The following is a 71,126-nucleotide window of genomic DNA, read 5'->3' on the forward strand; positions in this document are numbered from 1 at the left end:
AAAAAAAAAACGGAGGCCACCTTGAAATACATGACTCCACTGCTTTCCCTTCCTTTTTTGTTTTTGATTTGGCTGTCGATGGCCTGCTTATCACTTATCACGGTGCGCGCTTTCCATGTTCGCGAAGAAAGTGCTGGCGCACTTTGAAGCCAATGCTGAGAGCGACGTCGGCCGCTGACTTCGAGACGGTGAGCACCCATGCTTCGTTCACTCAGGACGCGCTTGGCAGCGCTACAATACGATAGCGCAAAAGCGCAATCACGCTGTTCTTTTTTTCATATTTCGCGGGATTTCTTTAAAGCTGTAAAAACGGACCACGTAAGAGATATGTTGGTACAAAAAATTGGATCGGTTGTTTCGTAACCCCCTCTAGAGCTTAATGAAACGCACGCGGCCCTAAAGCGAATATTAAAATTTTTGCCTACAGTATCTTAGCTAATTAACTAATTAAGCGGAATTTTAAAAATACTCTGAGGAGCACCCGATGACGGGAAACAATAAGCATATCGTTTAAACCAGCACTGGGGAGCCACTTTTTTTAAATCCTTGGTTCAAGTTACGTTAAACACCCTGTATATATCAGCGGCATTTTGTTACTTATAGTGTCCGGCCCTGCTTGAATCCCAGACAAAAGCTCACCGCTCGGAAGCCTTGTTAACAGAATCATTAAACGCCTCCATTTAAAATGTAATCTAACCCTAAGGATAATCTAGACTAGAGATGTAACTGCCCTAAAAAAACAAAAATTGAAGAAAAAACTTTCTTTCCGGATATTTTTCATGGCTAAGAAGGAAGAAAAAAACAGCAAAATTTCCAGAAGGTGTTCTAAATCAGCACCTTGGAAGTGTGCCAAGCACCTGTCCATATGGTGGTAGGGTCTTCGTAGCAACCAACCGCTGACGTCCGTCGCACGTCAGGAACTCCAAATTTCCCCTCTTTTGCTGTGTCGAGTGAAACTGGTCGCAGTTCGGTGTGCGGGAGAGCGCATACAAAAACTTGAGTACTACGTGCACTCGAACCTCAACGTGGGAACAGACGCACAAGCAAGCATTTACCTACCCCGCGGTTATGAGCCCAATACGTTTTGTCAATTGTATCCTATGCAATACGTCACCATACTTCTCTGAAAAGGCTTTGCAGCATCTTCGCTTTGGTTCTAAAATATAATTCATTACTTATTTCTGAGTTACAAAGTAAAGATGCTTAATTAAGTGCGTTTTCGTTTTTCCAAAATTTCGTATTTGTCTGAAAGAAAACAAAAAGGAACGTTTTTTTTTTCTAGCAATGAAAATTTTTTGAAATTTTACATGTCTAATCTAGATTGATGTTAAGCCTAGCCTAAGAGTTCCGCTCCTCCATACGGACTTCCCGAACAAGCATCGGGTTAGAGGTCGAAATTTATTTGTTCGCATCATCGTCCGAATCAACAAGTCCAATCCTTAATCTTACATCTTGCGTAGTTAAATACCATTCACACACTATGTCCACCAATAGGATCCGAGTTTCAGCACCGCGGGGCGGCACCGCCCCCCCCCCCCCCCCCCCCCCACGTTCTCCTGGCAATGTTCCTTGCCAACATGTTCCTTGCCATAGATCCACGTTGCTCTTCCCGAGCAACCTGTATCGACCAATGGTTAATTGAACTAGAGCACTGCACGGGCCTCAATCTGAGGCCCAAGCCCGGCCCGGGCCCGAGACCTGAAGCCCGAGCCCGGCCCAGGCCCGCGGCTTCAAGCCCGGGCCCGGCCCAGGCCCGCTAAATTATCGCTCTGGCGAGCCCGGCCCGGCCCGTGAATCCCGGAGTGAAGCCCAGCCCGGGACCGGCCCGGCCCGTTTCACAGTAACGCGTGAGGTATACTGCTCACTCTGAGCAAGCAGACTGCTGCTAGACCGATAAGAAACTGGCCGACAAAGGTTCTGAAACCACAGTTTGGCTTGCAGAAAGTTGGTTCTTTTTATCCCAGAAGGAAGTGATTAAGAGCAGTGCTCGCCAGGCCCTCTTTTGGACAGTGATCTCGTGTAGGTGCGCGAAGATAAACTCGGAAGTTCCGAGAGCCAAATAAAAAGGGCTGCACACGCGCGTAATAGACTACTTTGCATTCCCCCATGATTTTAATGAGTTATATTTTGCCGCCCGCCAAGTATAAACATTAAAGCTGCCTAGCAAGCAGTGGAATGACATTTTTTTTTAGTGAACGCGATCTCACAGGCTGAACTCATAGCCGAACTGGTCGCCTTTCAGCAGAAACGAAAAGCTAAAAGGCTTGAGCATTTCACGGTGTGCGTTTTGGAGACTATAAGCGTCCTAAATTAATATGTCCATCATGAATTCATTTCTGATAGTGTATAGGTATGCTTTGGGATGACGAACGATCAGTGGCTGATTAAGACCGGTTAAATTTTTCTCTTGCTGGTGGAGCAGAAGATAACGCGCGAATCACGTGATAACTTACAGGGCAAAATATTTGTCATGTCAACCAGGCTGAAGAAGCGAGGATGGATAGGTGTGGCTATGAGATGAGATTTACAAACTCTCATGAGCTTTTGTGGTTATTTCATTTATGAGACGTTCCGGTCAGATGATCAAAAAGTAAACCAAACGCGCTTTAGTTTTTCAATTTTTTCACATGAGAAAAATATAGCTATAAAATAAAAGCTATGTTTTTGGGTCTTAAGGGCCCAAGGGGAGTCAGGCTGTTAGAGACACCGCAGCAGAGGGCTCCGGATCATTTCGACCACCTGGGTTTCTTCAACGAGCAATGATACTACAAAGTACAGTCTTTGTCAAAAGTAACCACGCGGCATGGTTTGCTTCTAGCTCGTACAGTGGAGCCCTTACAGCTTCCTTGAAGCTGTTATGGTCGTTAAAGGTAAGGACGGGGGGTCTTCTTACCTTTCAAAAACATTTGGTCTTTAGGAAAGTCGCATGGGCTCCACTATACAAGCTAGAAGCAAACCACGCCGCCTGATTACTTTTGTCAAAGATGGCGCATGGCTGTCACGCTGATCGCCTGAATAGAAATGCGGCCGCCGAGGCTAGGAGCAAACCCTGGTTCCCTGGCTCAGTAATCAAGCGCCTTGACCGCTAAGCCACCACGGCGTGGAAATGAGGAAATAAATAAGTCAAAGAATAAAACAGTTTTTTTCTCAGCCCGTACTATAACCCATAGCTCATCCGTATCGCTGCTCCAATGCCACAGTTATGTACTTCACTCTGCAATAGTGAATGAATAGTCGGACACCAGCCGTTTCTATACAGACCCAAGCCCGGCTCGGGTCCGCAGCTTTAAGCCCGAGCCCGGCCCGGGCCCGCAACTTCAGGCCCGGGCCCGGCCCAGGCCCGGCTAAACTGATCACGCCCGGCCCGGCCCAGCCCGCGGGCCGGGCCGGGCCCGGGCTTTCGGGCCGGCCCGAGCCCGTGCAGTGCACTAAATTGAACTACCGCTTACCTGCCACGGTGGTCACAAGGTCATGTGATCTAGGTGGCCCACCTGCCACTTAGGTTGCGTCTCTGCGGATTTTTAGATGAGGCCGCCACCGACGACAACGACGGGTTTTTCGCTGAACGGGGTTAACTGAAACTGTCCGGCGGCGTCGGGTTCTGTGTGAAGCACCCACTTCCCAACCTTCCCTTCCTCCACTCCACTTGTTAGAGAGAGGAGGGAGTCGTCAGACGAAGCCTTGGCTTGGTAAAAATTAAAGGGAGTAATAAGAAAATGTCGCCGACAAGACCAGGCCTATACGTGCAATATATACAGCCTCCTCAAGATCCGCGAAAAAAATTCAGGGGGCACTTTGGCTCTCTAAGTGCTGCAAGGCAAAAACCTTTCCTGGCGCACTGTTTGGCAATGACTGCGAGACTGTTTGTGCTGTATTAGTGCTTTATTTGGGTACACATTGCAAGCACACACTTTGACTGTCGACTTTGACTGCTTCTTTAGCACGACTCTCTCTCTGCTTCGATGAGTTCGGTTGTATACATGGCTCTATTCGCAGTAATGAGGTATGTAACAAAATATAACCTCCTTGGTATGTAATGTGGTCACTCACTAGAGGAACTCTAGTCACTCACTCACTAAAGCCCTATGCTATAAAGCCCCTCACTCACTATCGAGGGGCTTTATCACTCACGGGCTCCTTACGCTACCTGTCAGAGCGGATGACAACTATTTTATCAGTTGTCAACTGCTCCAAAAGGGGGCGTCAGGCATCCGTGGATGACCTCATTACTTCGAATTCGCGCACTCTGACGTCAAAACCATTTCGACCAACCGAAAAGCGTGACACCTCTGCTGACAACCTTCTGTCGACAATTTAAAAGGCATTCGCCTTAAAAATAGATTCGTTCTCGCGTTGCACGGAAAGAAGAGCACCGTGGGTCTCACAGGTCCCATCGGGGTAGTACACTGTAATCGGGGGCATATGTGAGAACAGCCAACTGCAGGTGCAATGGCGCATAGTTTATAAATGTGATATAGTGTGCCGGTAGTTGTATGAGAGCTCGTCGCGATCTATAGCAGTGTGACACATTTTGCGTTGTCGGAATCGGAATAGGTTGGGGAGTGAAAGGCAATAAACTCAGAACTGAATGAATAGAATCATAAATGGAATGAAATCATAATTACATGGATCGGCGAGTGCAAGAATGCCATCGCAATTTTCTCTTTCTTTTTTTCCGATGAGCTTATGTTCGGTAAGCTTTTGTCCAGAGCGCGCTGCTCGCGTCTCTCCAGAGCTTTTTTCATGTCTTCTGCCAGCTATCAGCTATAGTTCTCATTCAGTTTTTTTTTCCTTTGCTACGTTCGAACTATACTAGAGAGAGGAAAGACAACTATAAAGCTTTGAAGCGGTATTCTCAGAAACGCCCACGAGAGAACAGTAAAGGCGGTATGGCACTCATATGGTATGTGGGGTTTAACGTCCTAAAGCAACAAAAGGCTCAAACCAGCGTCCTCGTGTTCAGCATTTAGCAGTCGAGCACCCTGACCACTGAGCTAACCGCAGCAGGCCATAACTGTAACGAAAATAAGAAAATATGAAAAGCAGGAACTGCGAAAGTCCTGCACACTGCCGGGTGGGCACGAAGAGCTATTTGTAGAGCACATTTTGACAGTGACAAGCTCTGTTTGGTGTGGTGTGGGCTGCAATCATACTCAAAGCATCGTGTTCACGCGCCAAGAATCCGACCCGGTCGCATGTTTATTCAACAAGGCGAGCGAGAGGGCAATAACTGTAGTGTTAAAAGCGAAAAAAGTTGCGGTGAAAGCAGGATATTAAAAAAAAAAAATACCGCGTAGCCAGGCTACACGCAGAGACCAGCTGATAAAGCCCCCTGACTGTGGTGGGCCTCGGAACAAAACAGTGCGGTGTTCGGTCTGTGCACAATATCTGTCATTCTAATAGGCTAGATATTGTCTAGACGTCCATGGAGCCAAATTCGTATGATTTCACTGCAAGGGTGGGTAAAATGCTGATTTTGGAAGAGAAAGAGAGATAGATTTTAACGAAAACAGAAGAGATGTGCTTGGTTATTAACCTGTCATGCTACTCCAGATGAAGGGGAAGGAAGAGGGTGAAAAAGAAAAAAAAGGAATAAAAGAAAATGTGAAAGTGGAAATCAATTGCATACACAAAACTCACACACTCACAAACACACAGGATCATCAAAGGGTGCTTATCAAACCCGTGCACTTAAGATAAAATAGTAAGGCTTTTGTCCCACGCGCAGCCAAAGCCGGTCCAAGGACATGTTCCAGGCCCAGGGCTCACGGTCTTGGCTCCGTCCTTTTTTTATTTTATACGAAAATCAACTACTACCACCGCCAGCAAACACGCTTAGTTAACACTCAATAGCTGTATGGAGCAGTGGCAGTGCAGCTGAAAAAAAAGAAAAAAGAAGCACTTGGTTTTAAGGCTATTAGAGACGCCGTAGTGGAGGGCCCTGGAAATTTCGACCACCTGGGGTTCTTTAACGTGCACTGACATCGCACAGTACACGGGCCTCTAGAATTTCTCCTCCAAAGAAATTCAACCGCCGCGGCCGGGATCGAACCTGCGTCTTTCGGGTCAGCAGCCGAGCACCATAACCACTGAGCCACTGCGGCGGCTCTTCTGCCATGTAAAAGAACAATCACAGTAATTAATCGAGCAGATGGCGTCGGGGTAAGCTGTCTCAATCATAGAGTTAATATGGTCTCAATCGGCCGAGATACTCGGTGGAAAGCGCGGTTTCAGGTGAAGAAGCCGTTGTACGTTTCTTTCGATCAGTGCCCAAAGAGGTCGCACTGTCCTGGGTGCGATCTGAGCGTACAAGTATACGGTGTCTGCAAACAATCATCCGACTTCGCAAGCACATATCAGTACACGTGAATCCGACTTCCACTTGCACAAGTGTCCTCTGGAAGCACCTGAAGGATTCTGTGCTCGACAAGACAACGGTGTCTTTTCTTACTAATGCCAGACTCGATTAGACGGCACCTATCGTCGGACGGTAAGGCTGTTCCCAACAAACAACGTTTCTCCTCAGCAACGCCCTAAAAGGATGGAATGACTCAGGCCCCAGCAGAGCATTTATCAACCAATTTTAGGTTATAGAGGCAAGAGATATGAACACAAGCTTATCTTTTGATTCCAGAACTGAAAGTCAGAAATAGAAAATGAGTGCTGGCTTCAGAAGCCGTGAGGCGAGAAGGTTTCATTCTCGCGTGCGAGCTTTTGAAAGAATAAATGAGGAAGAAAAAGAAAGGAGCTGCTGCTGCTGTGGTAGCCAGCACATTTAACTTCCTTTTATTTGCAGATATGGTGTTATTAGTCTTATTACAGCTAAAGCAAAAAGGTGTTTCATGTGAACTGCTTTAAAGTTGCATAATGAGAGCAATGTTTCGTATTCTAAGAATTTTGCATTCATATTGCACCTTTTAGGCGTAATAAAGATGTTAAAATATTGTGCGTTATCTAGGATTCGGTTTATTACATTTGATCGTGCATTTGATCATTTGATAGCCCGTTCCAAAAAATAGCAAACAATATCATGACCGTTATCATCATCCTGACGCTTTTTCGAGTTGACGGTGGCAACATTGGGGCCACTGTTGTTTGTTTTTGCTCGCGTCTGCGCTTTGCTCCCCAGATGAATTGGTTCAAGCTCAGTATCCGTTTTTTTTTTTTTCCTGCCGTCCATTCGAAACTTTTCGCCGCTTCAAAACTACGTCTTGTAAGAGTCAACATTCCATCGCCGCTTCCTCGTTCAGCGTTTTATCAGGTACGTACGAATCAATTACAACCACGTGGACTGCTCGCGGAGTGATAATAGAGTTTCTATCGCCTGGTTTCTCCGCTCTACGTTGCCCTAACGAAATAAGTATAAGCGATGCAGATGATTCAGGATTCATGAATTACGCTAAAGCGTGGCATAAAATTTAAGAAACAGCTTGCGCGATTTCTGCAAAGCGTTGTTTCGCACTTTTAGCGATTTGTAGTGTAATGTTGCTTCCAACGAAAGTGGCAAGTCCGTATTCGCACGGATGGCTGTGAGGGCTCACGGTTGTTGCGTATTACGAAGTTTTTTCGCCGCCCGCGTCATCAAGGTACAAATTGTTCTCGTTTTTCGCACAGCGCATGTATTCGCCTTCTCTTTTAGTTTTGTAAACACGACGCTGAAGTGTAAGTGTGCACACGTACTCGCCGTGTGCAAGGCGACGGTTTGACCTCTGTGCGGCATGGTTCCCACTGTGAGTAAGGAGAGCGCGCTTGTAGAAACTACGCTTATACACGTAACTCTCCCATGCATCTCCATCGTATCTCTTTTGTACATCTCATACTTGTATACACAATATATAGAAACTGCATGCTGCTTTTCGCTCATAGCTACTTATGCGCTGGGCGCGGTGGGCGGCGACTGCCTTCGCTAAGTTAGCGCGCAGATCAGTAGGGCTGCGGCGGCGTCGCGGAGTCGGCTACATAGTGTCATGCACAGGTAGAATTGCTAGCTACTTGGCATCGGGTTACATCACGCCACTACCACCACCATGCACCTTGCTTCGTGAGATTCTGCAACTGTACGGCGATGTGCGATGTCAAACTTCTTTCATTTAAGCCGCTTATTTAAGAGGCGTCTGGCAATCCCCTCGTTTTTGCTTTTCCTTTGATGTGCGGTAAAATGGAAGGGTCCTTCTGTGCGCTGCCACGCTCCCTTCGCTTCCGAGTCCTCCCCGTTGAGGCTGTAAAAGAAAGCGGCCCGTCGCTCGGCGGCACCCGTGTGCACGTGGAAGCAATTTTCGGCTTCGATCGCCTCGGGCCGAAAACGCATAGCAGACAAGCGTGCGCACACTTTCCGGCTTCCCGCGAAGGTTGCAGCTAGGGAACGATCGAAGGGAGGAAATGACGCAAAGTTTTGCAAGAAGGCACTGCGTTGACAGGCATTTTACGCCCCTTGTTCGAACTCGCTCCGACGAAATGCTGTTCGTGGCTCGTGTACTCGTTCGTTCGTGTTCGCGCGTTCAACGTATAGAGCTGGCGGCGACGCTTCCCGAAGGTTGCGTAACTCTCACTGCATGTGAGCGTGCATGGGCTTATTATGCCGGCGGCGGAGCTGTGCCACATGCATCCGGCGGTTGTAGCACGGTGTCGGGAACGTTGAGGTTATCGACCTTTTTTTTTCAGTAACGGAGTCCTGCGCATGCGCCGATCCGCCGGCTGCAGCTCGGGTGCTTAAGATATTTAGATAGCAATTGTCGCGGCGGGCAACACTCTTTTGCTTCACTTTTTTATTTTTAAATAAACCACTACCACCACAACCTCCCCCCTCTCGGCGGTAACTACCGTGTCCGTCGCAAGTCTGGAGGGGTTAAGAATGGTGACAGCGGGTCGCGCGCTTCGTACGCTGTCCAAGGCCGCGGGGATTGGGGAGCAAGACTGCGAACAGCCTTGTCGGGGACGCAGGGGGCCGACGACCGTTTCCCATTGAAAAGAGATTAGCTCTCAAGTGGGTGGGGGTCAGTAAGATCGGCGACTTCTGAAACCCCCGACTGTACGGGCATACAGTCGGGCTCTGGCGAGCACTGGGCTCCGCCCACTTGTATGTACAGCCTTTGTCAAAAGTTTGGAGCCCAGGGGGTTTGCTTCTGAAGCACACTGTCTGGTTCGTAATGGATCTCCAGCGCTCCAAATTTGCTGAAGGTAAGGAGATTTGTGGTCCTGCCTCCTCCAATGGGTAGGACTACCACGAATGTTACAGGAGTCCCATTGCGAGGCTTATAAGCAAACCCCCTGGGCTCTAAACTTTTGACAAAGACTGTACAGTGCCATTGCAGCAGTATTGGTTGAAATTGGGCGAGAACAGATTTAATAAAATTCCGCGCAATTATCGAAGGTATTAAAACCCGCTGCAAACAAAGATCGAAGACGAAGCGCGTCGAGTCCCAGTCTCGGCCCCTTTTAGACAGCCTTTTTTTTTTAACCGCCTTTTTCTCCTGTTGCCTTTATTTTTGGTCTCGTCTTCAATAAACCAGTTTTGTTGTCAAGAGGTTGGAAGTGCTGCCCCAACCGGCAACGTGTCGACGGACGAGTGGACGGAGACGTGAAGTGCCCAGCAATACGATCAGACCAACCGGCCGTTCCGACATTTTTACGAAGGAAAAACTTGACTCTTGCCCTGCAAAATGTCGGACGAGGTCGCTGCGAACGTGTGCTTCCTAGCTATCGAGGCACTGTAGTTCTTCCACAAACGGCGTTTTGTCGACAAACGACTCGACGGACTACGCGTCAGTAGACACCTTTAGCATACCGTGTTAGCGTTACTGGTGTGCTATCGGAGTCCTAGGGGGCAGGAGTTGGTTGCAGTGCTGGAGACGGGAAGAGCTGCGTTTTACCCTTCCTATCACGATAGCAGTTAACGCCGGGAGGGGGAATTTCATATGCGAAGCAATGACTTGGCAAATCTGCACCTAATCCCCTTATCGCCGCAGCAACGCTAGGCAGAAGCATGCAGGAAAGGCGTGCTACATATTTCTGTAAACACATGTCTCCAGCGCTGCACACGATTTCTGCCCACCTAGCAGCCTTGGCTGCCACGATAAAGCGGTTTTCGCAGTACAGAGAAGAGTTCGAGAGTTTAATTGTGACCGACGTCACTCGTCAAGCATATCTGCGGTCGCTAGACGAAGCCAAAACTCGCTAAAGCAAGCCCAAGAAGCTGTTGTGAAGGGATTTATAATCACCTCTCCCTGTCGCATTTGTCTTGCCTAAGTGCGCCAGCGTCCTTTAGTCACGTTTCAGTTTCAAAAAAGAAACCAGGCCGAAGTGATCGTGAAGAAAGCAACTGAAGGGGGCGTTTCTCGACATTCTCTGCAACTTTCGCGCAGAAAAATTGGCGCGAATGTTAACAATAAAAGAAGTTCACTCAGTATCCTTTGTTAAACAAGAAGTAAAGTTGGGCGCATTAAACACATTACGCAGAAGACGACTGCCTACATCCCTGCACCGTTCAAGCCTTCGTGCTGCTCGTAGTAATTTTTAGGCTGCGGCACAAGTTAGTTGGAACAACCGCTATATTCCCATTTTTTATCTTATTATCTCAGTATCTGGCTCCTGCTAAAAACGCACACGCCCGCACATACACGCGCGCGCGAGAGAGAAAGAGAGAGAGGGGGAGGCATACAAGTACTCTGCTGGGTTCTTTTTTTTCGTAGGTGTGTTGGTGAATTTTAATGATCTTATCAAAATCAGGGGTCCTCATTCCATGGCTCCACCAGCTCGCACGTATTATATGTGAAAGAAGCCTAATCTCATTTCTATCATGACGTGCTGATCATTTTATTATTTTTTCTAACATTTCTGTGCACCTGAAGCATTTTTGAGCGTTTACGGCTGAATTATCTACTAACGCAGTATAGTGTTCATTTATTATTTTTTCGGTGACATTGTACTGCTCATCTTTTTTTTTTTTAGTCATCACGGCAGCGCAGTTCTACGTCCGAAATTGCACTCACGGGGGGAGGGGGGGAGCATTTTGTGATGTAATATTGTTATTTATTTATTTATATATTTTTTTTCCTGTGTCTTTGCGTGGGGAGGACACTCAATAGTAAGGGTTATAAAGTGTGTGAGATGACCAAGACAGAAGAGAGGGGCACGAGACGAGCGCCCTCCTTCTCACAAAGTCACTGATGAACACGGCCGAGTCACTGGCCGTTGCACTTCCGCTCCGTGAGGCTCCCGCTTGTCTCGCGCAGGGAGAAAGGGCGCGCGCAGCCCCTGACCGCCGCTCCTTCGACCTCCACCCTTGCACGTCGCTATAAGCGGATTAGGCATGCCCATGGTCATTCGCCGTGCTTCTTTACTTTCTTTGTTGGCCAGCAATGAACCAGACAGACCAGAAGAGACTCAGCGGAGCCATCGCTACTTGAAGGCCACTGTCGGTGCAGAGAGAGAGAGAGAAAAGAACTGCATAGTAGGGCGTCCAGTGAATGCGATAATAGATGTGGGACTTTGTTTTTTTGCGGGGAAATCATTTGATACTGTCACAACTATCGCCCGTCAACCGGCTGCCTGGTGCAAGCCGTCGAGGCACAGGGGCCGCTTTACGCTCCCCTGTGGCCTAAAAGCGAACGTTGTGCAACATTTATTTTTTTTTTTTGAGGTCGGTCAGCCCGTGCGTGGTGCACGTGTGTCGGTGCGTCAGTACTCCAAAGGAACTCAAGGGGTTGCGGGTTTAAAACAAATATTTAATCGCATGCAGGGAAACACAAAAACATGTAAAAACAAACAGAGGAGTAGCCGAAAAACTATACAAAACACGAAACGCGACAAGTAGGAGACAGACAATACAAAGAATACACAAATCCAACTACAGAGAACAAGAAGGCGTACAGGGCATGAAAAGAAGTAATATATACAAAAAGTTAAAGAAAGTCCGACGGACAATTCACATACGGGGGCTGCGGCGATGACTCTGGTTCGGGTGGTTGTGGATGCGACGATGGCTCGACGGCGGCGGGCCTTGTGCGATGGAACGCGTGCCTCGGCGCGGTAACTCGGCCCTCCACGCCCGCAAACACACCACCCAACCTCTTCAGCTGCCTATTTCCTCCCCACTGTCCCAACCGCTCTCTGCAACCTGGACGGGCCGGCAGATCGCATACTTCTTCCCTTTCCTTCATCATTGTGGCGCTTTTGTAAACGCGGTGACGACGTGGCAGAGGGGACGCATTAACCCGCTCAGCTCCCTCAGAGCGCCGCGCGGGAGAGCAGGAGGGAACGCAAAAGGTCAGTCTTCCGTGACAGGCGTCGTCGAGTCGGCTATGCCTGCATTCTCCACTTTAAAAAAAACAGCGCACCCGCACCACCGCTGTAGAACTTTCCACTCCTGGAATTCCAGTCGGCTTCGTTCGCCGATAGCCGAGCCCCGAGAGAATTCCTGACGAGACACATTCCACTGGTCTGTGACAGATACCCCATTTTTTGGACGCAGAAAGTCACTTCCCCCCCTCCCGCCGCCTCCAAAAGTGTCGGCCATAACGGGGCAATCGAACTCGAGGAGTGTGAAAATGAGGCAGACGCCGCGGGCAGTATGCATCGAAGAATTTGGCGCGGGACATGTGACACGGGGCTTCTGAAACCGCGTGTTTTTGTGCACTGCCCCATCCGGTGAAGAGCACGTTGTGGTCCAGGAGGCCAGCGTTTCGTCATCTCACTCGTAGCCACACGTTTGCTCTGGCTCTCCCAAATGTGACCACGCAGTTGTTGCTTGGAATGACCATAGAAAACCTTCAACGTAAATTTAATCGTAAAGCCGACGATGGTCGAGAGTTTCTTTTCAGACATGTCTACCGACATCCAGATTACACAGCTCTAGAAGAAACCAGCGGTGGAGGGAAGGGTAGGAGATACCTACGCTTAGTAAGCTGTCCTCTTTCGCATTCCTTTTATATGTATAAAAGGTAGTGCGCTAGAGGACAGATTACTCCCTTTTTAGTCCTTACTGTTTAGAGTGTATACCTCACCCCTTACCACCAAGAAAGGAAGTTTTTGCGGGAAAACCATGTAGAGGTGTTCATTTTCCGGCGGAACGTTAAAGAAACGCGTTGTGCAAACGGAACGCTCCGTCCTAGAGTTTCCCTAACATCCGCACCAGCCGAAAACTGAATGGACACGATAATAAAAGGCTACCGCACCTTCTCAGATGTGTGCCTCCATCCGACGTGAATGGGCCGCATGCAAATGACCGCCGTCGTCGTTTGGAGGGAGGAAAGAGCGGTGCATGGTGACGACAGAATTTTCATGGCTGATTATCTCAGGTGATCCGCAGTACGCGCATGGCGAATTTTACAAAACCGATTTATGTAACTTTCTGGGGTTTAACTGTTCAACGTCCCAAAACGACTACAGGCTATCAGGAATGCCGTATAGTGGAGGGTTTCTGATAACTTAGACCGCGTATACAGCACACGGGGCTCTACAATTTCGCCTCCATCGAAATTCGACCGCCGCGGCCGACATAAGTTGCATTGGTTGCTCAAACCCACCGCTATGCGAGCCACTGTCAACTGCGTATGGTATTCCCTTCACAGGTAAGAGCGAGAGTAACTTCGGGCTACCAAGAAGATTGAAAAAGAGAGATAGTGTCAAGGGCTGTGTACGGGAGGCCTAGGCATGGCCCAAAAGAACTCACTCCACCGACTAGCACCAGGGACACTGTGCCTGGCTTCAAAATTATTGCCCTGCCCCGTCTGCGAAGGCGGTTGTGTGGAATACGGCGGCCGCAACGGAAAGACGTGTAAAGTAGCCAGAGGGCTAAGGAGGAGGAGAGGTCGTGCGGGGAGCCCAGCGCAACCACAGACATCCCTGCGCCCCAACTCCCCCCCCCCCCCCCCCCCCCCCCTCCCTTTGACGCAGAGACAGGCACGTTTGTGCGTTTGTGTGTGCGCGCATGCGCGCCTGCAGACGGCCTTACTAGCAGCGGCTCCGACAGACCGCGTAACGGCTTGAGGTGGCGGGGGAGGCCGGCGCCTAGCACCAGGAGGGCTCCCAGTGGTGGAGGCGAGACGCTGCTTTAGGGGAACCGTTGCCCTCCGAGGGACACCTGATCCCCTTCGACACATCCCCAACGGGGCCGCCGGCCTTCGCGTCGTAACGGCCGCGGCTTCGTGGAAAAATCGGCGGGCGCCCTTGGTCGGCTGCATGAGCAGCGACGGCGAAAAACCGTTGGGCGAGGAGGACACCGAAGGAAAGAAAGAGAATCCTCAGAGAGACGCGTTGGATACAGAAGAGAGAAAGGACAGAACCAGCAGAGTCGGGCGAGGTGAATGGGAGCTAATCGCGCTGGTCTGTAGTCGGCGAGGCCGGACCTGAGGGGATCCGCAGCAAACTGACCGCCAGCCGAGACGCCCAAGAAGCCTGACGCCGCAACTCGTCATAGTACCGCTAGCCGAGACGACTGCGGAGATCAGACGTTTCCAAGATTGAAGCCCCCGTCAGCGGTCGCCGGGCCAGTTCGCCGAAACGTGGGACCGTCACCAGGCTGAGCGCCACCCCTCCAGAGCAGCCGAGAGCGAGGCACTTGTTGGCCGGACTGCACCGACGCCTAATACAAGACAGCGGTGAGCGGAACTCCCAGTTTCACCTTCAGGCAGAGAGTGAATAAATAAGGTTGACTCAGAGGCGTTGTGTGTTGGCTCAATTCTGCTCGCTTCAGCAGAACCCGTAGATAGCAACAAATATTGTGTTGCGTTGTGACTGACCCCCAAAAGGCGGGAACGTCACAATAGGAGCGACAGCTAGAAAGAATAAGGGAAGAGTATATGCACTATCTACATGCGCACACAAACAATCATACAACAGGAAAAACCAAAAGGGTAACGCCGCTCGCGCGCGTATGTCCAGCACTGTTCAGTACTGCGCGTGAGCGACCACTGCAAAATTTAAAAGCCACTCGCTGTGAATGAAGCACTGTCACTGTGAATGAAGCATCGTGCGCGTGGTATGCTCCATTTGGAAAGGTGAGAGCAGACACCCTCATTATAACTTTATTTAACGGGCGGCATTTCTCTGTTGTCCCATGCTTCCTGTCGCGCAGGCTTTGCAAGACCACTGCGGTACTCGCATGTGCGCAACACTGTGATCGGGAAATCAGTGTCGTACGCGATTATCTCCTTTGTGGCTCAGAATAGCTGACCGATTAACATGCATTCAGTTACGTCGATCGACTCCTTATATGTACTATCGTATTTAATTTCTCGGGTATTTAAGCTCTTTAGTACAAAAACCTAGGTGAGCTAAGTTCCTGGCCACGAACCTCGATCGAGCATGTTCCAGCGCGTGTCAGGTGCCCAGAATATGAGAAGCGTCCTCCAGACATCCGATTTAAAAAAAAAAAATGCATTTAGCTAACACGAATTAACTAAACGACGACCAAGAACTGCCGGTGGTTCCGTGCAACCACGAAAACATGAAAAACAAAACAAAAGAAATGCCGGCACCCCGAGGTGATAACGCCTGCAAAGGCATATCTGCAAAACCAAGTGGCATAAGTATTACGCAATATTACCAAGCACTCAGCGGTGGATAGTAGGCATCATTCAACAATTAAGGCTAAACAAAGAGACGTCCATCGGGGAGCGTACGTACAATTTGAATGCACTCAAAATTTTAACTTGGGTTACGGCCCCTTTTAGTCATCAAAACTGCGCTCCGCTCGCGCGCTCACCTTTGCCGTCATTCAGGCACGAGCGGATGCAGCGCAACTGCACATTACCGAACTGTTACTCGCGAACAGTGTGATCACATCGGCAACGATATACTAGATAACTCTTGCTCACGCTGTTATCTCATGACTTCGCTGCGTACAAAGACGATAAGAAATCATCCGCTGTTCGCATTTCTTTTAAGCACGCACTGTACCTGGATGACAACATAATCACGCTGCAAGTCGTCCATTTTTTTTTTTTTTTTGGGGGGGGGGGGGGGGTATCTTTTTATCGCTACAGTTCGCATACAAGCTCGTAGCGGTTTACGCGTTTCTCTTGGTTTAGTCTTATCGCTGCAGTCGTGCACAAAACCTAACATCAACTGGCGGCGAGGCAACTTCCGCTTCTTTTCGGCGCGAGCGCAGATTTGATTGATCAATTCCTTATTAAATAACGAAGCTTACACGGAGTGAGCGTGGAACAAGCGAATTTCGCCTGTTGCGCTTTCGTGCTCGCCGCTGCCCGCGACGGAAGAGAGGAGCGCGGGGAACTGCCGCATGGACTTTGGTACATGAAAAACTGTAGCGCTCGAGACGAGGACACAAGGAAGACGACAACACACCAACCAACTCGCACAAACCAACTCGCCCAAACATCCACCCTGATTTGGTACATGGTTCGCGTCGACGTCTTTTTTTTTTTTTTTCCTCCCGGCGCCTCGACCTTCGACAGTATCCTCCCAGATGTTCTCTTCCTCTTTTCTCTCTTCGAGGCTTTTCGTCGGCGTCAGTGCCCGCCTGAGGGCGTCAGTTGCTTCTCTCGCCGTTTCCAGGAAAGAGCAGGAGATCAGCGTGACCGGCATCCCCACACTGCAGGTGCTTGGGGGACGAAAAAAACGAGAATCGTCTCTGTCAGGTGGTGAATGCGTAAAGGCGGGAGTGCTTCCTCTCGTTCTCGTCGAGACGGGGCGACTGACGCGTGCGCGATTTTACTGCGCAAGCGCAGCTTGCTGGGTCAGTGCTAGATTCGCTTCGCTGTGGCGTGGGTGAACACCAGGCGTGGGGTTGAGCCCGTCTGCTTGACTCTGACGCGCACCATGCTGGTTCATTTTTTTGCCGCCTTCTCGATGTGATGTCATGTCGTGCCGAGTTTTCGACGCGTGTTCGACCAAAGCTGGTTCAACGCGCTAATCGACGAATGACCAGTAAGCTGTGCTGCTTGCTGCCAACGGGATGTGTTTGTGTGCAGTGGAATTCGTGCCGTTTGTGCGATGTTCGTCCTGGCGTCGCTGCTGGGCCTCGTTGAAGTCGGCGGGGCTCGAGTGCAAAGATGCATTACTGCATCCAGCGTGGTATTCTTCGGAGCTGTCAAGAGCCGCGCCGATTGTCAGGTAAGCGCGCTGCTGCTTGTTACGTACTCATTCGAGGTGAATTACTTCAGGTTAACCCTTTCAACTGTGCCGACTGTCGGTTAAGCACGCTGTTGCTTGTACTGCTAGCGCGATTCGAAGGTGACTACTCTAGGCTTAACCGTTTCAAATTGCATTGATGTAACACGGTTTATTTTGGCAAGAAGGCTGCTACAAATTCATGAGCTTAGCAAGCCGAATAATTCTTGTACTCTGCACTGTCAAATTTGTAGCGGACTAAGTGACCGTCAAGCCAGGAAAAATTTGTCAGTCTGTTTTAGCCGCAAAAAACATGATAACGTTCAAACCGCGCTAGACTGCCGCTTTGTCTCTCACGTCAAATCGGCGGTTGTAGAAGTAGCTAGCCGAGGTAGAATGGGCGCCGCTACCACTGGGTCAAAGGCGTGTCAGCATCGCCTTTGCGGCAGTTTAGCGAAATGTCATGCTTCACAACGCGCTTCATTTGACCGCATTAATAGCTGCGGCTGTGCGCTTTCGGGGAAGCCTGCGAATTGTCACGGCGCCATTCTTTGTAGTGGCGTAACGGGCGTAGTAACCGCGACATCCGCCCGCTCTCGTTTTACTCGCGCCCGCAGCCCTCGCAGACACAAGCGTTTGCGGGACGGCAGGCTGGAAACGCTGATTGGTCAAAAAAATATGACGTCATACGCGTGGCGTCATAGGTCACGTGATATTTAATGACGTCATGTCCGGTTGGGGACAGGCATGTTTTCCCTAGATTTTCCCCCGCCACCGCTCGTCAGCGGACGGGGCTGCTCGCGAGGAGCCGAGAGGCGAGGAGGCAGCGTGCACTGCAGCGTTGCCTCCTCGGCGTGTCCCCGTCATGTCTTTCGACCCGCCGCGGTGGCTCAGTGGCTATGGCGCTCGGCCGCTGATCCGAAAGACGCGGGTTCGATCCCGGTCGGGGTGGTCGAATTTCGATGGAGGCTAAATTCTAGAGGCCCGTGTACTGTGCGATGTCAGTGCACGTTAAAGAACCCCAGGTGGTCGAAATTTCCGAACCCCTTTCACTACGGCGTCCCTCATAGCCTGACTCGTTTTGCGACGTTAAAACCCCAATAAACCATAAACCCATGTTCTTCAGTGCGCGCGCGAGATTAAAAAGCGCACCTGTCGCGCTGCCCTGTCACACTGCATGCCTGCTTCCGTGCATTTCTTGCGGACTCCTTTCAGTCATACTTAGCTATACTTTGACCAAAAGGCTTCTTAAACAGTTATTTCAAGTTTTATTGCTATGTATAAAGAATATGTTTGTAGCAGGTGCGTGAGCCCGAACAAAAGAAAACTGTTTTTATTCCCCTTCAGTATTCCTGCTTATCGAGACTTGAGTATTTATATGTTGCAGTACATCTTTTTTCAGGCATCACAACTGATGTTTCGATGTGTTTGGTAATTGACTTCATTGTAGCTTCATACTTGCACCATTTAAACTCTGCACATAGCTCTTTTTTCACAAAAGGAAATGTGATTAGGTTTCTGAATAGAGCTGTGCACGGGCCGCAATTTCGAACCCGCGCCCGGCCCGGGACTTAACCTACCGACAGGAAGCCCGGCCCGACACTGAAGGACCCTGAGCACGCTCGTGCTCGGCCCGACCTGCAAAGCGGCGACGACACAAAAAGAGAATTTCAGGAAAATGAGTTTATTTCAATGACATTCAAATTTTGACCTCGCATTCCAGATCACAGTTTGGGATTATACACAAGACACAACGCATAAAGGTATAGATTTATCACTCTAAATATGCAAGTTGTTCATTGATGATGGCTTGATCGAAACAAGAGCGGCGCTCTTTCATTACGAATCCTGCGGCGCTGAAATTTTTCTCGCTGCTTGAATTGGTGGCCGCAACGGCTAATACTTCCATAGCAAGAGAAACGCTTGAAGTATGAAGGGGAATGACAGACGTGGTGTCGTAAGCCATGGATGTCGTGCCACAACAGGAAGACTTTTTGACTTGTTAGAGGATAAGCGAGCAAATAAGCGACAGGGCGGCGCTATACTGCGAATGCCGATGTGGCCGCGACGTCCCTGCTTGTACTATTCACGGGAAGGCACGGTGCTGTGTTCACTTTGCTGACAAGCGATTACGGCGAAACGCAGCACTGCGCCAGAATAGTACAAGCTGAGCCGTAGTGGAGGCGCCAGTGACATTCTTCTAATGCTTTTCATGTGGTGCCCCCCCCCCCCCTCCTTCGCTCTCGCCCGCGACTATTGTCCGTCTCCCCGGCCGGAACCTGCCGGGTAGGCGGACAAGAGAGAAGGCTGCCGGCTCTGCGGTGCGCTGCGAGTGGCGAGTGGAAGAATTTAACCTTTTCCCGATGTGCTGCTGCAGCGCTACTCCGTGACCCCGCGACCTCGCGTGCGCCGTACGCAGCCCTGCCTCCGCTTCCCAGAACCATCCTTTCTTCTTACAAGGCGCCCAAAACTGGTTGCTTTGCCCCAACGTTGGTACTTGCTAGAACGAAAAATGCGTTTCTAGCCCCAGCTAGCTTTTTTTTTTTTTTAGCGTTTGTACTATCTTCCCGTCCTTGTACATGCCCTCCTGGATGGTCTAGACACAAATCACTTCCTGCTGTGCATGCAAGACGCCCAGCGCACCACAGCCATATTCGCACTTCCACATATATGATACATGCTTTGCCCAACTTAGAGCCTTGGGCGTTTGGTTGTGAGTAACACCGTATGGCGCGTAATGCATTCCCATCAGGCAGAATTAAAATATGAGAAAATTCATCGCAAGATATATTTCCTTGTATTCTCCAAGTAAATTACTTCTATACTAACTCCTCCCTTCTGAAGTGACCAAAAGATAAAACAACTCAGCGTGTAAAAAAGGTGAATGCAAAAATACACTACTTTTGTGCAAAATTCACAGGAAGTGCACTTAAATTGCCACAAGTGCATAGCCAATTAAGGAAAAAAAAAACAAGGGCAAAGGACGGAGACGCACAACAGGAACACAGGACGACGCTGTGTTCTGTGTTCCTGTATTCTGTGTTCCGAGTTCTGTGTCCCCGTCTTTTGCGCTGGTTTTCTTTCTACAATCGTGAACCAATTAACTCGCCCAGCTCTCCACTCTACTGGACCAATAAGGCATCAAGCTTCACAGTGCATTAGTGTTATATCTTACGCTACATATTTTCGAATTGTTTTTGCTCGGCATACACGTCTTTCATTTGCTTAGGAAGAAAGCAGCGCAGTCAAGAAAGTTACTCCCTCCTGCCAGCGAAAATTAAAAAATGCGGTTTTTTCAGCGCCAGTATAAAATCTTTGCATGCTGACGGCATGTTGAAATTTTCGTTAATGCGCCGTAATAATTATCTCATGAAGCCCCAGCTCTTGTGGCCCAGGACGAAGAGTACGATGATTTATGGCAATATTTGAGGTGCATTTATGAGCCAAGTTCTTAATGCTCTAACGTTCTCCTAAGCAAATAAAACTGAAAATTGTGATAATTTTGATAATGCTTTATGGAGAACACTACCAGGACGTGGTAAATAAACAAAAAATAAATTCTTTGATAAAGGCCTGTACGCTGCACTTGTGCTGCTCATTTATTTCATGCTGTCCATTTTCTCAGTGCAGTGTCTTCTTTGATATGCATATTTCTGGCTCATTACATACTTTGCTTCGGTTCACAATTCTTCTTTTAGCTATATTTCATCCACTTTCCTGCCATAATCTCTATTCAAACGTAATTTGTGTAATTTTGCTTTGTCCGGGCTCCTGCAATGTTCTTTTTATTTTTATTTTATTTAGAACATACTGCAGGCCTACAGTAGGCCCAAGCAGGAGGGGCGAATACATAATATATGCAAAAAAGAACAGGTTTAGCAAAATTGAAAAATGTTAAATACAAGTTGTAACACAAAATACAGCAATAAATACAAGGCTCAGATGCAAAAGTATATATGAATGATGTGAAGACCTGTTCCAAGCTGTTGCACTATAATTCAGTCTAACCTCCTCGATCACGATCACCTAAGCATTTCCTTATCTGTTGCCATACTTTTTTATGGAAACACTTAAAAACAAAGCACCATGATCTATTTCAGTATTGTTTTATTTGCCGATCTAATTTTTTCGAAGATAACATGGGATACCAACTCCCCTTTAATGTCCCCGTTCTCGTCTCGAAATCGCGAATTTTTAGATGTGCGCTCAGTATTCTCGTTAGTGCATTTGTGCTCACAAGGGACTATAACAGCCAACGCGGCTAATACGCTAGATTTAATCCTGACAAATCGATCTGACATAGTCTCACCTATTACATACCTGCCAGGCATCAGCGACCACTTGCTAATGCACTATGACATTAATCTAGCCACTCCGAACACTAACAAAAAGAAAAAAAATAATAATACGAGACTACAATGGAGCAAATTTTCAGGCGATAAATAATGAACTATTTTTTTTTATCGATGCTTTCCCATAGCTTTGGTGTCCGCAGCATTCAAACCAACTGGAGCATGTTCACAGCTATAATCACCCAACTCACAGAACAATACACTCCTCAACGCACTGTTACCACCCACTCAATAGCTCCCTGGTGTAATAATCACATTAAACGTTTATCTAACAAAAAGAAAGCCTCTACCGCATCGCAAAGTTCTCGCCAACTAGTGAGCGATCGGACTTCGTATTCAGCGGCTTCCAACATGTATGTTCAGGCGCTCAAAAGCGCTAAAAGCACTTCCACTCACATGTAACCACCAATGTCAAAAATTCTGGCGGGTCATTAATCCTTCCACCGACGATAGTTTTGCGTTATCTGACCCGTTAGGCGACCTCATCCCTTCCGACGTTCGCGTCACGATTCTTAACCGCGTAATCACTGACAACTTTACACCCATATCTGATGTATACATATGCCTACAACTCACCACTTCAACTATGTTTTCATGCCACCTATAACTGTTGCTCCTACTGGTGTGAATAAGCTTATTGATGGACTCAGTGTTCATTCCGCTCCGGGTTATGACTGCGTTACTTAAAAAGCACTGCAGCTTATTCGCCCATTATACTAACCAAACTTTTCCAGCATTGACCAGTCAACGCTGCTACTGAGTGGAAGATCGGAAAGGTGGTTACAGTCTACAAATCCGGCAGCAAAGCATCCCCTATTAATTATCGTCCCATATCCCTTACCAATACTTGACCCAAAATGTTCAAACATATAATATTCACCAACCTTGTTAACTTCCTTTCATTGAACAACTTTTTATGTCAGCGCAACATTGTTTTCGAAAACTTTACTCTTGCGAAACACAGTTAATATAGTTTACACATGCATTGCACTGTATTCTAGACCTATCATCACTAACTGGCTGTATATTTCTGAATTTTTCAAAGGCTTTCGACGATGTATGTCACAACCTTTTGGCTCACAAACTAAAACATCTTAATATTGACTGTAACTTATTGAAATGGATTGAATGTCTACTTAATCGCTCACAATTAGTTATTGCTTACGGTTATAACACCTGTTTTACAGAGGTGTCTTCCGGAGTTCCACAAGGTTCAGTTCTTGGACCCTAGCTACTGTTCCTGATCTAACATTAATGATCCCCGCTCTCTTATGGATTCTCATATTCACCTATTCGCTGATGTTTGCGTCATTTTTAGAGAAATAACCAACACTAACAACCTTACATTACTTCAGTCAGTGGGGGTCACAGAGAGTGGTTTTAGGGGGAGCGGACAGACTGCTGTATATAAAAAAAGAAAAAATAGAAACAACGATTTTTCATTTTATTTGCACAAAAATTTTTTTGCGCTTTGTTATTGAAAAATAAATGGCGAAAGGTATAGACGTTATACCATTACTCAATCTTTGAATGTTAACGCTTACGCGAGCAATATTCATTTCGATACCAGGCGAAACGAGTCGACGTCTGAGATAATTGCCACGACATGTCCACTAAGGTCAAAGCACCTGCCCGGACATTTCACCAGTGGGGTTAGCGGCCTTCATTTATCAGTTCTGGGAAGTGGCTTAATTTGTTCTGCCCTCAGTCCCCAAGGCGGCTGGTCGGCGCTCCTTGTCAAGCCAGAAAGGGATGGTCCCCTCGCTTGCGTCGCTGTGTCCCTGGTGGGATAAAGACATGAATGGGTGGCTCCCCCCCCCCCCCCCCCTCCCGCCGACGAGGTTGTTGGCCACCACAACCGCAGGTAAATGGCACCGCCGTCGCCGCCGCGCCGGCGGCATGGCAAGACAACGGTGGCGGGAACTTGATTACTTTTGTATTTTGTAAATAGTGTACAAAGCTCTCCCCTGTCCTTTCTTGCTGTCGCTCCCCTCTATACTTCTCCTTACTATCCTCTCCCTTTCCCTGTCGTTTCCGCCGGCTGCAGCTCGGGTGCTTAAGATATTAGATAGCAATTGCCGCAGCCGGCAACACTCTTTTGCTTCCTTTTTTTTTAAAAATAAACCACTACCACCAAGGCAGGAACACGATACCTATCAACGTGTAGAACGTGGAATTGTGTGAAATAAGACAGCCGCTAACAAGGTGAACGTACAAAGCAGGGGACTACTTGACGAGACCGCCACTGACTTCAGTGCGAAGAATGGTGAATGCAGCTATATATGAACAAATGCAAAGTCATGCGTGTATCTAGAAAAACTTCCGTCCCACCTCACTACTACATCGATAACATTTCGTTGGAATCAGCCTCATCATATAAGTGCATCGGCGTCCACATTACTTATTATCTTAACTGGTCTCTTCATACCGAGAACATAATTGAAAATGCTAATCGCATGCTTTGCTACTTACGTCGCAACTTCTTTAACGTTCCTTCCAATTTGAAACTACTGCTTTATCAAACACTAATACGATAAAAACTCGAGCATGCAACACGTGTATGGCACCCTGCTCATGACTTCATTAATGATCTTGAGCTGGTGCAAAATAACTCTGTGCGTTTAATCCTTGTTAACTACAACCGCACAGCTATGAAGTCTAATATCTGCCTCCCATAACTGACATCGCGTAGAAAAGTGTTTCGTATCACCCTGTTCCACAAGCTGTACCATCATCCCGCTCTTCGTGATCACCTCATCCCCCGTACAATTTCTGTATCCCGCCGCATTGATCATGATCACAAAGTTGGAAGTATGTCATGCAACAGAAAATGCTGCTCGCAGTCATTCCTGCCGCGAACCTCATGCGACTGGAACCACCTTACCGCAGAAGTTGCCGGCACTGAAAATTACGAGCAGTTCCGCGTAGCACTAGCTAACATTGTATATTCAGGCGCTGTTTAATGTTCATGTAATCAACTGTATTTTTCTCTCAGTTTTAGTATTTACCATTCCCCCTGTGTAATGCCACTAGCCCGTTGTGCTCTAAGCGGTGCGGGCCGGGCTCTATTATTTTACTTTCCTTTTAGACAAGCCCACCCTAACATCTGTGTAATGCCACTGGCCTTGAGGGGTAAATAAATAAATAAACAGAGTAATATGCAAGCCTCTCACACAACATTCACTAATATTTCTTTCTTTCTGTAATAACAATTTGTAGACAGCCTAAAGGCTCATATTTCACTGACGTGAAGGTTCATTTTTCAGTCACAGTTCCATACTGTAGAGCGCAGGATAGCGCTTGTGCTGCATAGTTATTCTTCTGTGTGTGTCATTGTAGGCGCTATTGTTTGTTTTCTCAAGTACTATGCACCGTGTATCCCAAACTGAAGTTCTTCTAAATCTTCTTTGATATTAGCAGTTGCAAATTCAAGCCTTCTGCAGGATTTGAAGGAGGCCCAAGGAGACGAGGACTAATTTTATGCATATGCAAATGTAAACAGCTAATCTATCTGTACTATTGTAACTTGCATTCTTTTTTGCTTTATGTGCTGTTCTTATATTTCGTGCCATAATGCTGAATGTCGTGATTTTTGTATGTATTATAGTGTAAATTGATACTGTATGTCTGCTGTCAAAGTGTTTTCTTTTTCTTTACTGTAATGCGCGATTGTAATGTTTATCTCTTATATTGTTTGGTGTACTTTCCATGTTCTTTTAAAGTACCAACTTGTTTTTCCTACGTTCAAAACTGTCATCTAATGGTCCCCTGGGCCTTGTCAAGCTGTGTGCACAGCTTTTAGCCCAGGGTGACCAGCGAGATTTTTCTGGTAAATAAAGTGCATTGACTGATTTATTAATTCATTGATATGCAACTTACAAATGATTGGAAATGAGGGGAACATGTGCACAGGGCGGAAAGCGCGTGGTCTGCCAGGAAACACTGAGGTGGCCCCGAGAAGGGCCTTTAGTAAGGACGACATCCGTTTTGTGCCTCTTCACTAAGCAGCGACGACACGGCGTGCGCAGTCCTCGTTTTGCACGAGCTGTCGAAGCAATCCTTGGTAAAAAAAAACACGAGGGAACAAAGTCGTGCTGTGTATGCAGATGCGATCGCCTCGTGGTTCCATTCACGGCGAACAACCATCCGGCAAGCCTGGCTCTTTCGACGGATTCAGGAAACGACTGAAAAGAACAAAAGTAAGGAGCGAAGAAAGGTGCACTGCTTACAGGTTAGAACACAAAAACAAAGCTAGGCGCTGCACTCGGTTAACCCATTCAACGAGGCGTGGCGTGAGCTTTAAATCCGATTTCGACAAGGCGTGAGAAGTCGCTAAAGAAGCAAAGGCACACTGCACTGAATGAATGATATAGATAGACTAAGCGCAAGTCATAACTTCTCTAAAGCCACACTGCACTCGTTTAACCCTGCAACGAGGCCTAGCGCGGGTTCTGATGTCTGGCGCCGATTTCGACAAAGAGAGGGAACACGGCCGCGAGATTGGATGCCCGCAATCTTCCAGGAAGCAATGAAGCGGCCCTGAAAAGGGCCGTTTGGAGCAGCTCTTCAACGTCAACCTACAGCGGCGTGGCGGCGAGCAGTAGGCCCAGCGTCCGCGGCGAACAATGACATCGGCTTCCGAGAAGCATATCCAGGGAACGACGCTGCAAAAAAAAAAAAAAAGTTTCGTTACAAGCACCGCAATTTGGTGAGTCCTCAATGCACGAGAAAACTTGCGACAATGTAGTTCAGTCCTTACCTCAGGGTTGAGAATGCGCACCCCCGACAAGCGCGTCAGCGTAGCTGTCAAACGGCGGTCCTCAAAGCGCGCCTGATGCGGATCCTTGTAGTGCCGCGGCAAAAACTTTAAATACGAGCACGACACTAGCCACGTGCGCCTGGGGAAACGGCGAAAGCCGCAAGCAAAAACTGCACAGAAATTTCAGCTGGCTGTCGCCGCCGAGCGCACCACGCACGAACGCCATAGCTGCACACGCCTCGAAACGAGCGCGCCGAGGATCACGAAACGAATGCGGCTGCGGCATGCCCGCTCACCACGCACGCGCGGCGCGGCGGGTGCACCTAGCGATTCCCCAGGCGCTCTAGGGAGAGGTCGAGAAAGGCGCGCTGACGCCACGTCCGGTTGAGAACGAGGGCGAAGTCAAAAAACGTCACGGAGAAGCGCATCCCATCGACCAATCAGCGTTTCCAGCCTGCCGTCCCGCAAACGCTTCTCTCGCAGACTCCCAGTGAACACGTTTTGCAAGCTTAGTTGACGAGCTTTGAGCCAATAGTTGTTGGTTGCGCTTCAAGGCGTTTCACATTTCGCTCCCCTTTTTATTTGGACGTTTTTAATTTTCCTTGGGACAGAGCGCCTAGTGGTATTGTGGCGCCATCTTTGGATCGAGATGGGAACGGACATGTCAGCTGATGCGCTCTCATCTGGCGATTCGGCGTGATTCCTGAACTGCTTGTTCTCAGATCTTTGAATAATATTGTGCTGTAGTACGGCTGATCCGTTCAGGAATGCGACATCATTGAGCAGCATATACATGCTTTGGTACGCGCGGTTCATTCGCACGACGGGAGAGCTTGCATAACCTGTGCAGTCAGCTGTTTACATCGAGCGGCTGTGGTCAAGCCAGTGCTAATTGCATAGAGCTGTTCGCGCTGCCAGCAACAAGTACTGCACTCATAACAAATTCGTTTATTACAGTACAAATTTTAGAACGTGAAAGATGAATACATGAGCGCTACCCGAGCGAATGACATGGCTCCGTGCCAGTGCTCCGTGCTTACCGAGCGGGTCAGTTTTCATACTTGCGGCGAAAGATCGCTATGGCGCTTGAATTTTCTGACTTGATAGGTCGATGAACGACCAAAAGGCTTGTCGGCTTGTCGGAGAGCTAGAAAGTCGGCTTTCAGCGATTCAGTGTGCTCCGGTCACCGTACGCAGACGGACGAGGCAGGTACGCACGGGCGCTGCCATAGTGGATGCGGCTTCGCTAGTTGTTTTTGTTGTTGTTGCTGACATGCCTTTAATTAGATTTAAGTTTTACGCGTTCGTACATTTATTACAAGCTCAGATATTTGGTTAGAGGAAATAATATGCTGTTTTAGTATTTATTTGGCGGGGTTTTTCGAGACGACTTCGCGACACCGCCAGGGCGACCGCTGGAGAAGTCGTGTTTGCGTTGGGTTCTGAGGGATCGTAAGCGAATATTGAACATATTAGGCATTAATGAACTTATCTCAAGTAGTACCAACGTGTCTAAGCGGCCACAGTGAGCCGCCGGAGCGGTCGCCGCGGAGGATCGGCGGAATTCGCGGCGCTCGCCCGTTGGGGCTCACCTGTCCAGGGGGGCGCGGTCGGTGGTCGATTGCAAGGACTTCAAAGTGCGATTTGATTGCAGGTTATCGCTTCTCGGCCTTTTGGCTAAGATCAAAGTGTAGTATCTGTTCTTATCAGCTTAATATCTGATACGGGTCCTATTTGGACCCAAGATATTAAACTTATTTTTGGAATGCGGCGGAGTGCTTGAAGCTTGCTTCACCTCCGCCACGGGTTGGCCCGGTATTGCACTGCCTCCGGGATCGGCCCACTCACCCCCCACGGGGTGAGACCTTTATAAATCAAAAATCAGATTCATAACGCTGCGAGCGGCACTTCACAGATAAGATCTGAGGTGTCCGCCGGTGTGCTATCCTCGCTGACGCGCACAGGTGAACTAGCGCTGCTAGTTCCCACCGGCGGCTGCAGTCCGGTGTTATTTGTTCGTTTTGCTGAACGCAAGCGATAGTATGCCATGCTACAGCCTCAGCGTTTCGCGAGTGTGCTGATGAATGGGACCGAGGCATCATTTATCACGAGTTCCTGACCAATGCAAACTGACGAGCGAAGCTTATCTGGGAGCGTAGTACGAATGTGGCAGCCATGTTTAAGATCACTGACGAGTCCTTCCTGTTGCACTGCCCCCCCCCCCCCCCCCCCCCCCTTAAAGAAACAGCTGAGCTTGTATGTGACTGCCTTGGAGGGATATGTGCAATCATGCAGTCAGGTTCATTAGCTGAAGGGGATCGACTGATGCAAGAAATCCCTCAGAGCAAACAACTAGTTAATTTGACTTGAGGCTTGCTGCCAACACCTCTGTTGAAACTTTGAGAGTGGATCAAACATACATGAATGAAACTGAACATTTTGTGTACAATGAGTTCGAAGAAAACAGTTGCCTTGAGATGAGTCTCTTGCTGTAAAAGTAGGCACCCTGCCGCCCGCTCTAAAGTCGGCTCGCTGTATGCTTGCACTGAGTGGCCTCCCTCACTGCATGTAGACGGCGAATTTCATCGCGACTTCTTTATTTCTCCCCCTTTTTTACGCAGAATGGCGTCCCCCTCGACAAGCACCACATCGAGCCCAAGCCAACCCGGACCTCAACCGTGCCTTGAGGGAACTGCCTTAACGTGGACGTCCAGGCGGCAGTCCCTCAATCGGTACCTGGAATGCAACCATGGCTCTTGCTGTAAAAGTAGGATCACAGATATTGGAAGAGAAGCGCAGTGAAATACGTTCAGCAGTGTTCTCCAAGCAGGCGAACAAGTTTGCAACATTCGTAGAAGGGCTGCTGTGCGGTTATGAGCAATATGAAAGGGAGCGCTGATTTTGATTTCAAGGTTGTGTTAGGCACGAAAGAAATTGCAATGTAATTGCTGATATGCAGTGTGAATTCATCACAATACCTAAGTGTGACATATGGCTTCCATGTCACGAAAATCTTGGGACAAAAAAAGTTTTAGACAACACTTTTCGTATCTATATGGTGTTTATTAATTGTATCCCAAAAGATATCCCCCGGAAACAGCCCAGAGCTAACTTCAAAAAGCTTTTGTGGCCTCGGGAAATCTCCCTGAAAATGTCAGTTTTCTCAAGTGTTTTTTGACCGACTGCCCTGCTTTCAAAAAGCATAGCATGACAGTGCCGTCATGGATTTTTGTGTTATTTGTTACATTGTGTTCCTTGATAAATTCTTTATGCACTGACTTCCTGTATGAACTACATTCTCATTTTTGCACTCTGTCACCGATATGACATATTAATGAGTCCATTATGCACGTGTGCATATAACATTCTGTGTAGAAAAAATTGAGCTGCTAAAAATATTTGGAGATTGTTGCTGCATCAATCATTTCTTCTGGTACAACTTACGTGAATGCAGGTGCCTACCATGTTTTGTTCTCTAGGTAGGCTTTCTGCAAGTTTGGTAAGGAGGTATTCATGTGACATCACGGGCTCCATTTTGGCGCTTAACACCCAGCTTCAATGGTGCGTGTCGTATGGGACGACAAAACGGCGACCACTGTGGCTTGTGTGCATACCTCCTGTATCGCTGAAGCATATAAAAATGTGTGTCAGAACTGTTTAATGCATTTCAGTGAAAGTGTGCATTTAAGCATTCATTGGACTTCCCAATAAACTGGCCAAATTTCCATGCTGTACACCAAAAAATAAATTTCACCTCCAGTCGCCATGTCCTCCCATAAAATACCCATAAAAAGAGGTATTTGAATTTCTTCTCTCATGCTGTTTCGCTTCCATCGACCGAACAATGGCTGCGACGTATAGTGGGGTGGGTGCCTAGGTCATGTAAAGCGCTAAACAAAACAAATGCAGTTGCTGATACATAGTTTAATTCACTGCAACTCTTAAGATTTGTACTGACATAAAAAGACGTATATGCAATTACATAGCTGTTGTTTTTAGGGCTCAGACTTAAACACGAACTACACTACATCCATTGTTTGTCCAATAATACTGAAACCGAAACAGCATCAAGCAGAAACTCAATTATAAATTATTTAGCACTTGTAGGCGAATACCACGAGATAATTTGTGTATACTAATGGCTAACGCATCATTTGAAGAAAGAAAACATGCAAGCAAAAATTCTCTACTCCTTTAAGCCAGTCTGCTTCAAGAGCGGGAATGACAACAGATTACTTGACAGTGATTATGTTGCAGCTTTTTTTCATGCCTCCTGTGGCCTGAAGCCACCTTTGACACTACAGCCATCATTTGGTTGTTGAAATCGAAACAGCCTAAAGAAGTTTATGTATTAATGATTTAGTGGACGTGGGTGAATAGCACAGGGTGTTTCATGTCTAAAACACTGTTTCAAAGAAAAAAACAAGCTGGCACATGTTCCAACACAGTTCTCCAGGGCAGTGACTGGCCGGCCGGCATCCTTAAGGGGTGCGCGGCGAAAGCCAACTGAGGGGATAAAAAGGTGGGCGGTGTCCTGTACAGGCCAGTACGCTCTGGGAAGATCCAGTCTCCTGGATGTCACTCTCACGGCAGCACGCTCTGGGGAAGCCCAGCTTTTTGAGCATATCCCGTGATTAACTCTTTGCCATCCTCGTCACCTCATACACCTAGAGACTACAGACCGTCCTCGGAACTACAAAGCTGTGAGAGAACTTTTTCGCCCCTGATTGATACCTTGAAGAATATTTTAGCCCTTGTTTAAACATTGATTGTCCTTAGTATTTCGTCCATTGTAGTTTTAGTGTAACTTTCTGCTCGTACTTACTGTTCGGAAAACTTGTTTTGCGTTACGTATGTCCTTTGCTTGATCACTGTTGGCTAACAGTCGAGATCATTTATTTTTTTTTTTTGTCTTTTGTCACGAACTTGGTGTTATAGCTTTTAAGAGTTCTGGTTTCAGTCTTTTGTTGCAAACTTTTTGTTATAGCTTTTAAGAATTCTGGTTATTAGTGGCATTTGAACTGCTCGCTATAAGTATCCCGAGATCAAGGTCACCCTCCTCGGGCCCCCCCTTTGGATACGTGCCTTTTTTTAGGACATTTCATGCATGCCAAGGTGATGCTTCTTGAGCATAAAAACATCCAAGAAGTTCATGAAACCTGTAGTGCCTAAGAAATTCTCTATCCCAAGCACACGAGCTCGTGAGGCACTTAATTCCTTGGCATTCATTCAGCAAATATTTTCCTTGCATGCAGCATTCAGGCATCTAGACACCCAAATTTCAGCCAGATTTTGATGTCACAGGTAGTACTAAATGCCTTTTTCACAAATGACGCTCTCTCGGTAGCTCATGAAAGTTAATCGTCTACTCAGAAAACTCGTTGAAAACAAATGCACGGGACAAATGACACTGCAGGTGTGATCTGCTTCAACGAGGTGCCAAGTGTGCAGTCGAGGTGGCAGGTCTGTGTGCTCGGCGGCTGCCGTCATCTATCGCTTGCGCCTCCGACATGAACTGCAGCTACCTGGCCATGGCGAACGCTGCCGTGGCAGGTGCCGCGCCTGCCCCATTTTCGACGTGATCGTGCGCTCTTTGTAGGTCATCTTGATGGCAATGGTAACAAATAGCCAGGCTTATCCAAACCAGTCCATCCGCCGCAGTGGCTCAGTGGTTATGGTGCTCGGCTGCTGACCCGAAAGACGCGGGTTCGATGCCGGCCGCGGCGGTTGAATTTCTTTGGAGGAGAAATTCTAGAGGCCCGTGTACTGTGCGATGTCAGTGCACGTTGAAGAACCCCAGGTGGTCGAAATTTCCGGAGCCCTCCACTACGGCGTCTCTCATAGCCTCAGTCGCTTTGGGACATTAAACCCCATAAAACCAAACCAAACCAAATCAAACCAGTCCATTTGACTCCATTAAAATACAAGATGCCGCCATTCACGATAGCGAAGACCAGTCGTTTGATACAGCTATGCCTCGTGGCATCTATATTACGCAAAAAAAAAAAAACTTGACTAAGAGGTTGATGTGCGGGTGTGAGCAGTACAAAGAAGAACAAGACTGAAATTTCTTCTGCATGAAGTGAAGTGTGCTTTCAGAGGAATTGCTACCTAGAAAAATAGTGCGCATCTAGCTTATATGTTTGGACTATATACTGTGTAACTGCACGTTAATGCAATGATGCCTCATTGCTAGTGCCTGTTTTGTGAGATGTGCCTGGGCAAGGGTGGCTTGTGCTGTGTTGAACAAGCTTTTCTTTCTTTAGGTGGTGCAAATGTGCATAACATTGGGTAGCAGCTGCCGAAACTATTTGCTGCTGCAGTCTTCAGTTTCACCCAAAGGAATGGTTGGTGCAGTGACATTCTCCAAATATTTTAGCAGCCTTGGAAATTTAGAAAGTCACTGTATAAAGAATTTTTCAAGGTTATTTGATTCCCACATTCTTCTTTAATCGTTGGGCAGCAAGAAAATATGCCTTATTAGAGTTAGACCAAACGACACAGGCTAAAATATTCATAAAATAAGAACATAAAATATTCTCCTGGGACATTTTGTACATACCATGGTGATGCTGTTGTGAGGAATTGTTGCAACCTGAAATGTCAAAAAAAAAAAGTTGTTCTCCAGAGACATCTCCGTGAGGTTGCGTTACAATTTCTTGGCTTTCATTCAGGAAATTCTCAATTTGCATGGCCTTCAGGCACATCTGCCCATGATACACGGGACACCCCCTCATTGCTAGCATGGTGTACAATTGCACCGATTTTTCTCGCAGGTGCAACCAAGGACTTCTTCATCTCGGAGAGAAAATAAGTTTGACTTGACTTGACTTCTGCTGCCCCTGAGAGGTGGCATCTTTACCATCCTTCGTCGGTCCCTCATCCAATCGGAGCCGTTTCTGGGGCACTCAGTCATCCAGCCCGATCTAAGCCCTACAGCGCCCTAAGAGCCTGGATTGCAGTCCTGCGGTGATCGGAACCACCTTGCATTATTTCGTTGGCTGGGTGGCACGTCCCTATGTCCTGAGGAAGGATGTGCATCTGTGTATTACCCAGTCACGTGTACGTCCAGGTGGCAGTCACTGATCTGTCATCTCGAAGGTGAGCACTACGGGCTCGTAAGCCAGAACCGCTTACTTCTGCAACCTGTGGCAAAAGGAAACTGGACTTTGGTCATCTGCACGTGATGGACGCACCTGACTAGCACCGCCACAAGTGATTCAGGCTCGACAGTCATTCAGGAAATTTTCTCTTTGCATGTGTTGTTCAGGCATCTGAACACTCAAATTTAGGGGGTTTACATTATAGGCAGTGTAATGCACATATGTATTAATGGTAGATATGTGCTTTGCTTTCATGCACCATGGCTAATGTTACCCTTCAAGGAGAGGCTTTCACTCTTGCATAAACACAAACAGCTCTGCTTGCCTTGAGAGGTGTCGCTTTTGAAAGAGTACTAGTCTCTTTTCCTTCCAGGTTTTTGTGAATGAATCCCATCTCATTTGTGTAGTGTAGAGCTTCAGCTTAATCGCAGCATTTAATCACTGCAAAAGATCTGTTCAGTGTCATTTTTTTTCTGTTGTGGTATTGCTGTCTCTTTTTATCCTTTTAAATAGTTTATCCTCGGAGGTGAAATAAACTGAAAGTGGCCATGTTAACATATTTATTGAAAGTATACCTGGTTGAGTGGATGGGTGGAAAATTGGAGGTCACAGCCGAAGCAACCCAGCTTTGCAGGAATTTTGTTCCATCATAACATCTAATGAGGATGCGGGTCTTAAAATGTGAAAAAAGGAATCACAGAAAAGACTGTTTTCTAAAATTTCATTTTCTGCATGTTTATGCATTCACCTTTATCTGTTCAAAATATCTGTCCTACTTCATCTAGAAGAATCGAAAAATCACTTATGCACCTGCACAACTAAAAAATGATCAAGGATGGCAAGACGAAGCCAAACTTTGCGCCGCTCGCTCTGCTCCTGCTTGTCTAATTGTGGTCATTTTGGTGTTGGTCTAATGATAGCTTCCTTTGCTAGGTGCCGCTAGCTCTCGTGGAATAAAGGGGGGGGGGGGGGGGGGACGCGCTGAGAGTGCCAGTAATGCAACGCGAATAGACCATTTCCTGGGGCAACGGTGGTGGCAGACCAACAGCGGGAACACCAACCCGGCCAAGTTGCCCCACACTCCCGCACTCCCTCTTCCCACTCGTCGCAGCACAATAGCGAGTTACGCAGTACAGTGGTGAGCAGCCTTGTCTAGAGCGCTTGAGCAGTGCGCACTTGGTAACAAAAACCGAAATTAGAGAGCAGCCCCTCATTACAGGGCAAAGTTTTCGTGCCTGCTTTGTTTACGAGGCTATCTGGCGCTACTTCCGTGCAAGCGTTGCAGCTGGACCCTAGAGGCTGCCACAAAATCTGGATTTGTTTGCAAGGAAGTGCACCGCCCGAGTGCTCTAGACAAGGCTGCTCACCACTGTACGTAGAACGATCGTGAAACATTTTCTGCCCTTCTGGCACCTGTGTCTTCGTTGCAGCCAAGCACCATGTCCTGAGGCATTCATTCATTTCAAGACTCCGTGCCATAGCTGTAATGCGAATTTTACTGCCGTATCGGCCTCATTTGTACTGTGCCAGTATTTGCTTTTAACAGGCAGAACTGCATGGAGTTCGTGCGTTTGCACTTCGCCTTTTTTTTTCGGTTGTGAAATGTGATGATCCTGGCACTCCGCCTTTTGTTTAAAAAAAAAAAAGCACTATACATCGTGCAGGGTTAGTGCAGCCTTTGTGCGCACTGCAGGCAGAATTGTTGAAGATAGTGCTTCAGCCAGCACAGGGACCGATCAAGACTGGCCTGACTCACAAGGAAATGAAGTTGATTGAGCTTAAAGGTGCACTAAAGAGGATTCTGAGCCAGTCCTTTACTGTGCGAACTCGATCTGCACTCTCCGAGCATTCTTAGAAACTTCGAATTATTGTTCTGTGCGGCCGATTTCCCTATTAAATCGAATTAAATGTCCCGGCTCCCGCCTTTTTTTTTTTTTAAACTCTCCTCTGAAAAGAGGTGTCCGCCAATGTGCGGAGTGCCTTTCAACCCAGTCATGTGGCGGCTTGCCGCTCTGCAATTGGCTGAGTGATACGTAGCGACTGGCACAAGCGATGAGTCCACTCGTATTTTTATTTCTATGGACCTAATTTGCCGCTATGCAGTCTGCGGCTGAAACTGTTTATTTATGGAAACCTAAAAAACAAAATAAGAGCGAAAGCGAAGCTGCCTCGTGACTGGCTGAAAGGAACTACACTTGCTGGTTGACTCCTCGTCGTTTTGGAGATGTGTTAAAAAAAAAAAAAAAAGGCGGGAGCCGGGACGCTTTAGAGAATTCATGTAAAAGAGGTGTTGTGGCGATTGACTTTGATATAATGAGCTCACCACACCATCTGTTACCTAATGGTGAGTTACCTGAAATTTGGTTCAACCCTACCACAGTCTCAAGACTGTAAAACATGAACTGACATGAAAGGAGTGTCTACGATTGCAGCGAGCGGCCACAGGTTACACAGTGCACTGTGTTCTGGTGCCATCGGCGAGTTAGCAAGGCAAACGCAGCAGCCTCCGCGGCTTTCACTTTTGGTATGTGACACCGCGTGGCACTTCAACAGTCTATGCTCAAAATCAGTGAAAAATAATGACATTGCAAAAAAGACATGGTGTGAGCAGTGTGCACCAATCGCCATCGTCTGATTGCTCGGGTGATTCCGGTGCCAATAGCTCCTGCATGTTGGGAGTTGGGGTGGCAGTCAGCGCCGACGACTCAAGTCGAAGAGTACCTTTTCATGGGCAATGTGTGCTGGCAGATGAGAGCGAAACAGAGGAAGAAGCAGGTGCCTCCGCAGTATAGCGGCGGCAGTGTGATCGCCTGCATTGTCCTGAAGGCTTGCTATGACTCCCCTGCCTCCACCGCTCTCCTTACCCCACTCATAGCGGCGTTCCGCGAGCCGCAGCGGAATTAGTGGCGGCTGCTGCTGCAGGTGCGCTGTCAGCACAAATGCGAAACGTTTTTCGCATTTGACTTGGAGTAATGGGGTTTTACTGTAGCCATTTTCTAGGCGACTTCACCTACATTTATTTTTTACTTTGGTTTCTATTTTGCATTGGTCTTTCCAGGCTTTGCGAAAACTGCATGCAACGAAAACTAAAGGACTTTTTTTCAATTTCATGATATCCAGGTTCAACTATTCGAGGTTCAGGGCATGGCAGAAGCAGCTTCCATCTTGTGTGAATTTTTTTTTTCTAGTATCCTGTTAACAGGGTGATTAACAGGGTGACTAAATTTCACGTTTGCCTTAACTCTTTCGTTAACATGCTACCATGTATCGATCGACGGATTCGAAGCACGATTTCAGTGTTGCCGGCCTGCGGAGGATTTGTTGCGGTATCTAGTTTGTTATTCACTCTACTTAAGTTTCTTGCATAGTTTCTATTTTACCCACAAGGCTACAATTTTTGAAACGCCCTGGAAGTTGAGATTCTGGCATTATGCGCTCGCTAGACAGCGTCACCCACAAAGATGGCACGCGCTCGGCAAAATCCTTTTTCGCACAATTCTGCTGCATCTGGAACAGGTTTTTCAGGTGCTTGAGACAGCAGTGACTTTAAAGATGATATCGCATTATCAGAATTTGGTGCTGATGATGCAACCTATGCAACCTCAGCACGAAACATGGGCACCTGTCCGCCTGTAGGCTTTGTTTTACGCTTGTGTTTTTTCACATCGCACTGATGTTATGAATGATATGTCTTGCTTCTGCAGTGTCTCAACGTCATATCAGCAAGATTTGCTTCCATCTGCTAAAAAAAAAGAAGACTCCAGGCCTGATAGAAATCAGGGCAGCGACCTCAAATTTAAGCATCCTAATAGCTCACAGCTGTTCGAGGAAGCTGTGGTTGTCTTCAAACTGGTCCTAAACCCTCCGAAACATCTTCCGAAATAGTTTTTCGTAAAATCAAAGCATTGTAGATCATTTTGAACCAATTTACAGCCGAACCTCTTGGTAACGAACACTGATATTATGAATTATTGGCTATACAGTCGATCCCGGATATATAGAACCCGGATATATCGAATTATTGCCTATATCGAACAGATGTAGAATCTCCTTGGGAATCTCATGCAAAAGTATAGCAAATTTGTTTACGTTTATCGAACTCCTGTGCACCCTATATTTGATATATCGAACTCCGTGCCATGCCCAGCCCCCGCAAGTGCGCTTCTCCCAGTATGCGCCACCCTGGAAGTGGGCTTCTTCCACTAGGGCGCGCTCCTACAAATGGGCTTCTCCTAATAAGAGTTCACGCGGCGCTGGCCTTGGACAGCTGCGCTCTTTGTCACGTGATGGGAACTTTGTGGGGGGTGTGAAAGGAAATGGGAATGGCCATAAGGAGCTGGGAAGAGGGAAACCGTGCTGGCCGCAGGCGCCTAATTTCTGATGCTCACATCGTGGCTGACATCATCGATACCGAGGAAGCGGACCCGAGCAGTGACGAAGATTGTGCGAAGAGGCCCAGCCGCCATGCACTGCGGCTGAACTTGCATCCGCATTCAGCGTCATTCGTCGCTGTTGTGGCGCAATGGAGGGCACTGGACTTTCTCATTTGGATACTATCAACAAGCTTGAGGACAGCTTAATGAACTGCATGGTGCAGAGGAAGAGGCAAGCAAAGCTCACTGACTTTTTTCTTGCAAAATAAAGCGCGCTGATCGTGGAGTTGTGCTTTCGTTTTTGTGGACTTCAGAGGAGTAAATCGGTAAGTTCCCACTTGCTACGATACCGGGAAATTGTCAGAGATTTGCGCAATTTTAAAATAAGCGTCTAATAGGCATATTTTATATATTTCGAATTATTGATATATCGAACTTTTTCGCGATCCCCTTCGAGTTCGATATATCCGGGATCGACTGTATCAAACTGCGCCTAAATATTTTCAACAAAAACAGGCATTTGTTACTTTATGTTTCGAGCATGGTTTGCCATAAAACGGATAAATCGAACTGCCGAGCGCCAAGCTATGCCTGCTCAGATGGCAGGTGGCAGGCTTGGCCTCATTACAGGGGTGACTAGTGGTGTGGAAGCGTTAGTGCTACTGTTCACACTTTGTCTCCATTTTGCCAGTAGCCCCCCAAAAGACATGGGTGTGAGAACAGCTGTTAGCCAGAACCCATTTCCGCCTCTCGCACTCAGATAGTGTCTCTGAACCAGCCACATGATCAGTTGTTGCTTTCCAGTAGTCCTCTGCTCACGTCAACAGCAATAGTGTTCATCCTGGCATCAGATTTTTTTTTAAACGACACCGCTAGCGTTTGACCTGCCAGCATCGAATGCTGCAGTGCTTTGCAAGGAAGCCAACCTACGTGACATTTACCGCTATTTTTTTTATCGGCCTCTGCAATCGCCGCAAGTGACTTTGACACTCCGCTAAAACTATGAAAGGTCTCTCCCATTTGTGGTTCTTTTGCTGATTAAATTTGCGTCTCAAGCGTGAATTCTTGAAAAAATTTTAAATACAAATTTGGGTAATATTGAAACATTTAACTATTCACTCTAAGGTGGTACTACTGTATTACCTTTTGTAAGTTTCATGTGAGTCGATCAACACAAATGGTGTGGTGGATATACTTTCTGTTTCTGCAATTTTTTTCATATTTTTAGGTCCAACTAGTTTGACAATTTTTGCTGTGTGAAAAATTTATTTGAAACACACTTTGAAAATGGCCTTTTCATATAGTGAGAAAAAAATTTCTAGCTCTAAAAGTTTTGGAGTTAAAAATTCAAACTTTTGGTGGCTAGTTAATAAATTGGAAGCATTACTTACAATTCAGAATGTTTTCAATATTTTTCTTCAAGACATTGTCTTGTCAGTACATTTTTTTCTAGATTTTCAATTCTTTCGAGCACCCCGCCGCGGTGGCTCAGTGGTTACGGCACTCGGCTGCTGGCCTGAAGTACTCTGGTTCGATCCCGGCCACGGCGGCCGCATTTCGATAGAGGCGAAATTCTAGACGCCCGTGTACTGTGCGATGTCAGTGCACGTCAAAGAACCCCAGGTGGTCCAAATTTCCGGAGCCCTTCACTACGGCATCCCTCATAGCCCGAGTCGCTTTGTGACGTTAAACCGAGAAGAAAACAAAGAAAAAATTCTTTTGAGCATTCGCTATTTTTTTTCGCTATATATAGGCAGTCAAAAGTGTGTTGAAACAAATGTCTTCATAGGGCACATTTTATTGCCATCATTTTAATGTATATTGCACTTTCTGACTCCTCATATTTTCCAGGAAAAAATTGTCCCAGACCAGTCAAAGACGATCACTTTTCCCATGGTAACAAAAGAGTTCAGGGGCAACGAGGGTCTTAAAACTTTTATTTATAGATAAAATCTGATGAAATTTTACTCACAAATGTGTTTTTCTCTGTAGATTTCAAATATGTAGTAATATTTGAGCTGCTACTCTTAGATCAAAAGTTATCTCACAGTCTAGAGCATAATGAGCTAATTTCTTATGCAGATTTAGAGGGGTGGAGACACAAAATTTTAGTCACAATTTTAGACACAAAATCTTTGTCTGGGACATTGCTTATTGCCCCAGGACGCATGATACTTGCTCAGTGATTCATATATGTGCAGTATAAATTTTTATTATTGCATTATTTATACTCTGCGATTTCGGTTTCAGAATGCCGGGGTGTGCTATGATGTCGCACCTGGGAAGAAGGAGCAACTCTGGTCACGTGGGACCCACAAGTAGTGACACATGGACTGCTGCGTCTGCTGTCCAACATATGCTGGGCATACCAGAGCCTTTCGAAATGCCGGCAAACTTGGTCGGTACTGCGATATGCTGAGAAAAGCCAAACTAGCGAGGGGCGACATTGTGTTCCGAAACCAAGTAGCTCGCTTGGGCCGATTTCGGTCAGCATACCGTGTATGCCAACGCAATTTCTGCATTGTAGCTTTGCAGCACTACGCTGACGTTAATGCTCGGTGGACATTTGGGTCGGTGTTCCGTAGCCTACAGTGCATCAGTCGGACGATCCCCTGGTCATATTATGACATGATGCTTCACTGTCTGTACTGACCAACACCTATCGTTGCTGATTTCCTGTGGCTACTGATTTCGGTATCTTCTGCTCGCTTTTTTCTGCTGCTTGTTTAGCAAGCAGTCAGTGTATTCATTAAATGAATGCTTCCAAATAGTTCTACAGGATTTGGCATCTACTGCGTGACTAAGGAATTTTCGCAGGATTGTGCCCACTTCAACGCCACTTTTGTTTATATAGCTGCATGTGCACAGGCAACTGTGTGTTCGTTCGACATGAAATGTAAGCTACATTCTATTTAGGATGAACAATCTCTTTTGTGCCAATTGTACGTTTATTTGTTTATGCAGTGCAATAACTCTGCAAGAATCGCCAATAAATGTGTGTGCCATCCTGGGGAACGCTTCATAGTCTGGTTGTTGACACCGCGCAGGTCCGGCGTTTCCCGGTTGTCATGACTGCTTTTTCCAATGTGTCTGATACTTGATTTTAAATTGCTTTACCTAGAAGTATGTTTGGCTCCCATTTACAGTAAGTAAAATGGTATAATTTGCTGTCCACAAGCGACCTATGACAGCTGCCGGGTGCCTACATCTTTGGGCAGCAGACTGGAATGCATTACCTAGCAGTAGTGCTTCCTGATCGATCTGTGTGTGTCCTAAGATGTAGGAAATTGTCAATTCCAGGTCACTGTTGTCGAAACTATGTTCGATGGCCGGTTGTGTCCGCTAAAGCTTCTGAACACTCTCTTCACAATTGCTGACATTGCACATATGAATCCCGCAAACTTGCTAGATATGCTCATGCCGCTGATATCAGTGTCGAAGGGTGAACAGCCGCACGTTATTCAAGTACATCCTGTTTCTGTGTTGTGATGTCACTGATATCATTCCCACGGTTATACGTCGCCAACTATTGCGCTAGCGACGGATCTCGATCATTAGAAAGTATATTTAAGGACTCTTTGAGCTGAGTTAAAATATATTTTGTTTGTGGCATCCAAATCTTCACCGTGGGTGGCCTTACATACAGAGGAAGCCCATAACAAGCTTTCTATAGCCTCGAAATTTGGTGTCTGAACCCATTTAATGAATTTTTGCATTCCATTTTGCTGCTATTACATTGAATTGATAGGCAGTGTTTCCATACCCGATGGCGTTCTTAGTTTTTCTCTAAAGACATATGCCATCTTGAAAAATTGTGTGAACTATAAAAGGTGGAAGTATTTGACACCGCAACTCATTAAACTAATCGCAAATTATTTATACATTACCTACACAGAGAAAGTAAGAATGTCATCAGGTGCCTTAGTTCTCTTGGAAGGAAATGGTACGAAAGTTATTTTATGAAGCTATCAAAAATGCTGCAAGGTTGAGGAAACCAACCAGAAATATGAAACTGAGGAAACTGAATTTGAAGTTTGACCACATGTTATAAGGTGAATGGTTGGTAGCCTCACTGTGATATTTCCCAGTGAAGGTGACATGTCCTTCCCATTTTCAAAACTGCCTTAGCATTCTGAATATGTCAACTAAAACTGAACGCATCACAAACTACCAGAGGCCAAGATGGTACATATTACTGGGAATTCAGCAAAGTATGCGGACTTCAAATCCAGCCAAGACAATGGCAATAATTTTAGTACAGTACGACCTGTATATAACTAAATTCAAAGAAGTTGGAGATTTTTTTGTTACATGCAGCTTTTGCATGAAGACTTCAAAATGGCAATGCACAACAGAAGCCAGAATAAGAAATAAATGTCCGAGGCAATGACCAAGGCAACACGGTCGGTCTAGAGGAGGGCACGTGCAGTCACGCTGCCGCCGGTAGACCGGCCGCAGTGGCATCTGCTTCTTCCCTCGTGTAGTGGGAAGAAGCGAGCATTTGAACGACACTGAAATGACCACAGTCTGGCAAGCACGATCGGAGCGAGTGGTGTGAAGGTTGGCTTCGTGTCACTATTCTCAATTGTTTTTTAGTCGTGCGGGCACGTAAACCTTCAGTCTTCTTGTATTTCTAGATGGAGTAGGAATTTGATATTTTTAACAGAGAACAGAGAAAATGCATAAACATGCCGAAAATGGGATTTTTAAAAACTTTTTCGCAATTTCCACATCAGGTCTATGTTCACTCTTAATCCACAGTCACCCTGTGATGTGAAAATTGCGCACTTCTAGCCAGCCGTAGCTAAATAACAGCTCCCCTCTGTGTTTTGCTGCAGAGAAAGAATGTGATTTTGTATCAGCATGGTCTAGAATTTGCCATTTTCTTTGTTGTTTGCTGTTGAATCGTTTGAGCGCTGCTGCCTACGGGCCCAGTCGAGAATGATTGATGAGGGGAGAGTATTAGAGAACATAACAGCTGGGGATGCTGAGGTAGAATGCCAATACTGCTGGCCAACTAGAAGTGGTCTCTTACTGTATTGCTTCAATGGTTCATGCAATTGTCCACTAGCTGCTCTGCAGACATGTTAATGATGCAGTTGGTATGTTCAACCATCACGCCACTTTTGTGGCTTTCCAACCTGCAGCACAAGGGGGGCAAGTTCGTTGCACTCCTGTCTAAAAACTGCAAAAATTAAATCGTCTTGCCCAACCACACACACCAACTGCTAGAGAACATTGGCAGTGAGAGCAGATGACTTTTACTCAGCCAAAAGTGACTTTCACTCAGGCAGAACTTTAAATAATAGTGTGTGGTACTCATACTTTTTCAAAAGCGAGCAAGTCATTAAGGAAAATAGTTCAGTAGAACCCCTTGTAGTCAAGTAGCTTGGAGCAACAAATATCTTTTCTGTATCAGTCTTTACTGTATCAGTTGTTGGTGATGGCATGGCTCTAACTATGCTTTGTTTATTTACTAAGCCTAAAGTGTTGGTTTATAAACAACTCGGATATATTTTACATTCTGCTCTCATCATCCCTTTTGTGGTAATTATTTATTATCAGTAATCTAGTAATCACATGTTACCGCGTTTTCTTATGTGTCTTGTGGAAGTACCGCATTTACATGTATGCAACGCGGCTACAAAAGTAAAGAGTTTGCTTCCATGGGGAAATTGAAGCTTTTGCATGATCACAGTGTCGTCTTCTGTGGCTTCCGTTGAGCATCATTTAAGAGGCAGTAGTTAAGAACCATGCGCGACAGTCTAGCGTGGCAAAACCATCTAAGCAGTTCCGCTGCACCCCCCGCTTCTTGTGATTGCTTCCCCATGCTTCGCATGCCATTTTCTTCCCTTTCTGCTCCTCACTGCACTTTTAGTGGCTTTCCTTTCTCAGCAACTCGCACATCCTTGTATGTTCATTGCCAGCTTTATTTTTTCCGTGCGCACGGCGTACCGCGCACTTTGCCTCACTGCCTCAAGGCGTTTGAAAGTTGGCTTCTTCTCGCGGCTTTCGAATTTGGTGGAGAAGTGACCTCAAAGAGCACATTAAGTATCTATTTGCCTCTCGATTCTAGACTTCCGCGTGCCGCGATGTCAGCATTCTGCAGGAAGTACATTGCCATGGGCAGAAGCTCTTTACTACAGCCGTTTCTTTGAAAAAATCTTCACCATAGGTGAAAAAAAAACGTACAGTTGTTTATGGAAGGCGAAATTTCACCACAGCTTCACTTTACTATATAAGAGTTTACCATAACTGAGTTTACTATAGTGGGGTTCTACTGTATTAGTATAATAAACTTCCTTGCTCATTTTAACAATATTCTACCGCTGATGTCACTCACCTGCTTGACATTATTTGCGCTGGTGAAAGCCTGTGGAGTGATGTCATCATGACCGACCAAGAGCTGCAGTTTACAAAACTAATTTGTATGGTAGGGTACAACTCAAAAACGCAGTGGCAAATTCCTCTTGGAGGAGGCCTTGTAGCCGATGGCGTCTACCGATTTTCATGGCGTAGTTAATCCGCTTGCACCTGCTAGTATGAAAACGCAGGTGCGACTTCGCGGCAGTCTGTCGATGCCATTGGCTGGAGAGTCCCTTTGAGATGCCTTTGCTACTTTCCTTCTTGAGTTGTACCCAACTGTAGACCTTGCATAGAGCTACTAAACTTGAAATACCTACAAGGTCTTTCTTGTGTCCATTCGATGCAAAATATGACTGCAAAATCATTTCAAGAATCCTTTCTATGAATTTTATATAAAAGTGAAGATCTGCATCATGCTGTACTCTATTTGTAGTCTCTATAATGGCTGAAATGTTGAGACGTAAAGGTGTAGCTCGTTGCGCTTCTGTTTGGCATTTTCTTTCTTCAGTAAGGTGTTTAGAATGCTTCCAGAGCTTATCACAAATTTGGTGGTATGTGACATTGCGCACATTACTTCCCGATTGAGTTCTACTTCTTGCATTCTTCCAGGCCATCCCAAGTGCACTGGCTTTGAGCCTCCACCAAATCTCTATGGCATCCTTCCTGGCTATCATTGCAGAGGAGTGGACTGATCCAGCAGATTTGAAAAAAGCTGACTGAAGCTAAAAATAACGATTACAACTGAAGCTGTTGTGAATAAGTGGAGTGTGAAAGGCTTGTAGTTTTCGTCCTGATGTTGAGTGTGTGTAACAGATGTTTTTACATTAAAAGTTATTTAAATATTGAAATCTTTTTTGTGGTGGTTCTCTGGTCTTTGTAGTTCGAGCTGCATGACTAGCATGATCTGCAGCACTGAATATCTCCTTTTATTGCTTACCATGTGAACCTTTGTATTTGATTCCCTTCATGTGTTGTGCATTACGCTTCGGGCATCTGTGGCGTGCAGGAAAAGAGCAAAAGAATGTCATTTCTGCAGCCTCTCCTTCATAGCCAGTGGTGCTTTAAAAAGGCATTGAACTTGGTTTGCTTTGTAAAGCCAATTGCAATGACACATTCTAGTTACAGTGCTTACTCGTACATAACGGGAAAGCAAATACAACATGAGGAGGAAGTTTGAGAGCACACAAAAAATTGGCTGTGGTTTAACTCTGGTTGACCTAAAGGAATGCGAAAGCACGCTGCTTCTTCCTCGCCTTAGTCTGTCTTCTTTCTTGCTCCTTAGCTTTATCCATAGCGAGCCGAGGCATCACCTCCTCTCCCGGAGCGAGCGCTGGCGAGAGGGAGGAGCTAGCGCCCTCTATCGCGCTGCTAGGCGACGGCGAAGGGGCGGAGCGAGCGCGTGCTGTCGTGTTGCTGCTCAACAGCGCGCCATCTGCTAGGTGCGGCGGCGGCTCAAGGTCAGCGTAGCTACGGCCACCCGAGGTCTCCACCTCGTAGCCAGCCGAGGTCTCGCTTCGGCTGTCGGAGTGTTGCTTTCGGAACAAAAACAAAAACTCTAATTATGACATGATATCAGCCAGTTCAAGCTGAGCTAACTACAGCCAAGGGCACGGAAGGATCGATGATGGTGCGCAAAAATGTGGAAGCAAGGGATGCGTCTGTTTTCTTTTAAGCAACACTGAGTAAATGCGCACGACATCGAGCGAAGCAAAGCCTCCGACGCATTAACGCACGCAGTCCCTGTGCAGCTGCGACCACCGTCACCACAGTGCCGCCACCGCTTGGTGTGTCATGCTGCCCAGTCTTGATGGCCTGCGTCACTGTCAGAAAGTTGGCTTCTTCTACCATCTTGTGAGTCTTGTGGTGAAGGTTGGCGTAGCTTTAGAAAAAAATCTCTTTATATTGGCACCTTGGTTCTGAATATAACGTAAGGCGCTTTCTGAAACTGATGAAGGGAGCGAAAAGTGTTACTCTGGTACGTACGGTAGTTCTTTCACAAAAGTTCATATTGTGTTCTATCCCACCCTGGCACTGCACGCACCATTGATGCTTGCTTGCATGTTAAACATTTATTTAGAAGGCTTGTAATGCCCATATTGCATTAGCCATTGTAGACCTTTCCGAATAAGTTTGCCATACTTGTTCTATTGTATTATTGCTTCTCATTCTTGGTATCTTAGTCTCCTCAGGTGTATGCTTGAGAAAGTCGATGACGACACAGTTGCGGAAGTCATACCCAGTTGATTGAGATAGTACCATATTTGTGCATATGTAATTTATTACCTGGATTTAATAAAAAAAACAGCATATATTATGTTCCCTGCTGCGCCAGACCAGCATACACGAGGGTGGACACAGGGCAGGCTTGTGAAGATGGGTGAGGGGAGGCCATTGTAAAGATATCACTGCCCTAGTACCACAAGCCCCTTAAACACACTTGTGGAAATGAATCTGCACCAGCTGATTAACTATGAAGGAGATAAAGCTGACATTATGGAGCAGCAATGTCTGTGCCACAGCGCATCCTCCCAGTAGAAATACAGCTGTCATAACACTATACTGTATATTGCTCTGAATTAGTCAACGTTTTATCACAAAAACAACCATTCAAAATTGTGAGGGTTGACATGTGTGGCATGTACCTGTGTGCGAGGTCTAACATAATTTCGCCTGAGCCATGAGTAATAAGTGTCCCATGCCATTGCCCATGGCAATTTGTTCCAGTAAAAAAAATTTAAAAATTCAAATTGCACGCCACTTACCTGACTCACTCGCACTGGCAGGCACTTTCCGGATGAGCCTTTACGAGAAATTATTCACTGTAACCTCTGGTGCACCCCAGAATTCAAAACTCCTAAACCGTTTGTTGTTCTGATTGCCACTAGTCAGCCAGGCCACTCACAAGGGCGCTGTTATAAGTCCTCTTATCTTCATTTGCCTCCGACTGCTAGCTTTGCGATTGCATTGTTGTGCGTTTATTGCTTTGAGTTGCGCACGTGCTGTCATGTCCTCTTATCTTCATTTGCCTCCGACTGCTAGCTTTGCGATTGCATTGTTGTGCGTTTATTGCTTTGAGTTGCGCACGTGCTGTCATGCTATCCCGTGGGGAACTACGTTATGAAGGGCAGGGTGGGAAAGAGGGAGGGGGAGGGTATGCACTGACTTATATTTGGAGTCAATTTTCTTTTTGGTCATTGAGGGGTGCGAGTTGGGAGGTTGAGCACAGATGCCAGTATACGGCATGCATTGTGCGTAATTATAACCTTTGTAGAGGTTTAGTGCAAAAGCATTACTTAACGAGGTCAAACTGGCTTCACCAGTTTATGTGAAGCGTGTCCTTGAGGGTGACCTTGGGCAAACGGCAAATAAATAAATAAAATAAATATTGCTGCCACTGGGGTTTGAACCCGTGGTGCTGCAGATAGATCATCTTCACTGCACAAGAGCAGCTATTGCCGCAGCTGATCAGCCTCTTGTTAAACTGCAATACACTCTCACGTTGTGTATTGCACATCGTTTTCATCAACTATAGTACTACTGTAAAACTAATATTTTTGTTTTGAGCTATATGGTGGTAGTGACAGAGATATGCACTGCATGCGTTGGCGTGGACAACATTGTGGCAGAAACACATCACTAGAGCATTATGCGTTGTCGTTGGAAGCACTGCTGCAGAAACGCAGCACTGGAGCATAGGCCGCTGGCAAACATTGGGTAAATTGGCATTGATTATGAAAAAGTGATGGCGCGTATATCTGGCTTCAAGGGTCAGTAGACACCTCAATCGTGCTTTCAGGTACGTGGCGCTGGTGTCCACCTGCAAAAGCTGTGCTTTCGCACAATATTGTGTGTTTAGCAATGCTAAGCTACCAACCAATTTTTTAAGACATGTTTGCGAGTAAATACAGCAATTGATCTTAGCTACGCAGCCTAGAAGAGTTGCCCGCGCATTCTTCTATTGTACTGTTGGCACCAAATACTATAGGGCATAGGATTACTGACTGAATTTCATCACTGTCGTGCACCTTATTGCCTAGTGCCCTGCTGTTGTGATCATGCCTGTTGTGTTCATTTCATGCTTAATTAGATGCTTGCATGAGAACTTCCATCGCAGTCCATTCATTTCCTCGAGTTTAGCGCAGTAGAGATGGCTTGCCCATCACCATGGCACACTGCTAATATGCTCTGTTTTGGCAAGTTGTGAACCATTGAAATGTAATGCTGTGGGGTCATGTGGGGACCCAGGGACTTGCATGCCCCTAATCCCTTGATCAGATAAAGTTACTTCTTTCTATCTATCTTGGCCACAGGATTTCAATCGTTTTAGCCTTGCAGAATCCCAACAGCTTTCAAAATTTGCTGAGGTACCCATGTCTCTTGCTTGTGTTCCTTTTGCTGTCTATGGGAGTGGAGGCACTAAATCTCTCGTAGTGTGTTTTTGCTTAGGAATGATGCATAAGACATTAGTAAGCCCAGATCACCACAAAGTTCACCCGTTCTCGATAAGGTTTTATAATTGAATTCCTTTCAAATGTGGTTTTAGTGTAGGTTTCAGTAGGCGAACAGTAGTGGCATCAGAGGCAGGTATGAGATGAATGAGGTAAGTCGCACTAGTTAAGGCACAAAATAACTAAAATAAAGTTCATTTTAAATTGCTACAAGTCTTATGCTTTCCTACTCCAAAAGCCAAAATTGCAGTGAGCATTCGCTCACTGCAATTTTGCTTGCAATAGCAAGCATTTCATTGCAGATTTCTGTACCTTGTATGATCTCATAGTTAGTTGTGACATCCCAACCATCATTAAACTCCTGACGCAAACTAGGAGAAATTGTGTTGTAAATTATTTATCAAGTGTAAGTGAATTTTATGTGGTGATCGATGTTTGCAGTAGTTTTGGGCTTCATCCCAAAGCAAAAACAGTTTGAAAAACTTGCTGGTTTTGCCCCTTTAACATGCATGCATAATAGGCATGCGTGGCTCCTCAAAAAATGCTGAAATTCAGTTAAGAATGACTACCTGTAAATTCAGTCTGCTGTCAACAATTGCGGTACCATTAGTCGTAGTGAAAGTCTGGTATCTGCCTTCTCGATGGCTGTGTGGTTTTGGCATCAGTTCAGCTGCTGAACCCAAGGTCATGGGTTTGATCCTGGTCGCAGTGTTTGTGTTTCAGTTGAGGTGAGGTACAAAACACTTGAGTGTTGTCTGATGTCGGAACGTGTTAAAGATCCCTAGGGGGTTTAAATTAATCTGGAGCCCTCCACTGCAGCATTCCTCATAGCGTCCTCCATGAACCCAAGGGTTCCACAGAACTTGCTCTGCTTTTCTATTGTGCTCCGGTGCTAGCTGATTGCAGCTTGCAATATCTAGCGTAACAAAATATAGTGACTCAAGTTGTCGTACATGCAAGCTTCCTAGCTGATCACAACGTTGAGTACGTATTAGCAGCTTGCTGTTTTGACTGGCAGAGACATGTTCTAATGCATTGAACTCTAGGAAAGGTAATAAGCTGTGCACAAACATTTGTAGCATTAGTTTGCCTCATACAAGCACGTAAAATGGATCCACCTAACGTGACTTCAACAGCATGCAGCAGCTATTCTTCTTCGTTAGAGTGTAATATCATCTGGTCGATGCTTCCTTAGCACTGTCTTTTATGGCCTTTGTAATTTTTCCTGTTGATAGTACATCTGTAGTGCATGTATAAATGCTGTTTTCAATGTGTCATGCAATCAGCATGGTGGCAGCATGCCAGCAACTCCTGGCCCAAAAAGGAAAGGAAAATAGTTGGTTAGAAGCACAAAGGTAAGCATTTATTTGATTCGGTGTCACTATATTTTTGACAGCTGCTCTAGGCTTTTTTTCTTTTTCTGCTCGTCTGTGTGTTGCTGACTAATTTCAGGAACTATATTTCACTGGCTTTTCCGGAGTGATTTCACAGGGCCAGTTTCTTGGTAAGAGGCTATTCAAAATTTTTCCATAATGAACAATAAACAAGCTCTTAAGAAACAAACCCTTTCTTGGGGAGTTGTCAGGTTAAAAAATAATGCCAGAAGAAGCGCATAGTGTTAGCAAAATGTGTCCATGAGTGTGATTCACCTCCGAGTGCATTGTTTCTCATTTGAATCACTATTTCATATTTTAGCACATATTTCACATACTATTTGCGCTCTTTGTTTGTTGTTAATCCGCCGCCTTTTGAACGGAGTTTCCTTGTGGCTTCTTTTGTGTGGTTGGCCAGTTGATCTCCAGTTGAGTTTCACTTGGAATGAACCAGCTGGAAATAGCCGACCGCTTGTTTCTTAAACCAGTTTGACCATTTAGGATATTCACCTGTAATTATATTAATGTTATTGCTGAAAAATTTCTTTCACTTTGCCATCCCTATGATGCACGGATGAATTTCTTTGCTTGATTTGTCCGAATACGTCCTGCTAATGTTGGCTTTTTCAAATCGCTAAGTGGCCAGTCCTTGCATTGTCCTGATTCAAGAAAAACATCTGAGTATTAAGAGCCCTGTGCCCCTATCGGCTAGGACGTGGTAGCATTGCAACACCAGTTGCTATAGTCTGATACAACACAAGTCGATAGAATGAAGCTATACGCCCTCATTCATGACCACCGTGCAAAAAAAAGTAGTCCGTTCTGAAAGTTTTTCTCATGACCTGAACGAGAAGAATATCAACATGAAATAATAAGCTGAAGTATATTCATTATTTCTGTTGCAATATATGGTTATTCCCACTTGGGACTGTTACCGGAGTGAGTTTTTGTGCCTCTGGCTTTATGATATAGACGCACATTAAAAAGCTGATTTCGTTTGCTCTCATGGTTGGTAAGCGGTAATACATGGTCCATTGTTACTAACTGCTAGCTGTTTCATTAAGTGATACCAGTGATGCCATGCATGAATGCCTCATTAGCACCTGTGGCAAGGCGACCACTCTGCACAGTCGGCAATGGTAGGATTGCTTGAAACAGCACGTACGGTACCGCTGTGGTTTAGTACTTATCATTCCCATGTTTTCTTTTTGGTGCGCTAGCACTGAAGCCCACATTTGCACAAAAAGCCATTTGTAGTTCTGGTCCTCACGTAAACGGGGGTTGCCACCTACCACGGTGGTCAGGTTGCGGTGGCATCATGGCGTCATAAGGACAAGTGACCTAGCTAGGTAGCAGGTAGGAGGAAAACTCTGGACATAGTGTGTCGTCGTGCGGCCAGCCTTCGCAAGCCAAGTGTTCATGAAGCCGCTCTCCGAGTCAGTCCCTAATGCTTTCGTGTTAGTATGTTTCAGTGCGCGTCAGATACTCCATGGCGCGCAGCCATGGAGCGCGCAGCCCCTGACGCGGGCTTCAGCAAAGATTGGTTTATCCTGTCAGTTTACCGAGCTGGTCCGCGCATGCGTGCTCGCAGCAGTGATAGATATATTACCCACTCTCTCCTTTTTACTCTTTATTATTAGGCTTCAATGTTACGCTCCCTTCAGAGTTTTCCTCCATGGCAGGTAGGCCACAGCTGCTTTTTAGCTCACAATGCCGCTGACGACGCCGGATTTTCTGCAGAACGGGAGCCGTGATTAACACGCATGCATAGAACGACTTTGATAAATATTGTGTCATGTATCTATACTGTGCTTCATCCATGCCATGCAGACACACACAACACAGAATACTCTTGATATACCATTGTAATCGCATATAGCAATGTGATGAATAACAAAGCATAACCACGATAAACAGTGCAAAACGATGGCCACATAGTGCTACAGCGCGTAATTCCAATTTGGCCCAGCTACGCAAATCAACTGTCATTTTTTTTTTTTTTCAAAAACACTGTGGAAGAGAGTGGAAAACACGGAAAACACGACCCGTTTACACAGTGTGGCTGGTTAGTGAAACCGAAACAACAAGTGTCAAGTGGCGCTTTTGTCGCTAGGATGCGATCTTTACGCTCAGCGCCTTAAAGCAAAATATGTAAATATGTATGTACCTAAAGTACTTAATTATAATTTATCTGCAATAGGTAAAGCTTTTACTAATGTTTGTTTTGAAATCAAAACTTATTTTGTGATCGGTACGCACTACGTTCGCCAGGAGGATGCGAAAGTGAAACCACAACATGGCTGCGCTCATAAGCGAGTTGCTGAGGTACTGAGGTGATGCGGTCGGTTATTGCATGAATTACGTTTTCAAGTGGGTGTCCGCGCGTTTTTCTGTGACAGTTCGTTCATACTCAGCAATGGCTTCAGAGAAACGCATTAAGGCAGCTCTCATTGATTTGAGCGGCACGTTACATGTTGAAGACAACATCATTCCAGGGGCTGCCGCGGCTCTTGAGAGGTGAGCCGGTGTTCTGTGAAATTTCTCTGATGCAGTCGTTAAACATTGTGTCCTTCTGCAGATTGCGCAAGGCTGGAATTAAGATCAAGTTTGTGACAAACACCACTAAGGAATCACGGCGGCTGCTGCACGAGCGGTTAGTTAGTTTAGGCTTCAAGATCTCTTTGGACGAAATTTTCTCGTCCCTGACTGCTGCGAGGGCCTTCATAGAAATCCGCAAACTCAGGCCCCATCTCATGGTAGCAGATGCTGCCGTCGAGGAATTTCAAGGTAAGAGAACTTACTTTGTAGCGCATACATCCTATCTGGTGTCGGCACCTCCTCACCATCAGTCGTCACCAGTCAGTCAGGCTTTCAGTAGCGGCCAGCGTCAATCTGGACTCAATGATTTACCTCTCAGTTAGCTAGAAGTAGTCAGAAGGCGTGTGTATCACATTAGATCGGCATGTCTCTAGCGATCGTAATGTACAGGTACCGTTGGTCGTGTTGCAGTTCATTACTGTGCGATCTCCTAGTTTATAGTTACGTACAGAAGGGGACAACCCGAGGACTGTATGTTACAGGTGCGGCCGAAGTATTGCGGAACACGCATCGGCGTTTGAAAGTTGCTTACGCGCTCCATGGAGAAGATTAGATGGTTTCTTGGGTTCATATTGGAGCGTACCAGCAGCATGTGCTAAAGTACTTCCTAATTTTTGCTAGCTAAAGCGTGACAACGGTTTTGTCGCCGAAGCATGCTCCATTGTAGTACGGCCTTGAATACATGTCCCGTTTCTGCTCTAATTCCATACCGCATGAACCAATTAACCCAACTTTGCACATTGCCGAGCTTAGTTTAAAGTGTTTATACATAGTGAAAAATTCCGCTGTGAAGTCTTTGTAGGAGGTGAGCTCATCAAAGTTATTCTCTTTTTAAGGGCTGGATACGAAGCAACCCAATGCAGTTCTCGTTGGATTGGCACCAGAAAAGTTTGACTACGGTCCCATGAATGAAGCTTTCAGGTAAACTCATCGTACAGTTGTTCCATGCGTGACCCACAGTTATGTGGAAACAAAAGATGCATTCGAGAACTTTAGAAACGTGATTACTGAAAAATGTGTTCTTTTCAGGTTGCTACTTGACGGAGCTATGCTTGTTGCAATCCACAAAGCTCGCTACTATCGCACGAATGACTACCTGGCTTTGGGACCTGGACCATTTGTTAAGGCACTGGAGTTTGCTACCGACACCACAGCTCAGATTGTGGGAAAGCCTGAGAAGACTTTTTTTGAGACTGCACTTAAGCAACTTGAGACCCGGCCAGAAGATGCTGTTATGATTGGTGATGTAAGTTTATAAGTTTTATTTTACTATTTTTATTTATTTTTCACTGAATCAGTAGCAGGCAAACCCCTTCTGCTCCTGCCACCAAGGTAATGAAATTAATTTCATGTGAACATAACTAACACTTTATATGTCATGAATATGTTTAATGGTCACAGCTGTTCTTGAAGTGTTAAGTCCATTTCATTTTTTATCTGTAAAGTCACTTGGCATCCTGTAGGCTACAAATTTTTGGCAGTATTATCCCTGATCACATGGAGTTTCTTTCCATCCAGTCCCTCAGCCTTGATTTAGTATACCATTTATCAAGCACCTAAAGAAGGTAGTCTCCCATTAGAAAACTCTATATAAAGGGTTTTTGTAATCTCCATCATTTTTCGTGTAGCTATGAAGTGCCATGATGAGCTTGATGATGATGTCAGGTTTGTCTATTGTGGCGGTATTTGAGTGGCTTTTATGTTCTACTGCAGAGCATCAGGCTGTGGGCATGCTTCCCTGCTGCAGCAACTACATTTCAGTAGGGGTGAAATGCAGATATGCCTGTTTGGTATCGTGACACACCATAAAGAACTCCGCATGGCCAAAAGAAATTCTTCCTCTGTGGCATACCTCATAGTATATGGGCAGCATTGCCACGTGAACATACATTAATTTAGTGTGTGAGCTGCTGTTTCTTCCTTAGTGAAAATTTATTTATGCTACTTTCTGTGTTCATTTTGTCATTATTTTAAGTTGGATTTTTTTTGGTTTGCATGTTTTCTATGGTTTGCGCCTTCTTTAAAATTTTTCTCGTGTTCATTATTCTCCCATGTAGCCCTTTTCACCTGTGAGTATATGTAGCTGAAGTCAAGCCAATAGGTTACGCTTCCTATGACTGCCAGTTTATTTGTTTATTTATTTATGCATACATACTGCAGCCTTGATGAGGTAATTGCAGGAGTGAGGTGCAATACAAAGAATGAAAATACAGCAAAACATACAAAGTAGCAAAGTGTACAAAAAGAAAGCAAATATTCAACAATATTTAGAAACAGGCTTGCAAGTATTCTTTTAATGATAATGAATGGCTGTCGTCCGCTATGGAATTCCAAACTTAAATCTTGTTATTGAAAAAGCTATACTTAAAGAATTCACAGCGAAATATTTAGAACGTCGTGGCTCCTTGTAGGTGAAGGCTTGGAAAATGTCAGGTAATTATCTAGCGAAGAGAAATGAGGTGAATTGAGTAAAGTGTGCATGAGTTTGAGGCATTCACGATGACGACATGTGAAAAGAGTAGTGAGACATAGTTGGGGAAGAAAAGAAGATGGTGGAAAATCAGTGTCGATTTGCTGCAAACAATGCGCTGCTGTTTTGTGCACAGGTTCCAGTTTGTTTATATCATGCTGCTTATATGTGTTCCAAACAACCCAACCATACTGAACACTGCAGCATGCAGGGCAGTGCAAGTGTGAAAAGAAAGCACCTTATATTAAGGTTTTACTACCATCCTCTGCTCTGTGCTGTTTGCTAAGCTAGACTGCACATTGTAGGACTAACAATACAGATGCCTGCTTGTATGTTCGTGCAAATCAAGTTTAATATTTGTGGATCTTGCAGCCTTCTCCACAATATCAAAGAAAGGCACCAAAGGACTGCTTCTAAATTTTAAGGAGTAACTTGATCATCGTCTGCATTTTGTGTGACATATTCATGGTGCGATGCAAGCTGCACACAATCTGCACATTCTTGTGCCACTTTATACCAGTTATGCGAACCTTTCTCTCATAGTTTTGGCACAAGATAATGGCAAAAAAATGAATGGCTTATGAGGTCCTCTTAGGGGCAAGCGATATGACTGTTGAAAATGCGTTGTCCATGTTTGTATCTGCTGCATAGACATCGTAAGTAGTGACGTGATCAATGATTTCGGCCAATGGATTTTAACATATGCCAAAGCAACACTGTCAGGCCCATCACAGTAGACAGCGCCAGATGAACTTCAGCTGGTTTGGCTTCTTTGATGCGCACTGAAACCTCATTATGCACGTGTTTTTGCATTCCACCTCCATTAAAATGCTGCCGCTGCAGTCAGACCTGAAACCACAAACTCTTGCTCGTCAGCTGAATGCTACAGCCACTGAATACCACCAAGGCATATCCCAATGGCATAGCCTTGTGGAATGCATTGAGTCATCTAACCTAGTGAAGTGCTCTGATGGAAATGAAATAATATGCGCAGCATTTAATTATAATGGCTGAATGTTTTTTTGGGAAGTTCTGAGTAACCACACATCATGGAATTGATGTGTTGGTGAAATCAGGGCTTAAAGCTTTTTTTTTTTCCTCACACCTCTTTGGCTTGGTCGTGATGCCTCGATGAGGTCATAACTCCAAATAGAGTTTCTCTATACATAGTTGCTTTTGTGCATTGTACGATGCCTTTGTGGGCATCTGTGTACGTTTTGCTTGTGGGAAATCCATTGTACATAGAAGTTCACTAGCCACTTAACCGGCATGCGAAAGCACATTTGGATATGCTGAAGTACCAAATGTTGCAGCAAGTGGGACGATTTTCTGTTACTCTATTGCTTCTTGCATTTACTCTAAAATAAAGAAATTATATCTGCATAAATTAAAGAAAGTGTATTTAAAAGTCTTTGTTATTGAGAATAAAGAAATCTCACATTATTACAGGAGAAATGCGCTGAGAAATTTAGTTGGATAAGAAAACCATCGAAGCTTGAAACTGGTAGTTCAACTTCTGAATATGTAGAAAAAAAGGGACTGAGAAATACAAAATGTCATTGATGGAAATGAAATGTACAAACTGTGCATATTCCTTAATGTTCTTTGCTCTGGTTCTATTCATGCAAGCTTGAATAAAAAATGAGCACTCGCTATGTGCTCAGGCAATTTATTTATTTATTTATTCAATAAACCCCTAAAGGCCCTCACTCGAGGGTATTACATAGGGGGGAGCAATGACACACAACGCAAAATAAGAATGAGCAAGCACCAAGGTGCAATACATAAATACAAAAAGCACATGTAGGAAACAAAACAAGAAACAAACAAAAACCTGTAGTATACATTGTAATTAACACGAAAAAAGAACAGATAGCGTTTTAGAGGCAATAACAATCGCAGGAACAAAACAAAATAATAAAACAGCTCAATGCAGCAAGTGGTACAATCAATTAGTAAAGCTAAACAGACATTTGGGTTAGAAGGTCCTGAAACTTGTTAAAAGCGATGTGTGATGGTAGATTATTCCAGTCGACTATAGTACGTGGTACGAAAGAGTTAGCAAAAGAAAAAGTGTGGCATGATATGCGTTTAACTTTCAGCGGGTGGTCGCGACGTGGAAAAAAAGATACAGGTGATTGAAAAAAATCGTTATGGAGCAGAACATGATGGTAAAGTTTATGGAAAAGGGTCAAGCGTGATAGTTTGAGGTGATGTGATAACGTATCAAGTTCAGCGCGAGCCTTTAGTGTGGTGACGCTAGTATGACGAGAATAATCAGAAAAGATGAATCTAACAGCACGGTTTTGCAAAGATTCCAAGTCATCTATAAGGTATGCTTGATCCGGGTCCCAGATGGCCGACGCATATCTAACAATGCAAGCCTTGTTAGAGTGATGTGTTATGGCAGTGTTCAGTATTGTGACTTGATTTGTATGTCGCGCTGCTTGGAGATCAGGTTTCTGTGGCAGTAGATACTTGCTTTGTATTAGGCTTAGCAGCCTTGTTTGGAATGTTCGCTCCTGTACTGTTGCTCAGGACGTTCGAGATGACATTGATGGGGCACAGCAAGTTGGCATGCGAGGAATTCTTGTGCAGACAGGTATGTATTTTACTGCTCTGTCTGTGACTGCCATTTTTGGTTTACCTTACGTGTTGATGCTTTGCAGGAAAATACATGCCTGACGATGAGAGCAAGATAGCAAATCGGCCATGGGCTGTGGCAGCATCATTCGTTGAAGCCGTGGACGCAATACTAGGTCCAAAATCTCAGAAAAAATAGTTCAGGTAATATTTTTCTGGAAGAAACGGTCATGAATATGTAATAAAGTGTATGTTAATTGATTTGGTTACAGATTTCAAGAAGTATTGATTCTTTATTCGTTTGCATCCGTGCCTGTGGTGGAGCGAGAGCTGATGGGTTTCATGAAAGCCTCTTGTCTTGAAATAATAGCCTGGTATGAGCATCAAATTCTTCCCACTCCTCATGTCACCGGTCGCAGTGTCTTTATGTAATTTGCATAGCCTTTCCCTATTCAGCAGACACAGTACCGTGACTTCAAGATATTGTGTACAGTGGGCACGTGCCGTCTATTGTTGAGGTATAGAAGCATGCTATGGACAATGTCTCCTTCCCTCCCTCAATGTGTTCAAACAAAAGAATCAATCGTGCTGTTGCAATAAACAATATCAATTGACTGCAATATTTTCCACTCACGAACAGATTATTTCACACCTTATGTTCTATGCAAATGTTTTCAAAGCGAAATGATGCTGTTTAGATAAAAAAAAAATGACTGCGCAGTTACCACTGTGTAACACTAGATTCAGTGACAGCTGTTAATGTATTTATATCTTACAATACCTTAAGGTAGAGAACATGAGAATGACTTCATATCTGTGTATTTCTAGAGTCCCCCCCCCCCCCCCCCCCCTATTTTTCTGTGCGTACATGATTTTCGACTAGCTCTCTTCACTCCGCCACTTTAGGCGTGTGGCATCACCCATTATGATCTCCTCAGGTGTCATGTTTTGCAGCAGCTGCCGTGGATGGACTGTGCTACATTCCTCCGTTCTCACCATACTCTCTCTATGCGCTTTCCATGTTAACCACCTTCCTGATGGTACCTGCGGTAACCACCCTCCGATTATGCATTCCTACGCTCTCGCCATGCCCTCATTCTGTGCTAACCCTTCTCCTCCTTCCAGGGTAACCACCCTTTGCTTGCGCCTTACGCTCTTGTCATACCTTACTCCTTCCACGGTAACCATCCTCCGGTTGGTTCCTTGGTAATCACCCTCCAGTTAAGCATTCCTGTGCTCTCACCATCCTCCGCTCTCATCACATCCACCTTATTCCAGAGTAACTACCTTCCGTGTGGTTCCCCTGGCAGTCACAAACTGGGTGCGCCTTATGCTGTCTCTGTCTTACTCCTTCCACAATAATCATCCTGCGGGTGGTTCCGTGGTAACCACCCTCCGGTTAAGTCTTCCCATGCTGTTGCCCTACCCTCCTCCTTCCATGGTAACCATTCTCCAGTTGGGGATTCCTCTGCTGTTACCTTATCCTCCTTTTAAGGTAACTACCCTTTGGGGGGTTCCCGTGAGAACCACCAACTGGAAGCGCCTTCTTACACTCTCACCATACCTTGCTCCTTCCACGGTAAGCACGCTCCGGATGGTTTCAGTAGTAACCACATACTGTAAACGCATTCCTTCTCTCATTTCATACCCTCCTGCTTCTATGGCAGCCAGTCGGAGTGGTTCCCATGGCAATGCACCTACTGGGTTACGCTGATTACTAAGGCATGCTACTACGACGCGAAAGCCAAGTGTGGGAGCTTAACAGCTGTCACTATGAAATGGTTTATTTCTTTACATGCATACATTTGCTTATATCTAAAAAAAAATGCAGTGAAAACAGTATAGTCAGTCGGCATGATTATTAATTCTTGACTGAACATCACGTGACATGAATGTGCTTGGTAAAAGGGCTCCTTGTTTCAACATAATTTTACTGAAACGAGTTCAGATTGCATGAAGTACTAGCTTGTGTTCCAGTGGTTTCATGAGGTGGAAACTTGTCTTATAGCATATTCGATAAACAGCACTGGTGCGCACCAGTGCGCACCGGTGCGAAATTTTATGTTCGATAAATTGCACCGGTGCGCACCGGACATCTTCGATAAATGGGGCGCACCGTCTGGGGGCACTTTTTTGTTGCCCCAAGGCGCACCGACAAAATCGGCGGTGCTCATGGGAGCAATTCCAACAGGCATTGCAGCAGACAAGCAGACGACAAATGGCGTCCGCACGAGAAAGGCCTGATCTGCTCGCCACGATTGTTGATTTCCTTTCAAGCACTTCTGACAGCGAAGGTGAAGAAATACTGGCATTGATAAAAGAAAATGAAGTCAATGAACGGCCAAACTCTGCGAACATTATGGACAAATAAAACTAGGATGCAAAACCTCATTTCAAACTTGTATGACTAGGCAGCTGCGACCGCGGTCTATTGGAAAATCGGCCCGCAGCAAGTAAAACACGTATACGCTCGAGACGCGCGGCTTGCAGTTGCTGCAGCGCGTTAAAGCATTATATGGTGTTGCCGTATGCAATCTATATCATTTCCCTGGTTACGGCGCTCGGCTGCTGGCCTTAAAGACGCGTGTTCGATCTCGGCCGCGGCAGCTAAATTTTGATGGAGGCGAAATTCTAGAGGCCCGCGTACTGTGCAATGTCAGTGCACGTTAAAGAACCCCAGGTGATCAAAATTTCCGGAGACCTTCACTACGGCGTCCCTCATAGCCATGGGCGTCCGGAGGGGGGAGCAAGGGGGGGGGGGCGGCTGCACCCCCCTGGAAAATTACTCCCTCGAACCGTGAGTGATGGCCGCACGCCAGGGGCTGTGGTGGGCTCAGCCAAAAGGGTAAAAGCAGCTCCGCTTCCACGCTTTGGGTCACATCTGCGAAATGCCGCGTCCGGGCACGCGTCTTTATGCCGTTTTCAAACCACGCCATCGTTAGCTCTTTTGAAGGCCGACCTGTTGCAGACATACAGCGGCACCGGCGAGCATGTGTTTCAAGCCGTCTTGAAATGGGTGCCTGTTTCTTTGATCTCTAGACAGATAGCGACACGGAGGCAGACAGTGCACAGTGCATCTTGTTTTCGCCTTCGTTATGCCGGCCACCGATGAATTCTTCAGGAGGGAAAGACAAATCAGCCGTGTCCACCCCCGCTTTGTCGGGCTGCTCATGGGCAAGCGGGCGATCAGTTGGCGCCGCCGCCGCTCGCTGTGCCTCCGATCCACGGGTGAGCGCAGTGCGGTAGAAGCGCCGCTATCAGAATCTTCGGCAAAGGAGATTAGCATCTTTTGTTCACGGCGACGCAGTCTCCAGAGGCGCCCCCACACCAGCGTCCCTTGCGTCTTCTCCGAAAACCAGCGCCTTTGGTCAACGCAGCCCGATGGCGCCTGCCTGGCTCGCCTGTCACCTCTGGCTGGGCCTCAAATGACAACAGCGCCCGTGTACTGTGCGAGGTCAGTGCCCGGTAAAGAGACCCAGGTGGTCGACATTATCCGGAGCTCTGTACTACTCCGTTCCTCATAACCTGAGTCGTTTTGGGGCTCTGAACCCCATAAAAACACACACAACAAATTTTCCTACCGGAGTGGCGAGTGTCCCTTCCCCTTGGAAGTCGCACGGAAGTAAGCCCCTGCACGTGTGCGCGCCTCTGTATTTGTGCTTCGGTGTTTTTAGTGGCCATTTGTCAACGAAGCTGAGAACAACCAAGACAGTGGACGAGAAAACTACGAGCGGCGAGCAGTGTGCGTGCGGTTGCTCGACTGTGCGGATGCGCGAGCAAGATGGAGCGAGGTGTATGAAGCTGCGAGCGTGCATTTATCTTGTAAATAAGTTTTCGTTGTATGTATAGACATCTTTTGTTTTCAACGTGCGCGTTCAACCGTTTTTCCAATCAATGTGTGTGACGAGTGTGCACCGAGAGCGTGTAATGAAGCACAGAAATGAATTTATCACCCGTGTAATCACGCAATTCGCCCAGAAAAATCCGTGGAGTCTACAGTTGCTGTTCAAGGAAGACTGACTGAGTGACTGTAGTTGCGTGTTTGCGACCATATTGTGCTGTGTGCTGGTCATCAATCCGGGTGAGTCGAGAACCCGTATGCAGCAATACTGAGCACTCTTCTCCACGAAGTGACAGTATATTTTTGGATTTTTTATTAATTTTAATTGTTTCTTCGTTGATAAACTGCAATGTATCTCACCTAGCCACACTTTAATTTGCTGTTTGTAATTTTTATTTCATGTGTGTATTTCACTTATTTTTTATTTATATATAAATAAATAAATTCATACCGCAAATAGTGCCTTTTTGCTACGAACATGCCCCCCCCCCCCCCCCCTCCGGCGCCAACAACCAATGGGGCCCCCCCCCCTGCAAAAAATTCTGCGGACGCCCTTGCTCATAGCCTGAGTCGCTTTGGGACATTAAACACCAATAAACCAAACCTAACATCATGAAATATGGGTACATCTGCACTCATACGCTGGATAGCAGATTTCAGTTGTCTTGCGACCACACATTGCGCAGATAGAACCGGAATACGAGCGTGCTGACTAAGGGCGTACTGCGATTTTCTTGGACCAAAAGCGACTCACCAGCCATCAGCTCTTTTAAAATCTCATTTGACATGGTAAGACGGCGCGCCTTGCCGTCCATATAACGGTTACCGCTGACATTTCAGAAGAAAAAGTTGCCTCGGGCTGTCGCTGCATGCAAAAGCTCCAAGAAAGCAGACGACGGTATTCGCAATTCCGGGCCAACGCCACCTACGCACGCAAGGCGGCGTTCGGAACGGGCACCGGCGCGGTGCAGTTTGTATTCGATGTTGCCCCGGCTTGGAGCTCCACTACCGCGGGTCCTTGAGCACCGCAGTGGTTTTGGGGCAGTTCTGGTGCGAGTTTATCGAAGATGCCATTAGAATCACCTGCAATCTGAACTGTGGGTTTTCTTATCTGTGCAACAAAAAACAAGTTACGCTGCGACTTCCATGCTTTTCTTTTTCCAGCATGGCATGAATTGGAGTGGGAAGAGGAAAAGTGATATGTAGTATAGATTTTTTTGTCAGTTTAGACAAGATGGAAGAAGGGTGCTAGAAAAGAGTGCGGTCATTGAAGAGGGTTGCAAACTTGTAACGCAATAGGTCACTGCACGATGGGTTCCTTGGATGAGACCGAAGCCAAGTTCTGTGCATCTACAGCGGGGTGATCAGGTGTTTGGGAAATTTAGAGTTTGTCTGAAACACCAATAGCGTCTAAATAGGCAAATAAGAATATCATTGCACATTTCTGCTGTCTTTAGCAGCCTAAAGGACCTAATATTGAGTCCACTGTGAGTGGCACTTGGGTGGCGGACTGCATGCATTGTTCATAGTTCGCACGGTCGTTGGCATACACTGGACATTCGAAGGGAATATCAAGTACAGTCTCAATTGAGCCGTGATTGTCACAATATGGACTGTCTGCTTCCTTGAAACAGTATCGTAGACTGTTTGTAAATGCAACATTAAGATGGGAGCGATAATATATTGTTTCTAAATGACGTGGAAGCCTGAGTGTTAGTCTTGATTTGAGCTGTGGGTCGATGCAATGGAAAAAGGGGTAATGATGATTTGGAAAGTTCCAGAGGTGGTTTCATCCTGGGTATATCGTTTGGCAAATTGGGACGCATTTGATTTTGTGAAGAACATGCGCTTATAGTTACGACGCTGTAGACTTTTGCGGGCCGCTTCATCTGCTAGAGTACCTGGCAAATGCAATCCACCTCATTCTTATTCTAGTTATTGCACTCTCATGGTCTGGGTCAGCAGTTACTAATTGCCCTAAGTAGATGTATTCCTTGACAGTTTCGAAATTTCGCTGCCTGTCGTAAACTGTTGTGCTGTTCCGAAAACCTGGATATAACGAAGTTGTGAAACAAGTCGCGATTTTTCGTTACATCCGGGTTTTCGTTATATCCAGATTTTCGTTACATGCAGTTTTCGCGTGAATGCTCGGGAGGACAAAGCAGCATGGAAACTAAAACAGAAAATAAATCCAGGTTAAATCACCTGAAAATGTTTACAGTAAACTGCCGTTACTGCGGAGAAACGTTTCGTGAACGAACTGATATAGCGCGGCTGCGGCAGTATATAGATTTGCGACCACTCAACGCTACTACGAGTGAGGTGGGGAGAGTGGGGATTCAGGGGCTCCACGGCAGGAGGAGAGCGGGCAGGGTCGCGCCACCGCCGCTAGGCTGACCGCGGAGGCACCTGCTTCTTCCTGCATGTTCCTGCTCTTGGTCTGCCCGCCACCTTTGTCAGGAAACGAACTCTTCGCCTTGCGTCGTCGGCGCTCTGTAACACGCAGCGACGATGGATGCGCACTGCTGGTCCCGTGCCTTTTTTGTCGTGTCCTATTATTTTTCGCTGCTTTTTGCGAGGTGTACCTTGCTCAGAAGGGTCTGGCCTGTTCGAGTGATGGCCAGGCTGTTGAGCTGTGACAGCCTTTGCGCCTCACCGATACCCTACACGGTCGACCAAAGGACGGAACTTCCTCTATCGATCCGCAGGAAGATCTGTGTCCATCCAATACCGAGAAATATACATCCGACATTTAACGCGGAGCCAAGACACGCCAGAGCCGAAAGCCTGCGCAAGAAATAGGATGGCCGCCCTGACACACGTGGATGCAGCCGGTCCAACCCAATGGCGGATGGCCATCGCCATAACGAATCCCGAGGGCAAACTGGTCACTGCGCGTCAGTGCGCACGTCCAATCCCACTCACGCAGAAATGAACTTAAAAGTTCACTAGAAATGAACTTGAACACATCACGAGCTGGCTCAAGAGATGCTCGATGCACTAGAAATGAACTTGAAGAACACATCACGAGCCAGCTCGTGATGTGTTCTTCAAGTTCATTTCTAGTGCATCGAGCATCTCTTCCTTTGCCTTGTATGATCCTCACCGCCTGGTGCCTCTCATCGCAGCAGTTTCGTGCAGGGCGCGATTCAGCGCCTGTGTCTCGTCTCCCCTTTCTGCGTCCTTTGTGAAGTTTGCGCTGTTTTCGTGTGATGGAAAACCAACTAGCTCGTGATGTGTTCTTCAAGTTCATTTCTAGTACATCGAACATTTCTTTTACCTTGTATGATCCACACCGCCTGGTGCCTCTCATCGCAGCAGTTTCGTGCAGGGCGCGATTCAGCGCCTGTGTCTCGTCTCCCCTTCCTGCGTCCTTTGTGAAGTTTGCGCTGTTTTCATGAGGTGGCAAGAGCCCCCTGGCTTGGAAGCTACATACAGAAGAGCCAGCTGCGACCTCCATTTGCCGGTGGCAAACAGGAGAGAGAGAAAAATTCCTCTCCGCTTGCATGGTTTGTGAGGTCATGCATGGTAGCCCACAATGAGGTTCTTATGCTATCGCACTGTCAAAGCTAACTTCAGTGAAGTGTTCTCTAAACTTTTTTTTTTATTTGAACAGCACACCGGCGTCTTTTGCGCTTCGCCTCCATTGAAACGCGGCCGCCGCGGTACTCCGGCTCAGTAGCCGAGCACCCTAACCCACTGTGCATAGAGTCTGTGCACGACGAGCGACACACGTACTCCTCGTTCACCGTGTCATTCTGCACACTTCCAGATTAATTCACCCCTAATACACTTTAATACATTTTCTGGGGTTGGCCTACTTCTAAAGTTTGGCGGGGTCCTTTTGGAAAATTGGGGGGGGGGAGGTCAACTTCCAAATGCAATGCCATTTTTAACGCGAGAGCGTTGGCTCCCGCTGTTGATGATGATGATGATGATGTCCTCAGGCTTAATGGCACATACCCACGGCGGGGGATTGGCCAGGGTGCATAGCGGATACAAACGCACTCATGTACAGGGAATGGAGTATTTTTAAAATTTTGGGACGCAGAGCTAGAATTTGTACAAAACAAAAAATACGGAAAAGGAAAAGTAGTGAATTCACTAGGAATCTACCAGATGAAATTATATAATCGCGAATATATATGTAATATAATCTTGATAATCGTATAATATAATATTATAGTAATATAATATAATAATTTATATAATCGTGAATTATATAATAATCGCACACTGGTTTCAGGGAATATCCTTGGCGCTTGCCCCGAAGGACAGGAGAATCTGAATAGATAGAGGAAGCCCGAGTCGAGCGAGGGGGATCCCCAAGTAAATTCTACGGAGACCAGCGAACCGCCGGCAGGAGAGGAAAAAGTGTTCTATAGACTCAATCTCGCCACAAGACTCACAAAGGTTGGATATCGAAAGCTCCGATCGGCATAAATAAAGATTTAGCCGCGGTATCCTGCAGCGCAAAAGGGTCATGGACACCTCAAATTGCCCTGAACTGCACATCCGCACACTCCAAGGAAATGCCAGGTGTTGAAAATGCGCTGCAGCAAGGAGAGGCTCATGGCTCAAGGAGTGGAGACACTGGAATCGCTGTAAGCGTGCTAGAGTCAAGTAAACAGTATTTGGGACGAAAGGGACAATAGATCCATCAAGGGCAGACTTTGCTAAAAAATCAGCCCTCTCATTATAGAAACAATGCTACATTGCCCAGGGACCCAGTGAAAACATACTTCTGTAACGTGGAGGAATAAAAAATTGAAGGGAACGGCTCACAGGAGTATCCCTCGAGTTTTCGAGCGCTGTCAAAACAGAAAGGTTGTCTGAGATTATAATAACCCGAGTGATACTGCAGGGAATCCTTATTAAGGCCAACTCAATGGCCAGAAACTCGGCGACAAAAATAGGGGTATAGTCAGGGGCCCGAAATGAGTAGCTCCAATGAAGAGCCCCTGAGTAAATGCCATGGCTGCCTTTTCATTTTGCTGGGAGGGCATCTGTATAAACGGCAATATGGTTAGGAAAATTATCTAGGTACTCCTCTATAAGCATATTTAACACATTGGCGGGCAGGTTCTTAGCATTCCTTGGGAGGGTGTTGTCAAAGAAGACTGCCGTATCAGCCCGCCTGTGGATGACTAGTCCTAAAGATCTCATTGATGCAGAAATATTTGACAGCAGGGAATTAGTGAACACCACCTGAGGGAGCTTATACCGAAGACAGGTAGTACCAAAGAAGAGAGTTGGGTTCGTTGTAAATGTAGGGTTAGCCAATCCAGGAACAGGCTCCAAAGACCTTAAAAATGTCCGCGCAGTGATAAGCTCAACCCACGAATTGAGAACAGGTATCCGCGCCTCCAAGTACAACACAGCTACTGATTTAGGCAGACCTAAGCAAAGCCGCAGAGCGCGTCGCTCCATAACAAACAGGGGTTCACGTTTGTACTTTGGGCGCCCAGAAAAGAGAACGGAGCCGAATTCAAGTATTGACCGTGCATAGGTCCTATAAAGAAGGAGTAGAGTGTCCCGTTGCATACCGAATTTTTTGTTGCTGATCCTCACCAACCGGCCAAGCGCACACTCACCCTTAAGCGCAATGCTTCTAATGTGGGGCCGCCAGTCTAAATGCGGGCCATATACTATACCCAAGTATTTTGTTTAATCAACTTGTGGGATCAGGATAGAGTGATACGACAGAGAGATGTAAAGAGGGGTTGCCTGTGGGAAAACAAGGACGGCACACTTGATGACATTCAAAGTTAACTTCAGGCTGTCTAGCCAAACGTCCAGAGCATTTAAATACTCTTGCAGTAATTGGTACAGGATATGAATATCTTTGGCAGAAGCGAAAAAAGCAGTATCATCCGCATATACGAGGTCTGTTAGAAAAGTATCCGACTTTATTTTTTTTTTTTTGCGAACACCTGATGGATTTGAAACAAGCACGCTTGCACCAGCCTACCTTGAACCTTTGTGCGCATGCAGTAATTTTTTCCCGCCTGCTGATAGCGTCAGTCACTGGCACGCAGCGTTTGGGTGAGGCAGTGCGCAGTGCTCTCGTCGGTTTTTTATTGCAAGGAAAATGGCGGAGCGACAGGAGCAGCGCTACTGCATCAAATTTTGCCGGAAACTAGGTGACAGCCAAGTGGAAACCATTCGGAATATTCAGACGGCTTTCGGTGACGATGCTATGAGCAGCACACAGATTAAGCCGTGGTACAATTGGTTTAAAGACGGCCGCACATCGATGGAGAGCGAGCCACGCTCCGGTCGGCCATCAACATGCCGAAATGACAGGGTTATTGCCGAGGTGAACGCTGTGGTGATGCGGGACAGTCGTGTGACTATCCGAGATAATTTAACAAAACTTCTGTTTGGGCTAGATGGTGCATAGCTTATATTGAAATGAATTCAAGCGCACAAGAACACGCAGGACTGTGTGTTCCTGTGCGCTTGAATTCATTTCAATATAGACTATCCGAGAAATTGCGGGAAAGGTGGACATCACCAGTTTTTCTGCACATTCCATTATCACCGAAGATTTGGCCATGGAAAGAGATGCGGCGAAATTCGTGCCGAAGCTGCTCACGGTGGAGCAAAAGCAGCTTCGTGTTGAAGTCTCACAGGATATGCTGGGTTCCACAAACAGTGACCCCGACTTCATCAACGCCATAATATCTGGTGACGAGTCTTGGGTGTACAGGTACGACCCGGAAACCAAATCCCAGTCGTCACAATGGAAGCATTCCACGTCACCAAGACCAAAGAAGGCCCGCCAAGTGCGCAGCAATTTGAAAGCGATGCTGACTGCTTTCTTTGACTCCCTCTGTGTGGCACACCACGCGTACGCACCCCACAGGGTCAAACAATGACCAAAGAGTACTACAGGGATGTCCTCCGTCGCCTGCGTGGTGCTGTGCGGCGCAAGAGAGCGGAGTTGAGGTCAAGAGGAAATTGGCGCATCCATCACGACAATGCTCCTGCACATTCCTCGCACTAAATTCACACTTTTTTTCGCGAAAAACCAGACTGCTGTAGTTCAACAGACTTCTTACTCTCCTGATATGGCCTCCTGTGACTTCTGGCTGTTTCGCAAAATCAAGAGGCCATTGAAAGGAACGCGATTTCAGGCAAGAGAGGACATTATGGCTGCAACGACAGCTGAGCTAAACTTCATTCCGAAAGGGGCCTTTTCGGAATACTACCAACGATGGCAGCACCGCTGGGAGAAGTATGTGGAGTCCCAAGTAGACTACTTTGAAGGTGATGCTGATAATCCGGCGTCGTCGTCGTCGGCGTTGTGCGCGGAAAATAAGCCGGCTGGGGTGTTTGAATTAAACTCGTGGCCTACGTGGCCACCCTACTCCTAGGCGGCAGGGGGACCACTCAGGTCACGTGACATTGTGACGTCACACAACCTGCCCACAGGATTGCGACCAAACTACCCACCGTGGCAGGTTAATTCATTTAATGATTGGTCACGCGGGAAGGGCAACTTGGGTCTTACAAGCTCCACCGGTGGCAGCACCTGCCGCCGCGGTGGCTCAGCATTCATGACGCTCGGCTGCTGACCCGAAAGACGCTGGTTCGATCCCGGCCGCGACGGCCGAATTTCGATAGAGGCGAAATTCTAGAGGCCCGTGCACTGTGCGATGTCAGTGCACGTTAAAGAACCCCAGGTGGTCGAAAATTCCGGAGCCCTCCACTACGGCTTCCCTCATAGCCCCAGTCGCTTTGGGACGTTAAACCTCGTAAACCAAGCCAACCCACTGTTCCAGGAGTGGTATCAGAAATCCCAGCGATCTATGAATGCAAAGAAAAGATCGACAAATTCGGCATATATGGGCATTACCCCAGTAACGCTATCGCGCCATACTTTTAAGGCGGAGCTCAAGTGTCTCCTCCAGTCTTTCTTTTTTTAAGAATGTGGTTAAGAAGGCTCCAAGTTTTTAAAAGGTTATGCTGCCCTGATGGGGGGGGGGGGGGGGGGGGGTTGTCACAATACAATTAGTGCACTTGGCAGTGGACATAAATCACAAATGGGTCTTCACTGCTCCCGCCTGCTCCGTTGCCGAAGTACACACCAAGACCGGCCATTTAGAGGCTCGTGCCGCTGCTGCCATTACGTCAAGGAGCGTAAGAGGAGGAGGCGAAGCCATCCACTCGATTCTCCAGCTCTTGCACGGAAGCGTATACCTGCGTGCTTTCAGCTGCAAACCTGATACTGCGCGAAGCTTTCCTTTCTTCGTTGACCGCCGGATGGCGGTGTAAGTGTGGCCCGCCACTTACGACCGCATAGGTTCCTCGATCGTCGACTAGTACGGCTACCAGAAGAGCCCGTAGAATCTGTTGCTATAGTGTACTGCTGTTGTTACGAGGAAAAGCTAGGCTAACTGCTGCATGGTGGTCGTTCCCGTTTGCGTGCAACTTTCGTGTTTCATGGAGGGCATTGGTGGGGCGCTCTTCTCTCTCGGGGGAAAGAGACAATTAACGTGGTTTGGTTCAGTTCGGTTTCTTGGCACTCGTTGGGAAATGCGTGGGCACAATGCCACCCATACATGTGTACGGCCCAATTCTTGAGTGTCCTTGTCGATGAGTCTCTAAAATCTTGAAAATACGACTTGCGAAGGAAATATTTTAAGGAGCGGAAGTGGTGCATACCAGGCGCCGTTGCGGTCGCTGCAGTTAATTGCGGCACCTTTTAGAATTTTCGCCAAGTAGGAGCACCATTCATTCATTCATTCATTCATTCATTCATTCATCTTTATTAATGACATGTCCTGAAGACTAAGGGGCAAGTGGGAGTTTTTGGTGAGAGGACGTCGGACTTCGAAACGAAGTCCAGCAGGCACTGAGCTTCCGCTGGGCGTTGCCACTGGGGACCGTCCAGTCTTGTTATGTCTGAATGTAGAGGGCAGAGATACTGAGGGCGCGGAGGCTGGCCGCGCCGGGGCACCTCCAGGTGAGGTGACGTAAACTGACGTTGCAGTGAGCAGGGCAAACGGGGCAGCCGATCCTGGCTCGGCGCCATCGACTCAGGATGTCCGGTGCGCACGCCGCACTGGCTCGCGTATTGTGAGCGACAACCCATGTCTGGCAGGGGAGGCAAGAAGAGATAGGGAGGGTAATGTCGGGGACATGGTCTCGCAACAAACTCGTCCGCTCATTTTTAATGCTGGTGATGACGGAGTTAGGTATAACGATGAGGGCAGAAATGCAATAAGGGTTGTACTAGTAGAATGGGCCCACGTCGAGACAGCACCAGCGGTCTTCCTATAACTGTGCACGAGCCGCCTCGTGAGCAGTCCGGTTCCCGGTCTCTTGTCCATGATGTCCGGGCGCCCAGTGAATCCATACTGAGACCTGGGAGGTCTCCTGCAGGTAGTGACAGTGCTGTTTGATGCAATGTGCCTGTAAGTCTCGTGAAAACGGGCCTTGAGCGACTTGATTGCCTCTTGACTGTCGGTGTAGATGTGCATGGTAGCACCTGGTTATGTGTTGCAGGTGTGAAGGGTCTAGTCGATAGCTGTTAGCTCAAGTTCGGCGGCAGACCAGTACGTGCGGACACTGTGGCTATAGTCGGATAAGACTCAAGTCTGCAGTGAAGCTCCACCCACATTCAGGACCGCCGCACAAAATTCCTTCGAGACAAAGTAGACCGTTGTGAAACCTTTTCTTGTAACCTAAACAGGAAGCTAATCACGAGGCGAAATTATAAGCTCAATAATTTTGGTGCCTTTAGCTTCTTTGATATAGAGTCAAGCATTAAAAACTGCTTTTG

General features: G+C 46.5%; 2 protein-coding genes and 1 non-coding gene across 10 annotated transcripts; all 3 read left to right on the forward strand.

Moving 5' to 3' along the window:
- The first annotated feature begins 16,386 nt into the window (after positions 1 to 16,386).
- Positions 16,387 to 44,817, forward strand: LOC149339431 (uncharacterized). 7 transcript variants are annotated; one of them, XM_089548219.1, is made up of 7 exons: positions 16,387 to 17,073; positions 28,803 to 28,948; positions 30,724 to 30,884; positions 32,448 to 32,528; positions 32,958 to 33,282; positions 39,908 to 40,055; positions 44,633 to 44,817. In XM_089548219.1, exons 5-7 carry the CDS (start codon positions 33,215 to 33,217, stop codon positions 44,741 to 44,743), a joined length of 327 nt encoding a protein of 108 aa, XP_089404345.1. In that variant the 5' UTR covers positions 16,387 to 17,073; positions 28,803 to 28,948; positions 30,724 to 30,884; positions 32,448 to 32,528; positions 32,958 to 33,214; the 3' UTR covers positions 44,744 to 44,817. The 7 variants fall into 7 exon arrangements, 4 of the variants coding, with proteins under 4 accessions (XP_089404345.1, XP_089404348.1, XP_089404347.1 ...); XM_089548220.1 differs by lacking the exon at positions 16,387 to 17,073 and adding an exon at positions 27,848 to 28,108; XR_016283522.1 differs by lacking the exon at positions 44,633 to 44,817 and having other exon boundaries at positions 28,803 to 28,913; positions 39,908 to 41,136.
- On the forward strand, positions 27,839 to 28,030 carry LOC149339432 (U2 spliceosomal RNA). Its single transcript, XR_016283914.1, has one exon. It is a non-coding gene; the product is annotated as a U2 spliceosomal RNA (small nuclear RNA).
- Positions 44,818 to 52,135: 7,318 nt separating the features above from the next.
- On the forward strand, positions 52,136 to 58,061 carry LOC149339433 (haloacid dehalogenase-like hydrolase domain-containing protein 2). Of its 2 annotated transcripts, XM_089548226.1 has the most exons (7): positions 52,136 to 52,361; positions 52,423 to 52,631; positions 53,279 to 53,363; positions 53,472 to 53,688; positions 57,451 to 57,514; positions 57,582 to 57,699; positions 57,768 to 58,061. In XM_089548226.1, exons 1-6 carry the CDS (start codon positions 52,198 to 52,200, stop codon positions 57,692 to 57,694), a joined length of 852 nt encoding a protein of 283 aa, XP_089404352.1. In that variant the 5' UTR covers positions 52,136 to 52,197; the 3' UTR covers positions 57,695 to 57,699; positions 57,768 to 58,061. The 2 variants fall into 2 exon arrangements, with proteins under 2 accessions (XP_089404352.1, XP_089404350.1); XM_089548224.1 differs by lacking the exon at positions 57,768 to 58,061 and having other exon boundaries at positions 57,582 to 57,766.
- Positions 58,062 to 71,126: the final 13,065 nt, after the last annotated feature.

This window comes from Amblyomma mixtum, chromosome 6 (assembly GCF_055824585.1).
Source record: "Amblyomma mixtum isolate Tamu chromosome 6, ASM5582458v1, whole genome shotgun sequence".
NCBI lineage: Eukaryota > Metazoa > Arthropoda > Arachnida > Ixodida > Ixodidae > Amblyomma > Amblyomma mixtum.

What these genes read in the sequence shown, in the direction of transcription:
- LOC149339431 (XM_089548219.1), top strand. Translation starts at nt 33,215, where the DNA reads ATGTGCATCTGTGTATTACCCAGTCACGTGTACGTCCAGGTGGCAGTC. An exon ending in ACTGATCTGTCATCTCGAAG is followed by an intron (nt 33,283 to 39,907) that starts GTGAGCACTACG and finishes TTTCGGTTTCAG; the next exon opens with AATGCCGGGGTGTGCTATGA. An exon ending in TCGAAATGCCGGCAAACTTG is followed by an intron (nt 40,056 to 44,632) that starts GTCGGTACTGCG and finishes GCATTCTTCCAG; the next exon opens with GCCATCCCAAGTGCACTGGC.
- LOC149339433 (XM_089548226.1), top strand. Translation starts at nt 52,198, where the DNA reads ATGAATTACGTTTTCAAGTGGGTGTCCGCGCGTTTTTCTGTGACAGTT. An exon ending in TGCCGTCGAGGAATTTCAAG is followed by an intron (nt 52,632 to 53,278) that starts GTAAGAGAACTT and finishes TCTCTTTTTAAG; the next exon opens with GGCTGGATACGAAGCAACCC. An exon ending in ATGCTGTTATGATTGGTGAT is followed by an intron (nt 53,689 to 57,450) that starts GTAAGTTTATAA and finishes ACTGTTGCTCAG; the next exon opens with GACGTTCGAGATGACATTGA.